The sequence below is a fragment of the Centroberyx gerrardi genome, chromosome 15 (assembly GCF_048128805.1).
Source record: "Centroberyx gerrardi isolate f3 chromosome 15, fCenGer3.hap1.cur.20231027, whole genome shotgun sequence".
Taxonomy (NCBI): Eukaryota; Metazoa; Chordata; class Actinopteri; order Beryciformes; family Berycidae; genus Centroberyx; species Centroberyx gerrardi.
The window spans coordinates 1,931,273-2,003,361 of NC_136011.1; the positions used below are offsets into that span (position 1 = coordinate 1,931,273).

General features: G+C 41.7%; 2 protein-coding genes across 3 annotated transcripts; one reads left to right on the forward strand and one right to left on the reverse strand.

The window, feature by feature from the left end:
• Positions 1-19,300: 19,300 nt before the first annotated feature.
• ctu2 (cytosolic thiouridylase subunit 2 homolog (S. pombe)) lies at positions 19,301-32,702 on the reverse strand. Of its 2 annotated transcripts, none has more exons than XM_078288807.1 (16): positions 32,401-32,702; positions 31,410-31,484; positions 31,148-31,226; positions 30,908-30,967; positions 30,300-30,360; positions 30,076-30,185; positions 28,512-28,753; positions 27,653-27,788; positions 27,038-27,169; positions 26,524-26,615; positions 26,234-26,337; positions 24,538-24,639; positions 22,857-22,959; positions 21,878-21,944; positions 21,599-21,657; positions 19,301-19,453 (listed from the first exon to the last, which is right to left on the reverse strand). In XM_078288807.1, the coding sequence occupies exons 1-16, from the start codon at positions 32,454-32,456 to the stop codon at positions 19,384-19,386; spliced, it is 1,548 nt and encodes a 515-aa protein (XP_078144933.1). In that variant the 5' UTR covers positions 32,457-32,702; the 3' UTR covers positions 19,301-19,383. The 2 variants fall into 2 exon arrangements, with proteins under 2 accessions (XP_078144933.1, XP_078144931.1); XM_078288805.1 differs by having other exon boundaries at positions 22,857-22,965.
• Positions 32,703-33,280: 578 nt separating this feature from the next.
• Positions 33,281-54,213, forward strand: rnf166 (ring finger protein 166). Its single transcript, XM_071903733.2, has 6 exons — positions 33,281-33,667; positions 45,975-46,131; positions 47,138-47,250; positions 48,160-48,274; positions 50,636-50,743; positions 51,312-54,213. The coding sequence occupies exons 1-6, from the start codon at positions 33,474-33,476 to the stop codon at positions 51,375-51,377; spliced, it is 753 nt and encodes a 250-aa protein (XP_071759834.1). The 5' UTR covers positions 33,281-33,473; the 3' UTR covers positions 51,378-54,213.
• The last annotated feature ends 17,876 nt before the right edge of the window (positions 54,214-72,089 follow it).

Consider the following 72,089-nt stretch of genomic DNA (forward strand, 5'->3'; position numbering starts at 1 on the left):
TTTCAAAGTTGTGGAGCCAACAGAATTGATCTTGGATGCTGAAGAAAGAAGGACGCTGCAGTATGTTCCACTGTTAAAGTTTTGCAGCAAACACATTCTTGACAAGGCTTTAGATACTCAGCTCATATCAGAGACGGGAGAAGAACAGCTAATATACAAATGCTTTTAGGTTGGTGTATATTTCAAGGACAACAGTTTTGTGTTGAACCCAGATTGAGAACCAAAGTCTTAGTGGAATATTTAAGTTGAACTTAAAATTTTGCAGTCAAGTTGCACATTAAGGTTTCACTTTCATTCTTGGTGAAGTGAAAAACTCTAATGGCAGTATCAGTTTGTCTGGCAGTATCTTCTAGGAGTGTAAGAAAATATTGATAAGCTTGTACTGATTCTGTTTTACAATACAACCTTTGACTTTTCATTTCTTTGAGTTCTATAGTTAAATCCATTCACTATACTGTAGAGTTTAGAGTAGCAATTAGGAGAGTAACATTGACTTGTTTCAGTCTTGTCTATCAAAACAACAATAGATGTACTGTCAAATCTTGTAATTGATAAACAGAATAAAAGTAAACTAGAAAAATGGGAAAATAATTCTGCACACAGCAAATAAAAGGCTAGGACAAAAAAATCTATTTTAGTTAAGAAAAACAAATTTATTGCTTAAGTGCCTAGCTTAAAGGTGCACGTGAAAAAAGAACTATGTACAAAAGAAAGTACGGTGGCCATTTTAGGACATCCTCAGCTGCCTTTGTCATTCGTAGATCTACTTTGTCAGATTTAGGTGGATTTGTGTTGGGTTTAGCTGTCTTTTGTCAGACTTAGATGGACTTGTATCAGGTTTAGATGTACTTTGTCAAACTTAGATGGCGCTTGTCTGCAATGGAGGGCAGTCCCGGCGTTACAATCAAGCGCTTCCAATCTGTCATCACACGGTGTGCTACAACTGGACTGAGAGGAACCAGTTTCAGGTAAATAAGGCGGCAGAGAGCTGGAATATGCATCAGATTTATCGGAATCGCTGCACAGTTGAAACTGGTTCCTTTCAGTCCGGTTGTAGCACACCGTGTGATGAAGGACTGAAGTCCATCTAAAGGCCAAAACACACCGCCGCCGTACAGCGCGCGTCAAAACAGCTGCCCCTATTATTTTCTATGTACAACCCCCACACCGGCGGCAGCTAGGCGCGCGTCGACGCGCTGCCCCGCTGCCCCGCTGCCCCGCTGCCCCGCTGCCCTGTGACACTTCACGCCACTGTCCTATTTCCAGTGTCGCCGCCGCTGAAAAAACCTGTTGTCCCATTGTCCCGCGCTGTGTGTGGTCGGTCGTCTTCCTGTTGACATGCTGCAGCGCGACACTTCCTATTGGTGCTAGGTGCTGACGCGCATCATATGACGGTGTGTTTCGCCCTTAAGTCTGACAAAACACAGCTAAACCTGATACAGCTCCATCTAATCTGACAAAACACAGCTAAACCTGACACAAGTCCACCTAAATCTGGGAAGACAGCTAAACCTGACACAAGTCCACCTAAATCTGGAAAGACAGCTAAACCTGACACAAGTCCACCTAAATCTGGAAAGACAGCTAAACCTGACACAAGTCCACCTAAATCTGAGAAAACACAGCTAAACCTGACACAAGTCCACCTAAATCTGAGAAAACTCAGCTAAACCTGACACAAGTCCACCTAAATCTGAGAAGACAGCTAAACCTGACACAAGTCCACCTAAATCTGAGAAAACACAGCTAAGCCTGACACAAGTCCACCTAAATCTGAGAAAACACAGCTAAACCTGACACAAGTCCACCTAAATCTGAGAAAACACAGCTAAACCTGACATAAGTCCATCTAAATCTGAGAAGACAGCTAAACCTGACACAAGTCCACCTAAATCTGACAAAACACAGCTAAACCTGACACAGATCCAGCTAAATCTGACAAAACACAGCTAAATCTGACACAGATCCACCTAAATCTGACAAAACACAGCTAAACCTGACACAAATCCACCTAAATGTGACAAAGTAGATCTACGAATGACAAAGGCGGCTGAGGATGTCCTAAAATGGCCACCGTACTACGGAGCAAACAGCTGGTGGTGGTGCAAACAGCTCCTGACTCCTGTTCCTGCTACAGAGGTGCAGGGTCCCCCTCACCTGCACCACTAGAGGAAAAGAGAACAAAGACGACGGGGCATTAACTCAATACTCTCTCACTTACAAGTTTGCTTGAAGGCTCAAACAGGCCAGTTCATTGATTCTTCTTGTAAGCAGTGAGGGCAAAGCCTTACCTGAGGACATAGAACAGGAGGTAAGCGGTGTCCTCTCTGTCCTTCAGGACCGCGGCCTCGCCTGTCCTCGTCACATGGGAGTCATCCAGGGTCACCCATTCCCTGCCGTGTCCCTCTGCGATGTCACTGACGTAGTGACCTGTGTGGGACACAGGAAACACAATGCAGATTAAGCTTTATTTGGTGGGTTTGTTTATGTGTGTGTGTGTCCCAGATCCATATTTCTGTCTGATGTATGTGACATTAATTACCGCAGACGATGCTCTCCCCGAGGTGAGAGATGATTGCAGAGAGGCGGTAGCTGCTCTGGACACTGTGATCCCGCTGTAAAGAAATCATGGAGTGATGAGGGGTTCATTTCCTTTTTCATAAGGCTCTTAAACTACTCTATCCATGAGTAACTTTCTTTCTCTATCTCTGCTGTCTCTCCCTATTTCTCTCTCACCACAGGAGCTCCCTGCTGGGATCTGTCTCTGTCTCCTGAGCTCTCCAGCTGATCGACTGATGCTGAGAGACACACCACAGAATCTTGTTTTACTTGGAAACTTACAAACTGAAGTTGGGTGTTTCTAGTTAGATTAGCATTGAACAGGTTTAAAACTGCACAATTTCTCTTACCTGTGCTTGGGAGGGGTTTTGCCTGGCGTGACACCTTACTGCCTCCTGGGGAGCTTTGAAGGAAAGAGCATCCATTTTGATCAATGTGATATTCAAGACAAATATATATAGGAAACTATTTTCAGACATGACATAAGTGTACAGTAATAGGCAGGTGCTCATTCATGGTAGTAAAGACTATAGTTTCTTAAATTCATAAGTCCTGTATTAGACAGTTTGACAGACAGTCATGAGCTCATTCAAAAGAACTAGAAAGAGAAAAGCTTTTCAATCAGAGAAGTGAGAATAATCAATATAACTCAATTACATTGTTTAGAGTGGTTTTGGGTGGTATAACATTAATTTATGATACATTAAATCATTTCATGGTGCTATTTCTGGTTTGTGAAATTACTCAATAAATATATATATAGTATGTTTGAGGTTATTATGCTGTTGTTCCAATATGGAGTGTAATGGTTTACCTCAGTACATCCTGCTGCTCTTCCAACAGGGAGGCCAGAGACAGAACTGGAGGGATGCAGACAGCATCATCCACTCTCCTCAGCTCTTCCCCATCGTGGCAAAAGCGCTTCATGTGAAGCACTAGCACTCTATTAAAATAGAGAGTACCGTTAACACATACTATAGAAAGACAGTGTAGTTTACAACATCATGGGCAGGTTCATGTATGGGACTTACCTGGGTAGAGTGAGGAAACCTCTGGACACTGTCGCCTGGTGGCCAAGGCACTGCCAGCAGGTACACTCCAGTTCTGATGCCTAAGGAACAAGGCACAGAGTCACTAACATAGACTTTGTTGTTTCATGTTTAATTCTGTGATTGTTCAGATAAACATCATGAATATAGTAAATGCAGTTTGCTGTTGAGTTACCTGGAGCAGGTGCAGACACTCTGCAGCTTGAACTCGAAGTTCAGAGTGGGACAAGCGTAGCCCGGTGTTGTGGACGTCCAGGGGCGGAAATCACGGGGGGGACAGGGGGGTCCGGACCCCCCTTCCTGGGACTAACAGAGAGTTGTCCCCCTCAATATATCATTGTAAACATAACTATATAATTTTAAATAATATAATAATATGCATTGAAAGCACTTGTGCTAATTATAGACGCAAAACAATGCGTTTTTAAGTTTCGAAAGATTGAGTCCCTCTCTCATATGCCTCACAGTGGTTTGGTCCACTGCCTACCTGCCTCCCCGAACCCCCCACACACACATTAGCCCTCGGTACGAGTGTGTGTGGAGGATCTCTGGAAGTGTGTCAGTGGTGGCTGACCTCCAGTAAGTAGCTGAGGTTAACTTAAAACAAAGGATGTGTCAGACATTTTTCTTTACTTCTACCACTCAATAGAATAAAACACATTCACAATTGTAACCAGACTACATTTTGTTCCGTTACCTCGCGGTTGAATCTTGTGCGTCAGCGTGTTGGTACGGAGCCGCGTCTCCTAATGCATGTGTGTGTATGGAGGCAGGAGGTCTGTCCACAATTAAAATCATCATAACTCGCTGAATTTTCGACCGATTTTCAAGTGGTTTGGTTTGTTACAAATGCCAGACATGTATTTATGATACAGGATAGTTGGTTAAATTAAAATGCGGGATTTCATACCAAAATACTTTATCTTTTGTAGATGGTAACAGTAATATTTCTATAATATAATATTTAAGATTAACTTACCCTACGTAATTAGGTTCTAAGTATATTATTTTTTTCTTACTGCATGTAAAATGGCTGCCACTATGTTATTTTGTTCATAATTTTGGAAATAAATGAAGACTTAATTAATAAAAAAGACATAATTACAACAAACATTATGTTAAATATAAGTACGTTTCTGGCAGGCTTCATAGCGTTCTGGACTTTTACACATTGACAGCAAAACATTAGAGATCTGCTTTTTCGGGAAAACAAAATCTAATTAGGCATATATTAGCTTTAGTTCAGTTAATGGGTGTTGCATCTCACCTACTACTGTAAATAACCTGCATGCTGTGTGTGTGTGTGTGTGTGTGTGTGTGTGTGTGTGTGTGTGTGTGTGTGTGTGCCTATTTGTCAGCCAGTCAGTTAAAATGGCAGAGAAAAGAAAAACAGACATCCGATCATTTTTCAGTGCACCGAAACGCCAAGTAGAAAGACCCCAGTAATATCAAAGGCAATTTGATAAAATCTTCATAAGAAAGGAATGAAGTGCTTATGGAAATGTTTCATAATGGACCTCTATATACATTTAATACAACAGTACTTTTGGCGGCACCTTTGGTGTCCCCTTCAGGAATTGCTCTTGAGAAATTTTTCTGTTTATTGTCCCCCCCAACAGTGAAATGAAATATCCGCCCTTGTGGACGTCCCCTGCTGTGTCTCGCCCTGCATTTTCATGCCCATGAGGAAGAGCATCAGGAACTCATGGGCATCCTGTAAGAGATCAGCAAGCCATTAAAATATGTTTATCACACAAATACTGCAGTAAAAAATAAATCATGAATGCTAGGCTCATTTTTGTACCTGCTGAAAGTCATCCTCGTACTCCTCGTTGTACACGGCCAAGCTGCTCTTGACCGACCTCAGCAGCCTCCTCTTGCCATGGTAGGAGCTTCGACCCTGCCTCGCCTTGTACAGCTCCCCAAAGTACCTGGAGAACAAGCATAAGTATTTATGACTTGCTTTTAATACCAAGGGAACAATCAGTAAAGCAATGAATCAAAAAGTGAAGTGAAGATCTCTTGGTCTACTGTACCTCTGCAGCTTCAGGCTGGTTTTGGTCTTGGGGCTCCACAGCGCCTCCTGCCCCATGATGTCAGCACAGAAGCTGGGGAGGCTGTACAGGGCCTGGAGAGTGGCGTTCAAGAAGCAGGTGTTCCCAATGTTTGGCAACCTGAGACGAAAAGCACATTAATAAAAATAGAATAACTTTATAATATGTTCTGTTGCCCAAGGTGCTTTTAATGAACCTAGAGCAATTCTTTGTGAAAAACTGATCTGACTGAAACTATGCACAACACCTGAAAAACACACTTATCTGACTTATCTGAACCTCAGATATCCAAATTGTCCAGTCTACCAAATGGGCATAATGAACTAAATAGGCAGTGATGAGAAAATGAACTCTGCCAAGTCTTAGAGATGACCTCAGTCTAAAACTTTTTGCTTTTCCAATATGCCAATACTGTCAAGTGCAATTAGAATAATTACAATTTTCCCGCTTGGATTTTGTTTGCCTTATACTAATTAAACAAGAATTGAATGAAGAGTCAAGGTAGATCAATTACATTTTTGTCTCATACCCCAGCTTCTTCTGGCCTCTCTGGGTCTTGCTCCTCCTGAACCAGCTGAAGAACGACAGCAGGCTCCTGAACTTGAAGGAGGATTTGCCGTCTGCCTGCACTGGCCTACAAGATGGAGAGAGAGAGAGAGAGAGAGAGAGAGAGAGAGAAGGAGAGAGGGAGGGGCTGGGTAAGAGAGAGGCAGACTAGCAGGGATGTGATCTGAGCAACACAAAAAAAGAATGGAGCCAAAGGCAGGAAAACAGGAATATTCACTGGAAATGTATCTGTAAGCAACATATCTGATCTTTAAACTGTCCTAGGTTTCCACTGCTGTATGAGAAACCTCTTTCATGGAGAAAAACAGTAATACCTCTCCAGAGATCCAGAGCAATGCAGCTCCAAGGAGACTTATGAGGAGAAAAACATGAACTAATGAGAGAGCAGTTTTGGAGTGGCATATGGACAATAAATCTGTATATATCATACAAACATACCTATCATAACATATCTGTTATTAAATATACCTGCTGTGGCAGCGATGGCAGGAGACTCAGTCGGTGCTTCCTGGCCAAGCGCCTCAGGAACTGCTGGAATCCTAAAAAACAGTGTACCTTCATTTAGGACAAAGCAGCTACACAGACACACTGACCATGATACTGAGGCATACAGGATGCTTACAGTTTCATCTCAAAATGTTAATATCACCCCACAACATTTCTCAGCATTGCAGGAACCACTTCCATTCACGTAAAACAAGCCACTTAAAGGGAAACCTTGACTTTCTGACTTAAAGTGTAATTTTTCTTCTTCAGCCAATGGACACAAAACAGGTAATCAACTAAACGCATCAGTCAACTAAACAATGGCATGCTAGTATTGGCAGCATCATTCATGGAAAGTCATGGATACTGATGTGTCGACAGCTACCTCACTGGCTACCCATGGCAACCAATTCCATAATGAATGAATGAAAGTAATGCTAACAAGCAGTATTTAGTGGGAACAAATATCAAAACATCACAGTGTCCCTTTAAGTTGGTTTGACCAGACAAATAGGAAATAATGGAAGAGAATGGAGCTCTCAGTGATGGTCGGATTCCTGCTGGAAAGCCACAGCAAAAATATATCATTAGCCTTAATTAGCCTGTATCATATTCTACCTGTCGATGGCGCTGTTCTCCACACTCGAGGAGTTCAAGGGCCGGATGGTGGAAGAGGGAGAAACAGGGGTGGAGGGGGGAGAGGAGGAGGAGGAGGGAGAAACAGTGGTGGAGGGGGAAGGGGAGGAGGAGGGAGAAACAGTGGTGGAGGTGGAGGGGGGAGAGGAGGGGGAAACAGTGGTGGGAGAGGAGGAGGAGGAGGAGGGAGAAACAGTGGTGGAGGTGGAGGGGGAGAGGAGGGGGAAACAGTGGTGGAGGGGGGAGAGGAGGAGGAGGGAGAAACAGTGTTGGAGGGGGGAGAGGAGGAGGAGGAGGGAGAAACAGTGATGAAGGGGGAAGGGGAGGAGGAGGGAGAAACAGTGGTGGAGGTGGAGGGGGAGGAGGAGGGAGAAACAGTGGTGGAGGGGGGAGAGGAGGAGGAGGGAGAAACAGTGGTGGAGGGGGAAGGGGAGGAGGAGGGAGAAACAGTGGTGGAGGGGGAAGGGGAGGAGGAGAGAGAAACAGTGGTGGAGGTGGAGGGGGGAGAGGAGGGGGAAACAGTGGTGGGAGAGGAGGAGGAGGAGGAGGGAGAAACAGTGGTGGAGGTGGAGGGGGGAGAGGAGGGGGAAACAGTGGTGGGAGAGGAGGAGGAGGAGGAGGGAGAAACAGTGGTGGAGGTGGAGGGGGGAGAGGAGGAGGAGGGAGAAACAGTGGTGGAGGTAGAGGGGGAGGAGGAGGGAGAAACAGTGGTGGAGGGGGGAGAGGAGGAGGAAGAAACAGAGGTGGAGGGGGAAGAGGGGGAGGGAGAAACAGTGGTGGAGGGGGGAGAGGAGGAGGAAGAAACAGAGGTGGAGGGGGAAGAGGGGGAGGGAGAAACAGTGGTGGAGGGGGGAGAGGAGGAGGAAGAAACAGAGGTGGAGGGGGAAGAGGGGGAGGAAGAAACAGAGGTGGAGGGGGGAGAGGAGGGGGAGAAACAGTGGTGGAGGTGGAGGGGGAGGAGGAGGGAGAAACAGTGGTGGAGGGGGGAGAGGAGGAGGAGGGAGAAACAGTGGTGGAGGTGGAGGGGGAGGAGGAGGGAGAAACAGTGGTGGAGGGGGGAGAGGAGGAGGAAGAAACAGAGGTGGAGGGGGAAGAGGGGGAGGGAGAAACAGTGGTGGAGGGGGGAGAGGAGGGGGGAGAAACAGTGGTGGAGGGGGGAGAGGAGGAGGGAGAAACAGTGGTGGAGGGGGACTGTTTTCTTTTCTCTCTCTATTGGCACCTGACCAGTAGTGTTGATCGGACATATTGACGTTTGATTACCATGAATTTCTTCATGATTGACACTTTAAAGTCAAGATGAAACGGCATTTCGAGAGTATCTAACTTCCGTATCGTGACGTATTTCCGAGTGAAACAGGAAAGACAGGCGGGACATAACGTTGGGAGGAATTTGATTTGAACGTTGAAAAGTGGGTGTATCATAACACCCGAAGACACACCGAAGTACCATGCTGTTGCTAGCTAGCTAACTAATGAATCTTAGCCTCTTAGCTCTGTGCGCTAAAAGTTGAAGATTGATTGATGGGTGGATGTCATGATATTATTGGTTGAAATTAGTTACGGGCATGCTTACGTAAGCACACGGCATATTTTGTTTTACAGGAAGAAAACATGATTGAATTTTGATATAAGAATACAATGAAATTGATTTTTGGTATTTTTTTTGGCATATATTGTTAAATAGGTGCACAGTATGACCGGGGATGTGATCTAAAAGGGTTAAAAAGGCATTTTTCATTTCATCTCGTCTTTAACGGCCCTGTGCTCCACTGACTGCTCTGCTCCATCAGATCAAGTGAAGAGGCATCACTCTGCTCACAATATAAATGTGCATCAGAATGTAAGCCATTATATTCTTTACAATCTGCCTTTGTGGGGCAAAACGTCAGTAGAATGGTTTTAATATTGCAGAACACGTAATTACAAGAGGCTATTTAATTTAGGGCCAGAGTGACACCTCTTTACTTGATCTATGCAGCTTTGTTTTCGGCTGCAGTTTGACTCACCTTGTGTGAGCGGAGTGCTGCCTTCAGTATGTAGGATGCTGTCTGCTTAAATGAAGCCCTATCAAGTCTATGGCGCACTTTTTTCATACGGAGATACTCTCTTCATTCAACTAAGGCGTACCAGGAGGTGGCGGTACGGAAAAGAAGTAAGGGTACTCATGTGGACAAAAATCAGAAGTGCCGGTACTCAGTACCGGTGAGTACCGGCCCATAGAGAGCCTAAGTCCCTCCCCTTCCGTTGGACCACCATGGGACCTTATTTCGGAAAAAATATGTACGGTAGTCAACGGCGAGAGACAAATAATTGTTTGATCCCGTTTGAATTGTGCCATGAATTACACATATGATGTTTTGTCAATTTAAAAGATAATCTTGCAAGTCAAGAAAGTCGCAGTTTGTCGTAAAACTGTTGAAGTTATAGACTGTGAAAATATGTAATTAGAAAGACTACACACCCAAAAGTCGCGTAAGTGGCGTCATAACTTTCTCTCTCCACAAGCTACCCAGAGCCGCTCTCTAAGTCCCTCTCAGATAGCAGTAGTATTATACACATCCTGGAAGGTAAGAACGGATTTAAACTGGTTTAGGATAGTTTTAGTACAGTGGGCGCTAACGTTAACGCGATGCCTGTGTGTTTCGTATGTTTCGTTCCATGTTGGTGTTGGTGACGTATATTGTGCGAGACGAGAGATGTAGTTCACTGAGCGGTTTCACACAAAACTAAACGTTACTTTACTGTTTTACGACAAACTGCGACTTTCTTGACTTGCAAAATTATCTTTTAAATTGACAAAACATCATATGTGTAATTCATGGCACAATTCAAACGGGATCAAACAATTATTTGTCTCTTGCCGTTGACTACCGTACATATTTTTTCCGAAATAAGGTCCCATGGGGGACAGCGGACGGGGAGGGACTTAGGCTCTCTATTTCAGGCACTGCTCTAAGGTCAAAAGCGTTCTAGTCAGAACAGCGGCTCGAGCTAAAGCGCGTGCTTCATTCAAACAATAACAAGTCCAGTGTCCGCGCGCTGTAGAGAAGCTTAGAGGGAAGCTCCGTGAACTAGCAACACTTTGACCCCACGGACCCATAAAAATCCACAATAATTCGTAATTAATGAAACAATTACTGTGTTCTACTCGGAACCGTCACATCTCAGTTGACACGCGACTTTTTTCTGAGCTGCATTTCACATCCTTCACAAAGTTTCTTGTAGCTCAAGTTACACCGTGAAAACACACAAGAAAGACAAATTTGTTCCACTACAAAGATGAAAATGAGCCAATCTTACCGGTTTGGAGAGGGCGCTGCCCATGGTGCCAAGGCCTAACCAGATCCGGCTTTTGCTGTGAAAATTTAACAAAAAAAAACAAAAAAGAAAAACACTCCCGACAAAAAACAAACAAAAATTCACCCAAAAACGAAAAAGTAACGAATAAACGAATGAATTAACGAAAAATGTATAAATGAAAGAATAAATGAATGAACAAAAATGAATATAGCCGAGCGATGTGAAAATGTCTCTTCAGTCGAAGCGTGCTCTCGGGTCAAGTCTGTGGGGACAAGTAATGATTCTCATTCGAAACAGCATTTAAACAGGGCATGTTGCACTGTGGCATCACATGTGACACAGCTGTTCTCTGACTCTAAGAACTAGCAGCTAGCAACATAGAACCATAAAATAACTACTGGACCTTTTTACAACAATATTTTTCTTTTTCCGACATCTTTCATCTGTGAATATATACTAATAATGTGCATTTGGCCGTCTGGACCCTATGGGAGAATAAACCACCTAAAGCCAGTTTGACCAACTTTATATTTGTGGAACAGTTTTTTTTAAGCAGACAAAAATCTTCATGATATAAATTCATAGTTGGCCTGTAAGTTGTATCAAACTTGTATGATAGGGGGAAATAATGATTTTCTATAAAGACTATAAAGATTTTTTGTTTATTATTTATTTTTATTTTTATTTATTTGTTTATTTTTGATGACCAAACCACTAGGCCTCCATCACTGCTTACCTCCATCTATATATTTTACATGCTGATGATGTGACAGCATTTTCTTGCTCACATTTTCTACACTTGGTCACAAATCATTCATTCATTGTATTTTTGAAAATGGCTCTTTGCAAAAACAAGTCATGTTTCATGCTCAAAATCATTTCTTTTCATGCTCAAATAATCATGATAGGGAAATACCTTCATCTTTGTTACTTTGTTCCTCTCTCCCTCCCTCTTCCTCTCTTACACTCAAAAAACACACACAGATCGCTGAAGTGTCGGCTTCAGCAGACAGGAAGAGAAAAGAATCAAGAAGCAGTGTGTGTTCACCCAGACCTCCCGGCTCAAATCATTTCATTCATGCAACATAGCCAGCATCTGGTTTTATTTCCAGTGAATAAGCCGTTTGACATGACATAGTGCTTCACTGAGTTTCACATGTGGCACCTTTTGTCTTATCAAAGCTGTCAGACAATTATAAAAATACACATTTCCATACAAAATGACTGTTTCAAGCAACTCTTTTGAGTTTGTTTACATGTGTTTTTTTCTTCTTTCCAGACACTGATCCATTCCTCTGTTCAGCCAAAGATTCCCCTCCTCTTTCCTGTTAAAGACACACACACACACATATACACACACACATCAGCACCTAGCACACAGCATCATCATCAGCATCCTCTCCGTCTCTCTCTCGGTCCAACTCTCTGTCTCTTTATCTGCGTCTCTTTCGTAATGTAACTAACACACACACACACACACACACACACACACAGTCCCTTACCCTCTTCAGTCACAGTATAGAGTCTCCATGCAGCATTGATGTGTTCGATGACGTGACAGTGGAGCAGCCAAGTTCCAGCGCAAGATGCGACTTCCATCAAAAAGTGTGAAGATCTCCTGAGATGATGAGGTTTTACCTGGAAGGTGGCTGGAAACAGCTCAAACACATCAGTACAATGAGGACCTCCACCCAACTAGAGACACAGAGAGGATTTTCCTGTGTGTGTGTGTGTGTGTGTGTGTGTGTGTATGAACGTTCTTTGCTCTGTGAATACATGCCATACCCAACATGCGTTTGATTCTACAGTATGTGTGTGTTACCTTCTCCTCCATGCTGTGTCCATGAAGGTGTGCTGTGTGTGTTTGTGTAGACATGTCCTGTGTGTTTGTGTGTGTGTGTGTGTGTATACCTTGTATTCCACACTGTGGCCATGCCAGTGTACAGTGTGTATATCCACTTCATTGCCCATTCCCATCGGATACCAGTAAACCTTATCACCCATCTCCATGTTCAAACCAATCAGGTTACCATACAGAAGACCATTAATACCTGCACATATAGACACAGAACACACACACACACACACACACACACACACACACACACACACACACACACAGGGTTTGAAAAGCCTCTGAAACAGCATGTAGACCATCATGGGACACTAAAACTCTCATTGAAACCCATACTAATGAACTTCTTCTAGGTGAGTTAGCAGCTCCTTAAGGCAGAGTGACACACACATTACATGAAACACACACATGCTAGGCTTGACAATAACACTACTAGACACCAGCCAAATGATTCTTCTGGACACTTTGGCAGGTATTAAACTTGTTTTCAAAAAGTCTTTTCCATTCTAAAAACTACTTTGACTGATAAATAACTAAAACTGATTCTGAAATTCTGATCCATTCGTCGTTGTGGCTGTTTGACTAAAGAGTTACTGTCATGTCCTGCAAATACACATACGCCATGTTTACATAAGCAGATGGCATGTCTGTGAAAAATAGTAGAAACCATATCTTTGGATCCTGAGTATGTCATATTAGTGTTCTTTGCAATGTATTTCATGTGACTTTCAGCTGTTTCATGACTCTGCATTATAATACTTTACTAGTGTTAAATACATTGTTGGCTCAATGATGATTGGTTAATGTCCAAGTCAAGCCAAGCAGGTGGAGAAAAATGTTTTACATGGGTTCTTTAATAGTTGGGTTTTCACTAAATGAATCTTCCTGTTGAGTTCAGTAAGAGTATTAATGTAGCAAACTAGCAATGTGCAACACAAACTTTGTTAGCAGTAGAGTGATTTTCAAAGTAAGCTGGCAATTGTGCGAAAGTCTGGCTGCGGTTGCCATGGAAATAGAGGCTGTGGATGTCCATCTCTGAACCCAGTCCTGACAGGTGCCGCGTTACTTTGTCCCCCTTTCACATGGTCAGGCCTGGAAGGTTCCTTTACACAAAGCCATTGATGGCTGAGAGAGAGAGAGAAAAACATGGGGATGATTATCTTAACATTTCACATAGAAAGCCCCGTCTTTACAGGCGGACCGGCCTGGAAGGTTTCAGAGCATGATGCAGTTCAGGGCTGAGGAGGCAGAGCATGAGGTTAAACATGGTTCTATTATGAAGAAAAGGGATGGGTGGAAACACTAGACAGACCTGAAAAGATATCATACATACATATATTCATTGCTTTGAAGAAAGAGATGGACATAGAAAAACAAAAGCAGAAAATAACCTTTTTTTTTTTTTTTTCACATTTTTGCATGAAGATATAGTATAAAGAAATAAATGCATAGAAACTGACACAGGATTTCTTTCTAAGTATTCACTGATCAGGGAGACTCTAATATAAAAAGACTGATTGGTAGAGCAGATACAGAGTTCCGTTACAGCTCCAGCAGATGAGGTCATAGCCAGTTAGAATGGTGATGCCGTGTTCTGATTGGTGGAGGAGAAACAGAGGGGCCAAGCCACAATTCTACCACTTGCCAGAGTGGTAGGCGCCCTGGGGTGGCATTGAGCTCTGCCACCATCATGACTATCACATTTTCTGTGTGAGATGTAGAAATATTTTCACTAGCCAGGTTTATACCTTGGCCTGCCACACAAAGTAGTTTGTGTGGCCCCAGGCTCTTTCAAGCATAGTTTCTGAGACCCTTTGAGACTCCAACCTGAATAAAAGTTTTTTTTTTTTTGCTTAGTTAGTGGCAAAAATCGTTCAAGGTATTGATGTTTTCCCTAATCACTGTCAGTCATATTTTTGGATTTGGGCTAGTGTAGACCTAATTTTACTTACCAAATACATTTGGATTGTTTTCATAGGAGAAATCCTATTGGATAACATTACTCCTGAATGGTCCTACATGGTCAGGATTATAGTATGTTGTAGCCTCAATACCCTTCCACAGATTAAGTTTTGTATTAATATATAATATATAACATGTGATGTGATGCCAACAAACTCACAATGTCATTATCTAGGTTTGAGGCAGAGCCCTCAGAGGAGTGGAGCCCCTTTATGCAACTTGCTTAGTTTGCTTATAGCACACATCTGATGACCTTCCTGACCCTTAAACCGCTGTTTTTTTTTTCTAATAAAATTAAGTCATTGTAATGCACCTAACCCTAACTCTCTGAATTAATTGGATCACACAAACATTCACATTTAAAACACAAAATCATAACCAAGATATTGTCAAATGCATAGACCTCTAAGATAGCTAAGGTGAACTCTACAGTTTTGTTAGGGACACATCTGACTCTGAGGAGTAGGTCTATTTATTTGGACACTTGAAGGATCACACAAGAGTAGTGTGTTCACCAGATTCACATCACAAGCTGTATTTCAAGTACAATCAGCCTACTTTACTTAACACTTAAGCTGTTATACTATAGAGACCTATGGAATACGGAAAAAACGGGAGCAAGACCTGGCAACCCTGATAACGAAACGTGGCGGGCGTGGACTCCTAACTATGCCTAGTGTTGTATAGGTAGAGATGATTGGCTGTCAGCAAAGCCAATGGATTTTGTTAATATGTCAGCAATATATTAGTGAAATGCTGACAAGGCATAACTGTAGGCTCTGCCATGCTTCAGTGCATTAAAAAAGTTCTAGGCGTCCAATACTGCCTCAAGGCGCAAAAGGCGCATGGCCTTTCTTGACTGCTGCATTCATTTTAAGTCTGTTTATTTCTAGGCTATAGCCAACTTCTCTAATCTAAACCACTGTCTGTTTTTGAATATTGAAAATCATTTTATATCAACTTGCTAAATTAATTTTAGTCAAGTAATTAAAGTCTGAAGTCTACCCCTCATATATTAGCATTATTTGATGAATTTTATCACGTGGCAGGATATAAAATCAATTGGTCAAAATCCACAATAATGCCATTTAATATAGGGGATTCCGCACCTCTTAGGGATCTTAACCTGAAGGTGGTGAGTCAGTTTAAATATTTAGGTGTTGACATATTCTCCTCTTTGCTTTCGACAGCCCATGGAAATTACAACAAGGTCTACCAAGCCATTTCGTCTGATATTGACAGATGGGTAAAACTTCCAATTTCACTTCAAGGCCGGATATCAATCATCAAGATGAATGTACTCCCTCGTTTGAATTTCATCTTTTCGATGATCCCTCTTGCTCCTCCCTCTGGATATTGGAAGAAGTTGCAGGCAAATATAAATAACTTTATTTGGCAGCAGAAGCGGCCACAAATCAAAATCTCTACCTTACAGAGGTTAAAGACATCAGGGGGCCAAGGGGTGCCAAACTTCCAACTATATTATTGGTCTTTCATGCTCCATCCATTAAGTGTTTGGTTTAACCCTGCATCGTGCCCAGCATGGCGCTCTGTTGAAGAGAGCATGGTGCATCCTCTTAGGTTGCAAGACCTTGTCCATTCCAATATTCCCTTGAAATTAGCCAAGGTTAAGTTTGGGCCCATCATCTACAACACTCTTGCGGTATGGCGCTCAGTATGCCAAGAACTTAAAATTGAAAATAAATGGCACACAGATACTCCAATATTTCATAATCATGACATCTTAGTGGGAGGTCGGCCTATTGTTTTCTATGAATGGAGTAACAGGGGAGTTTTCATCTTGCAGGACATCTTGGGACAAGATGGTCTTCTTACTTTTCAAGATCTCCAGTTAAAATTTAACCTCCCCAGTTCCTCCTTTTTTTTCTACTTGCAACTACGTACCGCACTGCGTACTTATGGAGTACTAGGGGGGAGTAGTTTGGGACTTCATCCAATCACTAAAATCCTCAAGCAAGTCGCTAAAGGAGTGGTCTCAAACCTTTATAAGTTCATCTTAAAACATAAACAATTAGCCTTTTCCTTAAATACTTTGTGGATACGAGATTTATCACCATTTATATTAGATATTAATTGGCAGTTAGTATGGTCAAATAGCATTCTTTCATCAAGGAATCTCGATCACCAATTCATTCATTATAAGTTCATACATAGATTCTATCATTCTCCTAGGAAACTCTCCCAAATGAAAATACTTCAATCTCCTAATTGTTCATTTTGCCCTTATGGTAAGCCAGGGACATATATTCACATGATATGGGAATGTCCAAAAGTAATGGATTTCTGGAAAATTGTCTGTGAAACACTTTCTACCATTGTTGGTAAATCTATTCCTCTGCTTCCACAAGTGCTGCTCCTTAATGATAGCTCTAACTTGGAACTTTCCTTGTCACAGAAGCGGCTGTGGCTAGCAGGTCTTACAGCAGCAAAGAAAATGATAGCATGTAGATGGAAACCTCCCCATACCTTGTCCAAGCGGGAATGGCTGCCATCATTCTTGGATATAGTGTCTTTTGAAGGTTCCATTGCAAGAATGAATGGTGTAAAAATTCCAAACGTAGATTTCTGGGATGCTGCGTTGACAAAGATCAAATCGTATGTTTAGTCGTTAACCTGGGCTCCTTCTGCGGTGGGGGGGTGGGGGTGGGGGGGGGGTGGGTCAGCCAGAAACACTACCTTATGTTTGACATTGGCTCTTCTCATGTGTTCTCCTTTCTCTTTAGTCTTGCCTCACTAATATTTTCTTTTATTTTTATTTAATTATTTATTTTGTTGTTGTTGCTTTGTTTAATGTATGAGAAGGCAAAGGGTTTTTTTTTGTGCTTTTTTTCCCGTTTTCCCAATTTTTTTTTTTTTGCTCCATCAATGGAGGAATGAATGGGAAATTCACTTCCTGGAACCGGAGCTGTTCAAAAGTGGGCGGTCACTGTTGAGCTCTATACCAACGTAGGTTGTTGCTAAATCAAAATTGACTGAATAGAATGACAAAGGTAGCCTGGTTCACGTCCCATCCACTCTTCAGATTTTGTTGAGCGATTCAGAGTCTAGTGTTGCTCTAGTCAATGGCGATTTCTAGCTTGGAGAAATGATCGAGCCAATCAGCGCCTTTGTGGGCGGGACAAAAGTTTGAACCGTTTGTGCAATGTTTTTTCATTGCCATTTCGGCAGAATAATATTTGTTGAAATCACCCCTTAGGGTTAGGGTTATATATTGTCTTTGCAAAGACGATATTTTTTGTCAAAAACTACCGACATTCTTGGTGACGTTAGTAAATACGCTCAGCATCAGTCTCACTGAAAATAACGTCAGAGTGTCCGGATACATCAGTCACTAGTGATTGGTTAGGGGAAAATCAAAGCCCCCCACACAGAAAACGGCTGACATGGAGGCAATGTCAGACTGAATGTGGTAGCGAAATGGCCATTCAGTCTGAAATTCAGGCTATGACAAAGGCCTAGAGGTCTGCTAAATGAAAACAATTAAGATACTTTTAAAAGGGCACCACCTAAATCAACCTACACTTACTATGAACACACACATGTAAACAGACAACACATGTACACACACAAACACACAAGCAAGAGTCAGTCTAGGGTGCTAGCCTGGCTGACACACAGACCAACATGGTTTACCAGTCAGTGCATCAACCAAGCCGTTAGGATGCCCCTATGGTAAAAAAACACACACATGGCAAAAATGAAGCATGGAAGTTTCCCATTAGAACGCCCCTTCGGATGAAAAAAGTGAGAGTCTCATGTTCTACTGGGGTGCCCCTGCAGCAGAAACAAGAGTCTAACAGCCCCGTGACATTACATTTTATGGAAGCACCGGTGCTTTAAGGTGACGACAGGGATTCAGCATGAAACATTGTTTTTAAATGAGCCAACAGCACACTTGAGCAGCCAAAGAAAAGTATACATTTCAATAACATGAATATCTCACAACTGTGACGGTTTAAAAAGCAGCTTTATTATGAGAGCAAATTAGAAAACACATACACATACACTTAGATTGTGATCTTTTATCTTGTTAAAAATAATAATATAGAAATGCCACAGCGTTTAACAGAGACCGCAGCAGCATCTTAGCAGAGACCAACATGAGCCCAAGATTTAGACCCAAATAGAGCTCAACAGTGACCGCCCACTTGTGAATTTCCCATTCATTCCTCCATTGACGTTTCAGAAAATCCTTATATAAAGAGTTTTAAGCCTGTAACCAAGCCAACCAACTACGAGATGAATCGTGACCATAAAACATTTGATTCGGAGCAAAAAAAAAATAAAATTGGAAAACAAAAAAAAAAACAAAAAAAAAAACCTTTGCCTTTTTTTCTGTTTTCCAATTTTTTTTGCTCCGAATCAAATGTTTTTCTGAAACGTCAATGGAGGAATGAATGGGAAATTCACCTCCTGGAACTGGAGCCGTTCAAAAGTGGGCAGTCACTGTTGAGCTCTATGGAACCTCATCCCCCCCCCCCCCCCCCCAACCTCTGAAATCCAAATTAACCAGATGTCTGAACAAGTGGGACAAACATTTGACTTAAGTGGTATGCAAAAATAGATATTCTTTTGTGTGATGTTGGAATTTCCTACTGGAAGCACTTTTTTACTGCAAACAAGACAACATGGGGCACCTTGGAATGTGCGTGCAGGCATGTTTGATATGTTTGAGTAAGTGTCGGGTGATTATTCAATACATTTTATCAATGTAATCTTAACATTTCACTTGCCCGAAAGACCTCCACTCCCTCCCTCCCTGCACTCCCTCCCTCCCTGCACTCCCTCCCTCCCTGCACTCCCTCCCAACTACCAGGTAGAGTAGAAAACCAGCAGGACTCTGGCTCCTGACTCCTGAGGACCAGGATTGAGAACCACTCATGTAGAGCTTTGCCTATTCCCTCTCTTCCCCTTCGCAATCTTCATCCAGCAGGAACTCGCTGATCTCCTCTCTCATCTGAGACCTACAGAACAGAATAGAACATAAGTGAAGAGGAACAGAACTTTATTAAAGTGGTAATCCGCAAGATTAAAGATCTTTTTTTTTATTATTTTGTCTCCATCTTTGGTGCTCAGTGCTCATTGCTGTGGTGTTTCTGCACTGCACTTCCCAGAGATCACCTGTCAATCAAACAGTGTGTCCAGTACTGTGACGTCTTTCTCCTTGGATTTTCTGTTGATGCAGTTTGAGTTTCTGTAGGTGGAGCTCTTTTCTTTGTTCAGGGTGGCTATCACTGCTCATGCTAACTACCCAGTTCTTCTTCTGTTTATTCCAAACAAATTGTAAACTTAAAACACATCCCTTCCTGTGCGCCAGAGGATTTTTCCCTGGAAAGAGCTACCAGACACCAGGTGTTTAGAACAGACAATGGAAAAGCTTTCATGAACTGGATATAGGTTGAATCACTGTTGTGTTAGATCAGTCGGTGATGGAGAGTGGCAAAACTGACATTTATATGAAAATGTCACATATTGCTACTTTAATATGATAGACAGAATGGGATGGGAATGAATGGGAAGATGGGACACTGTTCAGTAAGACATTACACTCATACATAAGCCACTTGCTAACAATCTATTTAATGTTAGCTGAGGATGTTTGTGTGCAGTAGTGTGTGACCAACACAAGGTGATGTTAAAGTATAAAGAATGTAATTTTAGTTTTTTCCCCATCGCCATTAATGGTCATGAAATGTCTAAACCCACCAATGCATTTGCCACAGTCAGAAGGTATTAACTTGCAAGAATTGACTTCATTTAATGCATTTTTTGAAATAAAGTAATTCTTGCAAGTTAAGGCAGTGTGCAGGACTTGTTTTCCTATACTTTAAGGCAATGAAATGATGATTTATAATAGGGTGTCGATATTTGGTTTCAAATAATGGCTGACACGTGACAAGTGAAATGATACTTACTTGAAATATTGCTGTTTAACACTAGGAAGGCCAAGCCATGAGTGACAGGTATTTTGAATTTTTTAACTGAAATGTCTCAACTTTTACAAGCTGTGCAGAAACCTCCCGACTTGACTTTTCCTAGAACCACAGTCTTGTTTTTAGATTTTTAAAATCGTACAACGAAAGTGGTGTATGATCGATGTTAGCCCCCTTTCACCAAGCAGCTGTCAAATGATGGGTCCATTCTGACAGACAGTTTCCACGGAGACAGACCGATTCTAAAGATTTTCAGCTAAGGCCGACATTACACGCTGAAACTTTTTCATGCAACTTGGTTGTATGCAACTAAGTTGTGTATCACTCCCTGCAATTAACTGAAAAGTTGCGTGCAACCTGGTTGCATCAAATTTAAACTGAACTTTTTGCAGCTAGGTTCATGCAACAGCCAATCAAAATGCTGATATCATGTCACATTACTTTCAGTTGGGCCAATTGTAGTACTACTACGGCCACTAAAAAAACACAATGGACATACAGCTTGTGACGTACATCCAAGAAAAATAAATCACTGTCATCCACTATTTTGAAGGTTTGTGGATTAACTTTACAATTAAATATTGTTGTATTCCAGGTAGTTTAAGTATTTCCTGTATTGAAAGTTAACTTGGCAGTAGACGTTAGCTGCCGTTAGCTTAAAGGCTAACTGTGGAAATAGCTTACGGTATGTTAATATTATGCCACCGCAAAGAGATTTAATATGCAAAATTACTTGTTTTTAAATTTTATGTAAACATAAAATAATGTTTGCTGTTGAAAAACATGACTTTCCCCCCCTTTCAACCGTTTAAAGCTATTGTAGACCGTGTTGATGCATGTAGTTTTGGTTGAATTTGAAATGCATTGTGTAACAAGTTGCATGAACCTCATGCAACTCACAACTGACCAACACAACCAAGTTGCATGAATAGTTTCACCATGTAACGCTGGTCTAAAGGCGTAGTTTCTGGCTTCTGAATGTGAAAATATAAAATAGCCTATAGCCTACCCAAATCAGCTGGCTCTTCCAGAGTTAAACAGCATGGCATCATTTTGAAATCAGGTAAAAACTGTGGCATAGGTTGTGTGTTATTTTTCCTAGCAAACAAAAGTTCCCCACAGATGATTTGTTGAACGCAGCTCAGACTTTTGAAACCAACCAAATCTCCGACTCACCTCCTGTTCCTCCTCTGGGCCTCTGACAAGATGTACTGAGGGAGAACCTCCACTGAGGACTGGGAAGGGAAAGGATGCATAAAGAAAAGGGATATGGCAAGAGAATAGAATAGAAGAGAATAAGAGGAGGAGAGGAGAAAACACAGCAGGACAAGAGTAGTAAAATGTCAAAATGTAGTATGTTCTCATTTCATTTGTTTCTTTGAACACCCAACATATCAGACAGGCTGTATGTGTGTGTGTGTGTGTGTGTGTGTGTGTGTGTGTGTTTTCACCCACCATGTCTTTGATGGTCAGCTGACAGCTGTAACACAACAGGCTCTTCAGCTCCTTGGTCTCTGGAGCCCTGTAATATGACAATAATACAGGTAACTCGGTGCACACCACAAAAGTAGGCTCTATGAAGATAATCACATTTTTTTTATTTTTTATTTATTGGATAAGATAAAGTAGACAAAGATCATTTCAGCATCATTAAATAGCACTCTGCTTGACTTTTACTGTCCTATAGCACAAAATGACCATCATCATCATCAGCCGTCAAAGCCACTTTTTACTCTATTTGGCGCTTGGCGGGTGTTCATTTCAGACCATGAACCTTGAACATTGATGACCCCCTCTCATCCTTATATGCTGGCACTGTCACAAATGCAAAATTTCAATATTACTTTGATACCATTGCAAGACATTAAATTCAATATTTAATTTTATCAATGTTCGATACCAAATGTCCACCACATCTTGAACTGAGAGAACTTTGAACTGAGTGCACAAAAACTGTCTGACAAACCGGTGCCAGGAGCCAAATATGGAACTATTTCAGCTATGAAGCACATAAAGATGTACACCCACCCAACCAACATCAAAACAAAAAAAAAAGTACAGTACAGTAGTAAGTGTTTTTTTCTGTGACACTGCTTGAAGGGTTTTCTTGTTTGCTATGATATAGTGTAGTACCAAATTTTTTAGATAAATTTAGTGTAGGTACTAAACTGTGTCACGTTTATGATCCAGTTATGATGGCAGATACTCACCTATTCCTTAGTACAGTGGTCCTCAACCCAGGTTCTCCACCACAGCCCTGCTAGTTTTCTATCCTACCAGGTGGTTAACTGCATTCACCTGGCATCCCAGGTGTAAATCAGTCCCTGATTAGATGGCAAGGGTGAAAACCAGCAGGGCTGTGATACCCGAGGACCAGGATTGAGAGCCACCGCCTTATTACTGTATACAACAAAATAAGTTATAGAACACTTACTTGACAGAAGAACAGCAACCTCTTCCACCTCCTGTTGTCCCACAGCCCTCACCTGCCCCAGAGGAACAGCACTGTCCAGGGGCAGCAGTCGACCCTGGGACCCCTGGAACTACCACGGACCACAAAGGGAATAACTCTTATTATGACCAGCGATTGAAATTTCACAAGCCCACTAGTGCATATTTAGCTGCTTTACAACTGGGATAGAATAAAATTCTCCTCTTTAGTTCGCATTTGTACTGGTGCTACGGAAAAAAGTTTGGAGATGGCAACCTAATCTAGGTATTATGAAAATATTCTTGACCATGTGTGTAAAAAACTAAATTAACTCAATTCAACCTTGTAAGTAAGATGTAAGCAACCGGAGCAATGGCAGATATACTGGGGCACTAATATCGTTAGCCTGTGTTTATCAAAAGTTGGTATCATCACATATTCACAGAAATTTTTCTGTTTGCAAATTGCAAAAACTACACAACTAGAAAGGAAGATTGCACCCTTGTTCTCCTGCACCCTGTCCTCTACACTTGCATAAGATACTTTATTAACAAAACAAGGTTTGTTTGTTTTTTAAACTCAATGAGCAAAGTCTCAATTGTAATGCACTTTGATAGAGGTGATAACATTTTGCAGTTGAAATGTAAAAAAAAAAATAGCAAGTGTGCTAGCACTTTATAGGTGCTTGGGTGTAGGGGTGGGGATAGGCATGATTGGAGTGAGTGAAACCATGTTGACTTTAAAAACCCCAACAAGTTACAACACTGTGCTACCAAAGCATTATGTTGTTAACAAGTGAACTAAATATTTAATTCATGTGTTAATTCATGCGTTGACTTATGCTGGCCTTACACTAGATGATATTTGAAGGGATTTTACAGTTTTAGACAAATTTTCAAAGTTGAAGTCAAATCACAGCAGTTGCTGTGCGCTCCAATCACGAAATTAACATGAGCCATGTGGTGAGCCAGTTTGCCTTTCTGTATTAGTTTAGGTTCATCCTTGAAAAGCGCATGAATATCATTGAAACCAGCGGTGGATCTGCCTGTCTCCAAATTGGTTTATTGCTATGATTGCTACTATGTGATGACACTTCAAACTTTGAACGAATGTGCGTGCACCGGTAGTTGAATGTTACATTCCCGACTGGAGAAACGTGATAAAGTAAGAATTGCAAAGCAGTCTGCCTGCAGTCGGAACAAGTTGGAACATTTTGGTCTGAGTTATGTAGCTAGTTAGAGAGAGAAAAAGCTTGTAAATACCCCGTCTCACATCTTATAATTTTCTTCTTTTGTCATAGTCAGGTTATCAATTCTTCGCCATTTGTATTTGTCAAGTCAGAATTGCCTAATTTCTCACTGGGCCAGGCCCTGACAGTACATACTGTAGTTGCCCTAAGAAGTGCACATGGCAAAAAGCAAACTTTGTCATGAAAAATTCCCTTTGAAATTGTATAATGGGAGTTAAATACAAAGCTATGTCCATTTTTTTATGTCATTACAAAAACAAATCTATATCAGCAAATTTGGCTTAATTTTGCTCTTCACATGAAATTCAAATTTCACTCATATTTCTGAACTACAGATTTCTACTCCAATGTAAGAAACTCATCATCACTGCTTGTTTCATAGAGAGGCAGTGAGTACATAGAAGGCATGACTGGAGGTGAAATCTGTGTGCATACCTGGGATCAGTGTTGGGATCCCAGTGTTGGCTGCTCCTGGAGCTCCTCTTAGCGAAAGCTGCTCTGAGATCAGTGTGGCCTGGAAAGCTGAGGCTTTCTCTACTAGAGGGAGAAAGGGAGAAAAAAAATTGGGTACGGGTATGTAAGAGACAAATGATATATAGGTCGAAAATTGCCGAACTTATCCTTTAAAAACCTGGAAAGAGGTGTTCCACTGTGCAGTATATGTTGATTGATAAAAAAGTAAGTTTAAAAAATAAATTCAATACACTCAAAACATATATGATCACATTTTTTTTTTCTCTGGAATGTATTCAAGTGTCTACTGTAGTCAATGGGCAGATAATTCAAAATGGCAATCTATGTATCAAATCGCAGTGTAGATAATCATAATGAATAGAGAATCAATTTTGAATCAAATTGTGACCCCATGAGTCAAAATCGAATTGAATCATGACATTCTTGCCCTTAGTCTTTAGCCAACTGAACCACAAGTACGTCCTCTCTGATCCTTCTTTATGGTTTCCGGGGACATTATACAAGGAAGTTAACACCTCAGTGGGCTGAATGCGTGTACCTTCGTATCAATTGTTTTAGTCATTTAAGTGCAATGAATAAAGAAGCGATTTTACTGCCTTTTGCTTTTTGCGTTTGATGCGAGACCACAGAAAAGAGAGTTTGTCAATACAGAAAAGGACTTAAAGAGTAACTACACCATCCCATCTGCTATTGGCTGGTTTTTAGTGCCAGGTGATGTCACCATCTGTTGTACTCTATAGAAGGTGACATCACATGGCACCAAAGACCAGCCAATAGCAGATGGTCAGTTCAGTACCCTACTTTTCACCATTGGATGTCAGGCTTCACCGCATATTTGGGTTTGGGGTTTAGTTGCTCTTTAAGTGTTGCGGAGATGTGGACAGGACAGGCTCTGACTTCTGGACAGGACAGACCTCATGTTTCAGAGTAAAAGCGTGTTTGCCTGTTTGCACCGAGTTGTTAGGAATTAATCTTAAATGTCTTACAAATGAAGACATCACTGATCATGGAGCTTCAATGTAATCTATTCAGTGTTGGTTAAAAATGATGTGAATCAAAGACATCGTTGTCTTCGTCCTAACCTATTCCAGTTTGTTGTGTTTGACTAGCTAGCTTGTTACTTTTCTAGGCTAACGTTAGCTACTTCATGTTAGAAAGCAAGCTGTGAAGACAGCTTACGTAGCTTATTCAAAGTTAAGACCGGCAGAAAGTAACACTTTTACTCTGAAATGGAGGTTCGTCTTGTCCGGAAGTCAGAGTCTGTCCTGCCTCCGCAATACTTACTTCTTTTCTGGATTGACAAACTCAAAGCAAAAAGGAAAAATGCACCTCACTCTTTCCTTTTCTGTGGTGTCAACTCAAAGCAAAACGACAGCAAAATCGCTATTTTATTTATTGCATTTAAATGAGTAAAACGATTGATACGAAGGTACATGCATTGGGCTGACATGGGAACAACAGTGTTAGTCCAATTCACATGCATCATGCTTTCTTTCTGTTCTATAGCTTTGATTTCTGAATCAACCTAGTTGGCTTGGTCCCAGCAAAAGAATTCTGGTCCCAGGGATATTCCTACTTGAGCTATACTCCACCATATGGTCAAATTGTCTTGATCTTAATCGATGTGTAAACCTTGGCTCTACCATACAATACTCACCAACATTAGTATCCAAGGCACACAAACAGAGCAGGCACTTATCACAGCGGTCAGCAGCAGAGGAGCTCTGAGGGGGACATGCTGTCTGGAGCTTCTCACTGGTCCTAGAGGACACACATTGAGTTTTTTAGTGTTTGAAATCACCTTAGGGTGTGCTGACACTACTCTGCTTTTCGTTTTGTAGAAAATCGTGGCCTCAAACACATTTTGTACTGATAATTTGAAAAATCAAGTGTGCATCAAGTGTGCACGCATGTGAACATGTTTTTTTTTGCATTTCCCATACTAACCTGTAGATGGTGCTGACAGTCGAGGGAAAGTCAGCCTGGAGTTTAGTGACAAAGCTCTCTGTAAGACGCTGGATACTGGCCTTGTCTGTTGTCTGTGGGATAGACAGAGAGATATGTGAACTCTCTCAGTATGTGTGTGTGTTGATGGTGATCCTAGTTTATTCAAGAGTTCAACAAGTCATATGATGCCAGGTTGAGACTGATTTTCAATTCAGCTCTCGCAGAAGAAAATGATCTTATGATGATATTATTGGTTGGATATTATTGGTTTTTATATACGCCTACTAGTACATGATGAAGTAACCACTAAAGATATGCCTTTTCCGGGCAGTACAAGTAATGGGATTTGAACAATATAAAAATATAAAAATTTTGTGGAATTTATTGTTGTTGATATTGTCGATATTGTTATGATATGAAGAAAAAGTAATTTTTCATTTCATTTTGAATTGAATGTCAATATTTCTAGGTAATTGCTTGGCCTATTATTAGTGCCAATTGGCTGACATCTTACCTTAGTATCCAAGCTGGGTATGAAGACAGACGGCACTTTGTACATGTGGTTGTAGAAAGAGATTTCTTTAGCAGAGTAGTCCCTCATCGGCCTCACTGTTATTATGTCGCCATACCTGGGGTCTGAGAAACCCTGTAGACAACCATGCATACACACACCCACACATACACACCCACACTATTAACACAGTTTGTTTAAAGCAGAAATGCTCCGTATAGAGACATGCTGTCAACATCGTGGAGGTCCATTGGAGAATTGGGTGTGCTCAAATAATATAACAACAACAACCAGGCTAGAGAGAAAGAGCGAGATATCTGAATAAGATATGATGGTGTAGATCCATGCAGTAATGTTATAAGTAAATGAATGAGTGAATAGTAACTATGTCTGTTCAATACCGTTGAGATGGCAAAGGCGTAAGTTTAGAAATACAATCAGCTACTCTCAGCTGCTGTCGCCCAAAAATTGTGGACCTCCAATATGGCCACCATAGGCTGTGTTAAGTCCACGTGAAAGCCCTCTATGAATTAATGTCTCATTCTTCTCTCCCCATACACATGCACACACACACACACACACACACACACACACACACACACACACAGAGTCACTTACCGTGTCTACAGCCAGCTGTGCTCCTCTGCCCAGTGATATACTAGCAAGTAGTTTGACAGCAAGTCTGGTACAGTTGTCTCCTAGCATCAGTTTACTGTAGCCTCCAGTACGAGCTGTATGGACCAGCAGATGCTGTCTACGAGGAAAACACACAGAGAGGAGAAGGTATTGTGTGTGTATGTATGTATATTGTGCTAAATACCTCAGGGTGAATTCTATGTGAAAAATGCTGTCATACTGGTAAATCTTAGAAAGTCCAATACTGACAAATGATAGATTAATTGCATCAATTCATCAAAACTACTGAAAATATATCAAACTAAAAATATCAGCAGTCATAAAGGACCTTATATGACAAAATATGTGCCTATATGAATAAATACAGAAAAATATATAAATAAATGAAATTGTTAAATAATTAAATAATACTCAAGTCATTAGTATGAAATATTTTTGATTTTTCATCTTCATAATAACATTATTACATTTAATTTCAATATAATTTCTTAATAACAGCCTTGTTTCCAAATGGCTTTAAAAAAAATAAAAATAATAATTTCATTTCATAATAGTTCTTTTCCTAAGGATGTATTTCCAAATATCATTATGAAAAGTGTTATGAAATGAAATAGGGAAAAGGGGAAAAGATGAGCCACTTGCAAAGGTGCCCTTTGGAAAAGAGCATTATGAAATGAAAACAGATTTATTTACTAATTTAAATATATATTTCTGTATTTATTCATATAATTATTTCATAAAGGCATATTTGTTTATTTTATTAATTTTGTTTATTTTATTTTGGCACATTAGGTACTCCAAAAGCCATGAGACTATGAGTGTGTGTGTACGTGTGTCACACCTTAATGTGTGCAGTAGGTCCTCTTTGGCCGTCAGTGTCTTCACAGAGCCAAACAGTTGCTGCAGTGATTGTGTGTGGGACTCCTGGATGCTGAGCCCTGATAGGTCGGGCTGCTCCTCTGGGCTGACACAGTGGCTATGGCTGGTCTGAATGAAGTGATCGACAGCGGCTTTGTAGGTGTCGGCTGGTCGCTCCGGGGATGAGGAGGCCGCTTCCAGGACTGAACTAGGAAGGTGAAGGACCTGACGGGGAGATTGGAGGACATGTTCAGACTGCATTACATTTGATTTCAAGAAAAAATCCCTCGAAATCTATTTGGAAGCACTATATTTTAAATTTTAAAAATCACACCAGGAGTAATCAGGACCAGTACTCCCTCTAAGCCGTTAGCTTAGTAGCATATGTCTAATCATTTATCATATTAACCAAACAATAATATTTTGCCAGTCATCAGTCATTGCTCCACTCAAATCTCACTCAATTTAAAAACTCAAAACTCACTAAAATCAATGGATATAAGTTACTACAAACAGGAACTATCTCTCCTAAATGGTATCCCGCCGCTATGTTCTCTTCTGTCAATAAAAATGGTAGTTTATGTTCTAAAACGTTGGACCCACAGTCAGTTGAAAATCACAGTAGCAGGATCTGTTGTTGAATATGATCATCAACGTATTAAATGTCAGTTTTCGTGGCCTCATTTAAATGAATGGGAAGTAAAAATCTGAACGCTACAAACTCGTCCAGCTGCATCTGATCTTAGTGATTAGTTTATATTCTGGTTTTCATGGTGGTCAAGTGTCAAATAACCCCCATGTTAAAACTAAGTCGAATATTGCTTTAAGGTACATCTTAACTACTAGAGTGTAAAGGGACCACTAATCACAAAATTGTTACAGACAGTGACCTTCTATTTCCAATAACATGCGAGGCAAAATCAATTTCTCCTGCCCCAATTAACAGTAGTTAACTTTAGCCAACTTATGATAGCAAAAGAAAAACTGGATACATTTAGCTGATTTAATATCACCCAATGTCAACATATAGGACCATTATCTAGTACAAAGTTTTAATTTGTAGTTTGACTCCCATATCCACAACAACCAGACATAAATCTATGTACACAACTAGATGCAACTAGATACAACAGTCACTTCAAGTGCTGTAACTGTTAATTTCAACAGGGTAAAAGCTATGTAGTTAGGCTTAAAGCAACTCCCCCTATCACTAATAGGGTGAGAAAACATTCTTCATTTTATTGATGGCAAGCAAAAATCATAGTTGGTTCTTCATCAGTTCAGTGATCCAATTTCAATTTTTACCCATCTATCAAATCGATGTGCCGTGCCACGAGCTATTTTACAAAGACTTTCCACATAGATAGGGGTCGGTGTAAGTTTTAAGCTGCGACTCATTTCTACATTGGAACCATTTCAGTTAATACAACCGTTAAAATTGTAATGACGTGTAAAAGAATTTACGTTCAAATTAGCCTATGAATTTAATTTGAATGGGTGCAACAGGCTGCTGGAGTTGTGCACATCCCTGCTACGTCCAAACAAACCTGTTCCAGAGATGTGATGTGGTAGGGGTAGCCAGTGGCTTTAAACACAGACTGCAGTTCAGCCACTGTCCTTTGTCTCTCCTCCATAGACTGACCTACAGCGCCACCCTCTGGGAAGACACACACACACCCACACACACAAAGTTGTTATGGGCATTTGCAAAATAACAAAAGGGAAAATTTAGTCAAAGATTGATATTCTTTTATGCATAATGTCAAATTACCATCAACGTAGACAATCCCAGGTATGAATCTCAACTTCTTGTGAGCACTTTGACTCAAACCCTGGGACACAGAAAAGGTTTTCATTTGCACTAATAGGAATAAAAGACAGAAAAGAAAAAAAAGAATACTGTACAAGGTCATACAGTATGTGTTCGGTCATATGCTCATTTTGGAAAAGCGAGGACTTCCATCTGCCATTCATTTCAGCGGATGTTGGGGAAGTTTCGTTCTTCTTCCCACTTTCCCTCAACCTGCCTCGTCTATTTCTCAGTTTCCCAGAATGCCTTTCGACAACCCCCAGAGAAGGGGTGTCTCCCACACATCGGGTTGGACTTTCTGCCCCAACAGAAAGTGAAGAAGTGCTACTTTGCGGAAGTAAACAAAACGGGAAAATTGAAGATGGACGGGAACGGCAATTTCAAGCAGGATCTACAGTTCATACTCACAAAATACTACCCTGGATTGATATTAGAAGATTTTCAAACGGAGGTACCAAAAACCTGGTGTATTCCTTTAATGCTAACACTTCTACCCTGTGCTGAGAGAAGATATTATGATGAATACATAATTTGAAAGACAGATGGACAGATAGATAAGACAGGTAAACCTCTTGGACTTGATTGAGCATGGAGCAGGAGGAAGGACCTCCGGATACAGCCAGCAGCACCTACAACACAGAAGAACCAATCACAGTTCTGGAGAATGAGGTAGATGCTGTACACACACACACACACACACACACACACACACTTCAACTCAACCCAGTCAATAGCTATTTAGCCTACCTACTGTTCATACACAAACACAGATACACAACAACTATACACACACAAAACACACGCCTTACCTTCTCACCAGGAAAAATGATCCTATTTTTGCCCAGCATGGCCCTGAACTTGTGAATAAAGTATTCTTTGAAGCAGCCACTTATAGCAGAGACACAGACAAAAAGCTCAGTCAGTAAAATACAGTTAAAACAAAAACAAATTCTGAGAAAAGGTTGCATGAAATTCACTTTTAACTTGCTAGAGGCCAGGTCCTGAGTCTAGAAGGGTCCATATAGTGACCCTATAGGCATACAGTAGATACCAACATGCTCCATGTCTTACCTGCAGAATGCATCTCCTGCCCTGATGACCAGAGCTGCTGTGGCCTCTTTACATTTGACACATTTATTGGAAACACTGAGAAAGGGAAGAATGACAGCCATCATGAAAACCCGCTTCATATGGTACGACACAGTGTGATGTGGTTTGTGATGAAAAAACAAACACCAAAACAACAAGATGTGTTCCTTATTCTTAATTGAGTGAAATGAATAATGAATAAACTGGGTTTATTTGACAATGTCATGTAAATTAGGTTTAAGGCTACTCCAGTGGCTTAATAGTGGAAACGAGACTAACAATCACGCCCTGGTCTGGTAATGTCGGTTTTGTCCTGTGATGGAAAGCAGGTGTGACCAAGTCAACTTGCTCGAGTCTCAAGTCAAGTCCCAAGTCTAAATGTAGATTACCAAGTCAAGTCCATGTCATTAATGTCAAGTCTCAAGTCTAAATGTAGAACAGCAAGTCAAGTCCATGTCATTAATGTAAAGTCTCAAGTCTAAATGTAGAACAGCAAGTCAAGTCAGAACAAATCAAGAGTCCAGTATCAATTTAATATCTGAAAGAAAACTAAATATCTAGGACTTTTCAATGCAATATGGTTTTAATAGGATAAAAACTTGGTAAGAGCACCATGAGTTTGATTTCTATAATCAGTTTCAACTTCAATAAATTCAGTCATTCCATACAAATTCAGAAAACAGAATTTAAATTCAGTCATCTGCTGGAACAAATCTCATCACTTTCAATCTAAGTCATTTACACAAACACAAGATCTCAAGTCAAGACTTTAGAAACCTTTTCAAGTCATCAAAGTACAAGTCAAAGTCAAGTCCCAAGTCACTAGAACCCAAGTCAAGTCAAGTCTCAAGTCTTCTCTTCATGCGTTAAGTCAAATCTCAAGCTATTAAAATTGTGACTCGAGTCTGACTCGAGTCCAAAACTCTGGAAAGGTTGAAGAGTTCCCCCTGGCATGCCATGTAGTGTACGCTACCTGGGCACCTCTGGGCGGTCCAGCTGACCATGGTAGTCTTCATCCACCTGGCACATTGTAAAGCTGGCAAGCTAGCAAGGTAAGGCAGCTAATGGTCAACTAAGCAGTTTTGCTAGTTAGATAGTTCTGAAAAATACAGCAGTCAGGTCAGAGAAACACCTGACAGAATCCTGAAATTGCAATCTACTGTCTTGACATGACAGTAAAATATTGAATCTTGAGGTTCTAGTAACTGGTAGCAGCAAGCCCCTCGTCTGTCCGTTCAAGTAAAATCCACGTAATTAGCTTTATTCCAGGAACAAAACATGTATAACTCCAAAACAGTCTCGTGCAAGTAGGGTTTCTCGTGTGGGACTTCTGGGCTTCAAGTTTTACAACACGGCCCTTTTTGATGACGTATATTAAGCGTCGCCAATTTGTGTCTTGAGAGGGGGGAAAAAATAAATACATACGTATACGATTTTTGTTGTGTCGTGTGTACTTTTCCACCTTGTCGTTTCGCGTTTTAGATGTTACATTTTTCGTGTGAAACACACCTGATAGAAAATAAAGAAAATCTGATGGCTCGGTAGCGCTTGCGTTATTGTCCCCTGGGATTGCAGTTCTAAATAGCCTTAGAATAGTTTAATTATATGGCCAGAAGGACTTCATCATCCATAAAGCAAAGCGTGTTGAGGGCTTTTGTTGTAACTCTCGTGTTTGTTCGCGAGCGTCCAGTACGTCTGCGGAAAATCGCTAATCTGACAACTGCAGGGACGTGCTATTACATGGGAGCAATGGAGCTGTAGAATTTTCAAATCAGGTAATTTCCGCATCACCTTGCTGACACTCTCGCCAACGAGCACTGTTTCCAATGTTTACTTCTCCGGCGTGTCCTCTCGAGCCGTCAAACAGTAATGCTGTCTGGTATTGCAGCTAATTTTATTTTAAGCAGATACAACAGCCATCATGTTTGTACGACATATATTCAAATTGCTGTACGGATAATGCACTAGGTAGCAGTAGTTTAAATAGACAGCTTCCTCTCTCGGGCAGCGAGCTGTTGTCGACAATAGCAGATCCTCTTCGGCTCCATGATGGCGATGTTTCGGAGCTTTGTTTCGGCGAGCGCCCAGCTCCGACAGCAGCAGCAGCAGCAGCAGCAGCAGCCGAACAGCGGGGCCGGCTCGTTGGCAGCCCCGGCTGAAAGCGTCGAGAGCCAGTTCTCCTGTCCCATCTGCCTGGAGGTCTACCACAAACCCGTCAGCATCGCCAGCTGTGCTCACACGTAAAGTAGTTCTTTATTTGAATGTGTGGCAATTGTTTGTGTGCAGACATACGTTGTCATCGCTTGTAAGACGTGGAACTGTTATGTTTGACATCAGGAAACACAGGCATGTTAATTTTGTACACAATGCCCTGTTATGTTATCTGATTGTTTTTGGTAGCCGACATGGACGTTTAAGTTTAGTCCACTTAGCTTAGCTAGTCGTTATAGGATGTAGCCTACTCAATGTTTTGCTTATCTGGCAACAGCTCCGCCAAGCAATACTGCTGCCATACAGCCAGTAACATCAAAGTCCTCTTGGGTTGATGCACCATCCATCACTACAGTAATGCCACCCAATTTATAAGAATAGTTTAAAGTAAATAAAGCAGAGAAAATGCCAACAGGCTCCAAACTTATATAGTCCTGTATGTGCCCTCACAATGGATTCAAAGTGTCTTGAGTTGGGGTTAATGTGCCAGGTATTTAGAAGAGGAGAGAGACAAAGGGAAGTCTGCTGATTTGACAAGAGATGTGGAAAACAATATGTACACGTGCCTATTGAAGGCACACAAGTTAAAAGTATAAACAAGGCAACAGTAAACATGTTATCCCCCACCAATGATGCAGCCACCCATCTGGGCCAATTAGTAACAAATGTCACCTTGTTTTTACCTGCAATGACTGACTGTATGACCTTAGCGCTCCGACTATGGGGATCTATAACAATATTTGATTATTGTATAGGCTACATAATGCTCATTTTTACAAACCTGCCCTTCAAGTAGTAGACTAAAGATATAACTGCACTGTGCACAACATAAAAATGCCCACATAGGCTACTATGAGACATCCTAATCATACATAAAGGAAACTGCAATGGCTTCAACCATTTACCAGAGAAATTCTGGTTCGAGTAGTTACGCATCAATATTCAATACAAATACTTTCATAGGATATCGATTTTGAATGTAGGAAACAATGTCAGCGAATAATGCAATAAAACGTGTCGTGGTGCAGCTAGAAGTCGGCCTAAATGCGTCACTCAGCTGGACCGCGCTGGTTTTGAAATGCCCACAGTGATGTGGCTTACAGCCCTTCACGTCAACCAATTCTCATGTTATTACCAATTATTTCTGGACACTCAACATAACATGCGCAATTGCCCGCACATTTAACTGTGGGACTTACAGGTCCACACTCCAAAAAAAATTTTTGTTTCGCAGTCATCTATGCAAATATGAATTTTGATTGTCCCAGCAGAGACCTAATAGATTACAGAATATGCTAACACGTTTACAAACAAAAAAAAATCATGCTTACCTTGTCTAATTTTCCAAAATAGTCCACACAGCGGACATATGGACAGCAAGTTCAACTTTTAGCCATGACGCTGTCTGAAGTTTACCATAACACACTCTGCAGAGCAGCTCACTCATGTGTGAAGTGATTACTATGCGCTTGTTGCTACTTTCTAATAGGGTAATCACCTGTCTTCATATGGAAATGAGACAGTTAGGTTTTTGGAAGGGAGTGGAAAGGAAAGAAGAGTCAACTATTGGGAGTATTACATGGCAGACAAAAAAAACAAAAACGTTTCATGCCACCAGGTGCCGGGTCCACGCGAATAGGTACCGGAATGCAGGTAGTCCAAAACCGCGAGGTGCCGGATCCTGTTCCGCCAGGATCCGGCACAAATTAAGCACTGGCTAGCTAGCAGTGCTAATTAGGTAGCATTAAGCCAAAATAAACAGAGAAAAATGACTTAAGAGCTTACCATCGAACCCAACAATAGACGCAAATGTTCTCCAAGCATCGTTTTCAAGACATTTATTCCTGTAGTCTTTCAAATAAAAGTTGTAGAGGACAGGGAAGCTTTGAACGGCTGGAATCAACTTCTCATCCATTTTTCATTTGCAACAAAATCACATCAGTAGAAGCATGGAAATCAGATTGGCTGTTGACAGCAGATGAGCGCGAAAAGTTCAGCCGTAGCCAACTTTTCTCGGCCGACAAGCTTATTGACCGTCCATACATTGGCCATGTTTCCCTGGCCGCTCAGCTGTATGAAATGAATGGACTTCAAGTGACTTGTTGATTGTGTTGCTCGCAGTGTGAATGCGGGGTGAGATATCGGTGTGACAGATGGACGGAGAAACGATCAAATGATAGTCCTCCACCATGATGACAACAACATGCAACAAGAACTGTCACAGAAAAAGAAGAAACTAGGTAGTCTAAAAGAGCTTGAATTGAGAGGAGGTACACAAGATAGAATTTCAAGACTTCATAGGGTAAGAATAGGATGGTGGTACAACAGTAGTTGGATTAAAATGCTTCTTACAATACACTGCAAGTATTTCATAATCTATAAATGCTTTGGCCTATATTCTCTAAATGAATGGTTATTAATCTTTTTTTTCAACCCTGGACCAAAATTCAGTGTCTTGTGACTTGTCATGGTGGGGGGATCCACCAGAAACAGGCTTGCGACCCATTTTTTAGGTAATGCCGCCATAAACCATTAGACTGTTTCGGCTATGAATCTGATTTTAATTAGCTTCTACATTATGGTTTAAGTTCAGCGGGTGCATTAACATAGTGTGATTGGATATGTGATGTTCCCTCATAGTTGAGTCCAGAGAAGCAGAGCAGAAATTATTAATGGTGTTTACTCCCATCTCTAAGATCCAGTACACAGCTGATACATGAACACAGACACAATTGACTGCAGTAAGCCTTTTAACACAGGAATACTTGGCATTTGTGTAATAATAATAATAATAATAATAATAATAATATAGCCGCAAGAAGTGATTGTAGGGGTCCAAGTACAAAATCCCAATACGACTGAAGATGACTTTTAGGAGAAGAAGAAAAGAAACACTTATCTTATACTTAGCATAAACTTGAATGAAGATTCAATGCCTTTTAATGCCTAAGTATATCAGTCCCACCAGGATTTCGCTGAGTTTTTTTGTGATTATTGCGGCCAAAAATGCTTGATTTTGCTGCGGCTTTTCTCAAAAATTGCGATACAATTTGCGAGGTTTTATGTGCTCTTTTTGTGGTAAAATTGCAGGAATTGGGAAAAATTGCAAGCAAAGGGAAAAATTTTTTTTCTCTCTCTCTCTCTCACTCACACACACACACACACACACACACACACACAGCCTCCCCCTATTCTCTCCCACTCTCCGTTTAAGCTATTAACTCTTCCAAGAGCTTGAATCTTGCACTCACCTCGATTCTTGCTGCTTTTGTTTTGTTTTGCACGGTCTATGGCAGTAATTTTTGTTGGCAGGTGAGCTTTGTTCATCTTCCACCTGAATGCGCGCTGCGATGACGTAAGTTACCATGACACCGAATGCGACAATTGGTCCAAATCACAAGCGGTCTGTTGATTTGGCTATTTCATGCGGAAAAGTTGCGGCAATTTTGCAAAACTGCAAGCTCTCGCAAATATTGCGGAGATTTCATGAATTTGCGTTAATTATTGCGATTGCAAAATCGCAAGTTCCTGGAGGGACTGGTATATAATGGAAGTCCATATGGCTCATTGACATACATGTATTTTATAACTTATAAAGTGTAAATGCTATCATTATGAGTGTGAACACAGTTGATAAACATGCCACATGTATTTTAAAAGTGCAATGGAGATTATAAACAATGCTTGGGTTATAAATACAATGGAAGTGAATGAGGCTCATAGCTCATTCGCATACCTGTCCACTCAGTATATGTATCAAATTTTATGAGATTTGGTACATCCGGTTGTGAGCAATAAAGTTTGGTAAAGATTGAACACACAGTCAGTTGCCATGTCTTTAAACCAATTAGGGAAAAAAATTGAATTGTGCTGTGTGCTTACGGTTTCTGAGCTCCAGATACTTTTAGCAGAGAAAAAGAAGAAGAAGAATCCTAACAATTATAATAGGGTTCCCAGCACTACCCCTAGTTAGTAATACTAGTGCAGTGCTGCACAGAGCGCTGTTCGCTTGTTTGTTCAAAGTTTATTAATATTGAACGTGTCGCGTGTCCAAATTGCACCAAATCCGACACTGTACGTCCTTGGGTCCCCAGCAATACACCCGAAGTAGATCGGACGAACGGTTCTCAAGATATGCGAAGGACACACACACATACACACTCACAGACGTATATGGTTTAAATCCAGACAGAAACGTCACCAGTGAGACTAAACTGCGCTTGAACTGTAGAAGCAGTTTACGGCCTTCCATTGGTTGATTCTGCTGCCAATCAAACGTGTCTGCGCTCCTATTGGCTAGTTTTACTGCCTCGGCCTCTGTTTTTTTTCCTCTGTGTGTGCTCGTTCTTCTCTCTCGGGCAGTTTAACTGAGCGGTGCACGTGCCTTTGTCCCGCTCAGCCAGTCAGAGCCCTGAAGCCCCGCCCCGCTGTACTCAGACACAGAGCTGAGCGGCTCGCTGTTCGCTTGTTTAGTCAAAGTTTATTAATATTGAACGTGTCGCGTGTCCAAATTGCACCAAATCCGACACTGCACGTCCTTGGGTCCCCAGCAATACACCCGCCAAGTGTGAAGTAGATCAGACGAACGGTTCTCGAGATATGCGAAGGACACACACACACACTCACACACAGACAGAGATTCCACGCTTTATAGTAGTATGATTAATTCAGTCAAGACTACCTAAAACCTAGGTCATACTAGGTGATTTTAATGCCGATTCTAAGCCATCTGGGCTGGTTCTGGGCTTGGAGGGGGACTCGACCAACAGCTGTCGCAGATTATCCTGTAGTGTAAACGGGCTCAAGACTGTCAACTTTGGCCACTTGGACGGCCGCAATTTGAAAAAACGTGTTTTTGTCAAGCTGAGTCTGGTCAGGCTTGTGTAGTGTGAGGCGGTCCAAGACTCACCAAGGTTGATGTCTGAGAGTGACCCTGGCAACAGCCAATGGGAGTTTATCTGAAGGGAGAAGAAAAGGAACCGGAAGAGAAGTCTCTTTTAACAAGAACAACGCCCACTCACATAGACTGTTTACATTACATTTAGCTTTTTAAATCCAGTCTTATTCATATTTCCATGGCCAAATTTGCAGTGAACACATTTCAGGTAAGTTGACATGTTTCTATCTGACAGTAAATTCAAGTTAATGTAACCTAAATGCATGCATGTAAATACACGTCTGTAGTGTATTTTAAAGGCTAACACTGTGTGTTTATTGAAAAGTTCTGATACATTCTTTTACTCTTAAGCGCAGTAAAGCAAATGTAAACAATACAGCAGCGCTTCCATTTATGTTTTTATACCTCTGGTGTTGATGTGCGGGTAGCATGTTGTTGAAATCCCATACACAGGGTGGCAGTGTTTTAAAAAAAATCATATTGCACCAAAACAAAACATAGAAGAGAGGAACAGGAAGCAGACATGACGACAATCACCGGTAAAAACATACATACAATGGAGCTGAAGGAGTAGCTGTTGGAGCAGTTCCATATGATTGCCCCTGTGATCAACCAATCAGAGTGCTCAACTCCGTGTAGACTCGACGCAAAGTTGAGATTCTTGGACAGGTACACATACCTGCAACACCTACGCAGAGACCCCTTTCAACCCCAAATACATGTCAAATAGCGTCAGTTTACGTGCAGATACGCTATTTTCATAGCAAGTATAAAGTGTGCTTTAGCTGAAAAAGATCCACATGACATTACAGGAGAAAAGACTAATGAAGAACCTTCAATGACAGTAGATGACCGCCTCAGCGAAGACACCAGTCCAAAATCAACACAATCCATGTAGTTTCACATCTGTAATTAGTAAGTAATTAGAATTGCACTAAAATCTACCAAAAAAAACCCAACTACAATATTAATATGTAAGACAAGCAGCTGGTTGCAGTCCGATAAGTAACAGTTGTTAAAATAATACTATTGCACAATTATTTTTGTAGTTACGTACAATTAAAAGATGTAAATATTGCTTTGCCTTTATTAAAAAGTTGCACTGCATGCTGTTCATTAAAGCTGTTGAAATACCAAATATAAAAGTCATTTTCTCCCAAAGTCATTGCATATGAAACTGCAGTAACTTGGCCTTGATGTGTTTCATGAAAAGTCACTAAAGCACCAAACAGCACAAATGCATAGAATGCTTAGAAATGCTATAATGTACATGTAGGCCACTTCTTGAAATTATGTAGGATACACGATTATGTCAATTCAAGCATAGTTTCATTAATACACATTGTCCAACTTCACGCAAACCCTGTACCAGGAACACAACGAAATAGTATATCATAACCACTCCAACATATATTTACTTCCCCTCCTCAACTTGGCACTTTGTATTTGCACATTTAGGCTTTGTTTTGCGCTCCAAATGCCTTTTTTCAAATAAATTTAATATTTTCCTCATGTTTTTAGGAGAAGAATAATAGTAATGGAAAAGTAATGGCTGAAGGAAACTAAAACAAATTTATTAACAGAATTTTTGTTTTATTCTGCAAAATGTCTTTTGCTCCAGTGTACCATCTACATTACTGACTGTATTATGTTTTCATAATGGAAATAGCTTTTGAAAAACTATTCACCTAATTAAACCCAGGCACAAAGCCAGGGTTTAATTAAATTAAGATTTTACGTACCGAAATAAGAGTGGTCCTGGGCACTCTTAGATTTTGTTCTTACCTACAAGCAAATGGAAACAAGAATACTGATGTATGCCAAAAATTGCTTAACTTAAGAAGAACATAAGAACGTAAGAACATTTTAAGGTCAAATCTGCGTACGTACCGTTCTTGCACCAGGCCCATTGACTAGTTCCTCAGTGGGAGGTACAAGTAGCTCATCAGGACTACTGCTGGTAGCAGCCAAGAAAGCTTCACAGAATTTAGTAGCAGAGGTTGAATCAAGGATCTGGGATCGGACATCTGTGGAAGGCTTGGAAATAGGGGAGGGAAATAAAACCTTAAAAACAATAGCTTATGATCAGATACACATTCTAAAACCAACTCATGAGGAGTAAAACAGGCAGAAAGAACCAAATCACTTTTCATGTGAGTGGGGCTTGTCACAGATTGCACCAGATTAGAGGATTCAATAAAATGAATAAAAATCATGGCTAAGATTAAGGGACGGATAGCATGCATGGATATCAAAGTCACCTAAAATGAGAATTCTGTCATAAATGGGCATGATAATAGATAGGAGTTCAGCGAATTCATCAGTAAAAGCCTTATTAGGTTTTGGGGGTCTGTAGACTAAAGACTAAACAAGTGGTACAGTGTCATCTTCACCCAGCATGATTCACTAATTAAAAATAAATCATTTGTAATAATGCTTTTCTAACAGATAAAAGGGTTGTTTGCAAGAGACCTGACATTTAACAGAGAAATCTTGAATTTATCAGCAGTAGCTGAGGTGGTAGGAGATGCAACAGTCTGTAAGAACAGGGGAGGCACTAGTAATAGTGGAAGCACAGGGCACAGTTTGAGCCAGGGTTGGAGTCCACACCATTAACTGGTTATAATGGTTACTGTTAAATTTGTAAGCCTATTACTGACTATTGCAGGAATTATAAAAGTGAATGAATTTAATTTTAGAGTCTAGATCTAGATAGCTAGCTACTGTCAGCCCAATTTGTAATAATTGTGGATATTGTTGGTGATTTTAATCCCGTGGGAATCATACATGTATTTAGGGCAAGTAACATAACTAGTTAGTTTCAAATGTAGCTTTCCTCAACAGTGATGACTGGTTAATTCATCACTAACCCTAACCCTGGACAGGTCTCCAGTCCATCACAGGACCAACACAGATAGACAGACACTCACATTCATACCTATGGACAATTTAGAGTCTCCCATCCACCTGACTGGGAGGAAACCCAGGAGAACACAGGGAGAACATGTCAACTCCACACAAAGGACTGGGAATCAAACCTGCGACCTTCTTGCTTTGAGGATACAGTCCTTAACAGCTGGGAAGAGTTAATGGTTTTTGGATAACTCAACTTCAACCTGATATTTACAGGGGGTGATAACAAAAGTAATGCATATTTGTTCATAAGTAGAAACTAATATTAATGAAATTGAAATAGTAATTTGTCACACTAGTGGAAAAAGTAATAACATTACTGAAAGGTGAGTTGCTGAGTAACATGTCACTACCCAACCCAGCAATTTCAGAAAAGACAAAACATTGCCTCAGTGTGTTTATTTTTTTCTTTTGGAGACTTATGAATCAAAATTTCAGAGACTTGGCTGTGGCACTACTGGAAAAAACAGTCCTAAAATGCAACCAAATTGTGAACCCTACAATTGTTGGCTGATGCCAGTAGCAGGCTCATTAGTTGGCATGCCTAATTTAGAGCCAGGAGAAAAGTATTTATCATCTTTTGTGAGTCTGGAATGAAGAGAAACAACAAAGAGCAGACCTCAGCTAACCTTAGTTCTATTTCTAGTTAAAGGAACAATGCAGCTATTTTTACTTTCCTGCTGCTGACACTGCCTGGGGACAGATGAGATGTTTGGACACACTGACGCTAAAGCTTGCTTCTCAATGGCTCCTACACACACACACACACACACACACACACACACATGCAGGGAAAACAGCTGGGCATCAACTGACTTGCGTGCCTACTGTGTGTGTGTGTGGGTACCCTTTCCTTGTCTGATCTGTAGCCAGTTAACAGATTACAGTGTTTTGATGGATGGAGGGCAGTTCTTCAGTCATATTGCTGAGTCTACACTCTCACTCTATTACCTTGGCTAAATCAAACCAAATCAATCACACACCAGCATCTAAATGTTATTGTCTTAAAAAGTTAGCGGCCAGTGTGACAGTGACCCTTACTGATTTAGCCACCAAAGACAAATTGTATTGGCATTTGGCACTTGGCAGGTGGGCATTTCAGACCCTGCTGGCTCCATATTACACACATTTACAGACTAATTTTTGATCCATGGTGTTTTTCAAATTTCAAAGCAGTTTAAGTTTGTTGGTGATGTTGAGGTCCCCTCCAGATCTTGGCACTGTCCTATTGAAGAACTGCTTCAGTTTGGCAGAGGCTTGCTGGTTGGTGTTCCTAATTTCCTTTCCACTTTGTTTTTGGTCAAAGTTATCACTCTTGAATGCCTCCTCTTTGGAAGATGGGATACTTCTAATAACAGGGGAGAGAAATGATAAGGTCCCAATTGTAATGGTAATAGTTAGTACTAGTAATTGACATCGTAATGTACCCATAATGCTCTGCGAGTCTGAGTTGTCTGAGTCTGACAGATGGCAGAAACCAAAAGAGAAAGCAGTAAGACGTTTCCATGCCACAGTAACCAATTTACTATGGGAGTAGGCCAGTCATCTTAACCAGGTTTCTCATAATCAGTAGGAGCTTAACCAGGTTATTCTAATCCAGTTATGATGTTTAAATGTTTCGACCCAAAACCAGGTTAGCCAAGTAACCAGGTGAAGAATTCCCTTCTTCACCTGGGGCCTCGTGTATAAAAGACTGCGCAGCTTTCATACTGAAAGATGGCGTACTCACAAAATTTGAAAAGTACGTACGCACAGAAATCTCCACATGTATAAAACCGTGCGCACGCCAGGTCCTGCGCACCTTTCCTTTATACATCCCAATCAACATGAAATTGAGCGCACATGCACAAGCCTCTCACCCCGCCTTGTCTCCTCCCAGAATTAACTATGCAAATGACTATAATTAAGCCCCTCTTGTCACCTTCTTGTCAAAAACGATGGTGAATGTGCCTGTGTTCAGTGCCCCCCTGTCCAAATATTTCCAATGTGCTTTTACGCATGCAGTGTTATTGTAAATAAAGGTAAAATTGCACAATTGAACTGATTCAAAGATTAAAAACAAAACCATATAATTTGACATCAATGTGACGTGTTCGCAGCGCTGCTGCTGCAAATATGGCAGTGTGCTTTTCCATTTGTGGCATTTTTTGTTTTGTTTGTTTGTTTTACGCACGGGTGGCCTTTCCTTTCTTACCGTTCAGTCCCGCAGTCACCGCACAGCTTCGGTGGTTTGTGTGAGCAGGTACTACACACAAATCGTTTGGATATCACACAGTTGTTCCAGGACTTATTCCAAGTGCATCTGCCCACCCGACTGCGTTTTCTTCCCAGGAGAGATGGATCTGTGCGCCTTGCCTCCTGTGCGCCATGGATCTCTGTGTGCCTCGGCAACTGTACAGTCCCCGACGTGCGTTAACATCTCCATGCCACATAAACAAAGAAAACTGTCGAGTTTACTGGCGATCTTGGTTTTGGCACAGTGAGTAAGGCATGTCATCTGTGGGAAATTAGTTTCACTAGGTTTTCATTGCGCTCAATAAGCCAGACCTACTTGAAGGGCGCACAAACGAACGCGGCGATATAGAGGATTTAGAGAGGAGTGCCTGTATCTATTTCCTAAGTGGCTTTTTTCATTCATTTGACACCCTCATATTTAGGACAAGTTATGGAGGGTGGGAAAAATAGCATTTTCCTCCAGTGTTGGGGGAACTATAAATTGGAAATGACAATGCCAGTTGGGTTTTGGCCTTTCTGATGTTAAACATTATCCACATAAATTATCAAACTATTATGGTGTATCAGCGGACATAATTATGGTTTTTCATAGACTACTTCATAGACATAGCACAGTAACTGGAGTGGAAACGTTATTTTGAAATATTTGGCGAGTTTCAGTACTTTGTAGTTTGGCGTCGCCAACTGACAGAGCCAGACAAGAGTTTGCGGGACGGCCCGCACATTCTTACGGCTGGTCTAGAGTTTGCGGCATGGCCCGCACAGTCTCACGTCATGTTAATTTTTATACATCCCGCGTGTGTGTGAAAACCAGCGTACGCAACCTTTTTGTACGTGCGCACCGTTTATACATGAGGCCCCTGGTTACTTGGCTAACCTGCATGGAGACGTAGCCAGTGTTTTTCCTAGTGATCCAGACGCAGTCACATTTTTTGGGTACCAATGTCATTGTATAACGCTAATGGGGGTTAAACAGTCAGTTAAAAGATCAAATATTCAGGAAAAGTGGGAGATATTCAGGATGGTTTGGAAGATGGGGTCATTATTGTAGACTATTACAAGCTGTCAATTACAAGAGAGTGCTCTGAATCCTACCATGGCTGCAATAAAAAAAAAAAAAAAAAAAGTAAAAAAACAAATACATTTGGACATGCTTAATGGATGTCTGAAGTTTTAATGATCTATTTAATAATTGATTCAGTATCACGCATCCCACTAAAGAAATGTGGATGAATTAATGAAATACACGATGTTACAACTTGGCACACCATGGCTTTTGCTCCTTGCTAAGACAAATTAATTTTTTCATGTCTCTTAGATTCTTTAAAGCTGCACTAGGCAATTTGCATGTGGGTGGCTCCAAATGGCAGCAAAAGGTAATTGATTAACATTTAAGGACTTATACCCCAATACCCAGAAATCCTGTAGCGTGATCAATCTTTCCACAAATTTTTGTGCAAATCCATTGATATATTTTTGATATATCCTGCTAACAGACAAACAGATGGAATGGGGTGAAGACATAACCCCCACTAAACCAAAAAATCAATATTCCAGCGCACACCAGGATATTAGGATTGACACTATTTTATTAACAAATTACATTAAAAACAAAAAGGAGCGAACTACGCGTTTCGCGTGTTGCTTCATCAGATTCGCTCTGTGCTTGATTGCCATCAGGTGTGTCTTTAAATAATCAGGTGCTGATTAGCGGAGCAGTTCAAAAAGTTAACAATAATAGGCAATAGCAAATATAATTCTACCTTACAAAACTAGTCCAACTCTGTTGGTGGAGGTAAAAAACTGGTAAAAGGGGTATAAAATGTGACTTGCATTGAATGCCTTGTTACTACACAGGCACACACGCAGACACACCCTTGTCTACTGTGTAAATGTTTTCTCTCACCTTGATCCTAACTCTCCAGCAGCTATTTTTGGGATACTGCAGTCAGAAATGGGTCTTCTCAGCTGTCAGCTAAATGCGGTCGCGTTTGCCTCTCTTTTAACTCGTCGCCTCATTCTTTTTTAGGTGGAATGCATCCAAATCCAAATGTTAGATTGTTGTACCTGCATTTGAATTTGAATTTGAATTCTTGACTGCCATACCTTTGTACATAGTCGAATGATGCTGTTGTTCTTTCCTCATGACCTTGGATGGGATGGTTTAGGAAGGGTGGGTGGAAGATGGAGGGGTTCATATGGGTTTGTGTTCCAATATAATGGAAAACCATAAATATAGTTCTTAAAAAACTGTTCTCTCACTCTTTCTTTCTTTCTGTCCTCTTCCTCAGGTTCTGTGGGGAGTGTCTGCAGCCATGTCTTCAGGTCACCTCTCCGCTCTGCCCTCTCTGTCGTGTGCCCTTTGACCCCAAGAAGGTAGACCGGTCCTCCAGTGTGGAGAAGCAGCTGGCCTCATATAAAGCGCCCTGCCGGGGCTGTAGCAAGAAGGTAGACAACACACAACAAACTGCTATTAGGGATGCGACGATCTGCTTATCTCACGTTATGATTCGATACGCGATATGGGGTTCATGATTCGATACAACCACAGTACGATGAAATAAATAAAAGTTCAGTAGTTCAGAGTTGGACGGGGGTTATGTCTTCGCCCCATTCCATCGGTTTGAATTTCAATATATCGTCCCATCCCTACCTGTTATCATGGTCAGTCCTGATTGCTGAGAATGTCCATTAGTCTTCAATTGTATCTGGTCAATCAGTTAGTTTGATCAATGGTTACATGTAAACTAGAGAGGCCTGGGGGCGGGGGGATTGCTCTTGGCCAAACATCTGCCCTCTGTTGAAATTCAAGCCAATCATATGCCATCATTTGAATCACAGTGACCGTCTTTGTTTGTGCACCTTTGCCTGATTGATAGGAAGTACAGTCAATGACAGCAGCGTCAGTGTGAAAGACAGCTTCTAATTGGCTTGGATTTCAACAGCAAGTGTGGCCTGGCAGATGGCCAGGCCACACTTGTACCTACCAGATATCCAGTACAAGCCGACCAAACCTGAAGACACAAACTGAACACCCGAGACAACACTGACAGAAATCCCAGGATCCTGAGCTGCAACCAGCTGTAACCTGTAACCATTAATCCGAGTAATACAAACATTAAGTTATAAGCATTCAAAATGTTTCACAAGTATTCAAAGTGCAAATTAGTTCCCGCAAAGATTCAAAACTGAGCTTCAAGCTTTCAGATTGTATCAGTAACTGTAAATTCGCTACAGCGGAAAAATAGCTTGGGGACACAACAAAGGACGAAAGAAACATCATGAAATATGATGCATACTGAACCAACTTAACTCTGTTTCTCTCTCTCTCTCTCTCTCTCTCTCTCTCTCTCTCTCTCTCTCTCTCTCTCTCTCTCTCTCTCTCTCTCTCTCTCTCTCTCTCTCTCTCTCTCTCTCTCTCTCTCTCTCTCTCTCTCTCTCTCTCTCACACTAGGTGGCTCTGGTAAAGATGAGGTCTCATATTGCTTCCTGTTCTAAGGTTCAGGAGCAAATGGCCAACTGTCCCAAGTTTGTCCCCGTGGTACCCACCTCACAACCTATACCAAGGTACACACACACACACACACACACACACACACACACGTCTCCACCTTACAACCCCATCCCCAGGTACACCCAGAAAAAGGAGGGTTCTTCAAGGGTTCTTTGGTTAGGGTAGTGGTTTTATATAGAACCATAATGACTTTGATGCATGAGTTTGATCTCTAGAGGTCTGATGAATGATGATGATGATTGTATTTCACCATGCACTAGTAGGTAGTATATATAAGATAATATTGAATATTGCGATATTTCATGAATATTGTGACATTTTCAGCAATATCGTATTATTATTATTATTATTTTTATTTTTAATATTACTAATAGCCTAGAAATTTGATGTCATTTAGAATAAATAAAATAAAATACCAAAAAAAAACAAAAATACCTGACTCCCCTCACCCCAAACCGGGACAGCATCGCAATATAAAATTTTGGATATTGCCCAAGCCTACTATATAGTGGGTGTCACGGTGGCAGGAAAGATGAACAAAATACAGAGAGAGGTAGAGAGGTAGGCTAGTTTAAGGTCACAATGAAATAAAATATAACATTTTCACCTTGTTAGCTAATTCTCCATATCATAATGTACACCTATTTAACAATAAATGCCCAAAAAAATGTACAAAATGTTTATTTTCTGGTATTTTTATATCGCTATCCCGTTACTTTTACTTCCCGGAAAACGGCGTATTTTTAGTGGTTACTTCATGGCATACCATTAGACATACACACACACACACACACACACACAAACACTGTGTATAGTATGAGTCACGATAACACTGTTCCTTTTGTTCCTTTGATAAAGCGCCAAGAGAGATTAGGACTGAATTAGTTATTTAAAGCGTATGTTGATTCATGCCCTCTGTTGTGTGTGTTTGTGTGTGTGTTTGCTTGACCTTGCATGTATAGCAATATTCCAAACCGGTCGACATTTGTGTGTCCGTTCTGTGGAGCCAGAAACCTGGACCAGCAGGAGTTGGTGAAGCACTGTATGGACAACCACCGTAATGACCCTAATAAAGTGGTAAGGGAATATTCTGTTGTACACTAATTACATGACACAGATGCACACAGGCCATCCGGGACCTTGCAGGGGAGGGCTAAATCGCTAGAAATTCTACCAGTTTGTCTTAATGCATGTTAGCATTAGAAAGTTATTAATTCATACCATTTTTCAGTGTGTTGACACACTTTTGCCTTCTCATTTTGACAATCATTAAGTGCAATTCCTGAAGAGTATCAAAGTCAAAGTGTTTTATTTATCAAATGCACAGTATCACACAAGGTCATTCTGAACAATGAAATTCTTAGGACAAGGCAAGCAACAACTACGTAGTAGGCATAAGAAGAAAAATATCAAATATTAAATGTTAAAAAGAGTCACAAATAAGGGCAAAAATAGCAAAAGTACAGCAGTTCCAGAGCCAGTAAAGATGGGCAATATGGACAGTAAGAATAAGAGTATTAAATATTATAAAGGAGTATTAAATATTATAAATATAAAGTGTAGGAGTGCTATTCTGTGGGTGAGTATGGGGGAGGAGGAGTAGGAGGAAATCCCTGGCCTGGGCCTTTCACACCTGCTTTTTCCTACCCATTGAGGTGATCATGTGATCAATGTGATCACTGCTGGTTGAGAAGCCTGATGGCCTGGGGGTAAAAACTGTTTGTGAGTCTGGTAGTCCGTGCCTGGATGCTTCGGTAACGTCTACCAGACGGTAGATGGTAGACGGTATCCCTCTGGTGGCCACTATAAATGTTTCCAGAGTTTATTTTTCGAAATGATACGTGCCCTCTCGCTGTTCATGTACAGTATACTTATGGTTAGGGTTAGACCAATATATGGGGTTGCCCATATATCGGGCTAATACAGGCCTTTTATTCAGATAGCAGCGAGTCAGTGTTTTCCACCTCTAATTTGATGGAGGTTCATCCCTGACCGTAGCTAGATAAAAACAGTCTGGAATACCTGTAGTGGATTTTTGTTTTCTTTTAAGAGGCTATTACACCCAGAAACAGTAAATACTTGTTATTAATACTTGATGCAATACACATGCCATTGCACCAAAGACTACCCAAAATATAAAATGTCCCACCAGAATTTAGCCAGTGTGCCCTGTTGGCGCTCTAGAAAATCGCTGGCAAGAAAAACCTACAGTATATAGTTTGCACTGAGTATAGTCAGAGCCAGTGTGGTAACTTCCCTCCAGTCCAAAGGCAGTGTACTAGCTAAAATACACATCGTTTCTCCTTTAGGCAAATCCATTTTTCAGTGGCCTCTTGCCTGTCCTTCACTCTTGACATCCTAGCCAAAAACCACTAGACTCTTGGTGGGTAATCAAGTTATTCATAAACTGAATGATCATTGCAATTCAGATAGATAATGTATACTTATTCAAATTCGTTTCACTTTTAGCAATAAGGACAATATCAGAATCAAGCTGAAGCCATTACTTCTGTATTTAATTAGACAAAGAAAACTAATGATGTTTGATCATGTTTTTAGATCCATCTGGCCTACTCACACATATGCTACTTAGCATAAAGCCTTAGTAACATGACAAATCAATGTCCGTTTAGCTTGCATGGCATTTAGTCAACAAAAAGAATCTTTTTTGGTTAGGTTTATGTTGTACCGTATAGTCAACACATTGGTATATCTGCCTCTTCTACGATGGATTTCTCCCTGTATGATTGTTGAATGTCTCCCTCAAAATGGCTCTAAAAAGAAGCCCTCGCTCTTTGATTCTGAGGGACTGACACCAAAACCTGATGTTAACTGTTGATGGTTTAATTTGATGAAACATTTTCTAGACCATGTGTTTACAAGTCACATGTCGCCTGCATCACAGGCCTAAATACGACTCATCAGTGGCTGCATCGTATTTCTCATAGGGCTGTAGACTGTTCTCTGCTTTATTTCCTCCTCCAGACACCTGAAGCCTTTTCTCCAACACAAGTCAATGGCCTTTGTACTGTACGGCTGTTAGAAAGTGTGTTGGAGGGAAAGAGATAGCTATGTCCAGTATGTGTTCTGTGTTTTAATGAGAACACACACTGTGTACATGTTCTGAGTCTGCAACGGGGCCGACCAGAAGGAATTGAAAACCAAGATTTGTATGGGTCTGGGGGGTTAGGAACCAACACTGGCCCGCAGTGTCTGACACTTCTGCCACAGGCTGTCAACATGACTGGATGGTCTCGAATGAGTGTTGTTTGGAAGAATCTGTCAAATCTTTACGAGTCAAAACTCAGCTGTTATTTTAAATTCATTGTTGTGTCTGAAATCAAATACAGCCTTGAGCTATGACAGTGACTTGGCCATTTAGACACTTGTAGACACAAACCCTAATTTGTGTGTGTGTGTTTGTGTGTGTGTTGCCAGGTGTGTCCAGTGTGTTCAGCCATGCCGTGGGGAGACCCCAGCTATAAGAGCTCCAACTTCCTCCAGCATCTCCTCCACAGACACAAGTTCTCCTATGACACCTTTGTGGTGAGTGGGGTGGTGTGTGATTTTATTTTATTATTTTTAACCACATCAGACAAATTAACAGCATGTTTTTACTAAATAATAATTCTAACAGATGACTAATGTCTACATGCAGGACATTAAAGGAATAGTTCACCCAAAAATGAAACATTTGGTCATTATCTACTCACCCTCATGTTAGTTGAAACACTGGTGAAGTTTGTATGTCTAAAAACTACAACTTGCATCATTTATATAATGATTTAGTGGATGGATGATATTTTTCACTTTAAAAATTGTTGTGTAAGCTCTAATACAAAGTTTGACTGTGACAGCCAACGTTGAGTTTTATGTTGAGTAAAATAGCTCTGTATTGTTGTTATGATGGGTTAAGAAATTTCTGAAAACCTTCTTCTACGAGTCAGAGTCTTCAAGAACATATGAGTGTATAGCCAAAATTTAGAGTGGTCAGATAATATCTGTATTGTGTCCTACATAATGGATAGCCTATTCAAGAGATTTGGTTAGATTGGCCGTTATCTATGGTTTGGATTTACTGACACCTGGGTTTTGTGTCTTGTGTGTTTTTCAGGACTACAGCATTGATGAAGAGGCAGCACTGCAGGCAGCCCTGGCACTGTCCCTAGCTGAAAACTGACAACATAGCCACACCGCCACAATCCTATCACCCTTTTAGCACCCACCCTGCCAAATCCCTGCTGTCACCCTACCGTCCCTCTACCCTGCTACTGTTCCTTGATGGCCCGAAAACGCATCATCCAAGCAACAAACACAACCTGACCCAGAGTGTTGCAGACTTTCTCGACATAGGAACCCAGATTACGAAAACAGTCCAGCTGATGATAACCTCACTTCCTTCCTCACCATGCAGAAGGGAAGAGGCTTCTACGAAATGTCAAGGATTTGTTTCTGGCATAGCAGTACAGCCCGTCAGCATGGCATTTGTTAAATTTACAAAACGGGAGCAGGTTTGATTCAGCTTTTCGCTGCCCCATCCGGGTTTGATGACACGACGCTCTGCCATCATCAACGCAAACGACACCCATCACAAATGTCCCAACTCATGGCTCGGAAACGGTCCCATCTAGTTGGAGTTTGATGCATCTCGATTGACCACTACAACACACTGTATGGACTACCACAGCATGAAGGGCTAACTCCATGGAAACAAACGTCTGTCTGGGAGTTTGAAACATCCTGAAAACTTGCTGATAGACAAATTCCATAATTTCCATTAACGGCACAGGCATTCAGTTGGCTCACACTCCAAACATGCTTTTATTTGGAGACAGGTTGCTAGGAAGTCTGACTGCTTGTACACACTGCGAGCAACTCTGTTGAGGTATTACTCTATTCTGACCACAAAATCATGTATTCTTTGCTGCTTTGGTATTTGCTTTCATTACATTACATCGTTTTGATGAGTTAGCATTGCTAGTTGCCAAGTGGTAATTAGGTAGCATCAATCAAATATAAACAGAGAAAAATCAATAAAATGACTTAAGAGATTACCATCAACCCCAACAATGGATGCAGCTGTTCTCCAAGCATCGTTTTTGAGACGTTTATTCTTGTAGTCTTTCAAGTAAAAGTTGTGGAGAGCTGGGAAGCTTTGAATGGCTGGAATCAACTGATGGCTGTGAAAAGTTAAACTGTGGTCAACTTCTCTCAGCTTGTGGATCGTCCACACATTGACCAAGTTTCCCCGGTCACTCAGCTCTGTTGGAAATGAATGGACTTCTGGTGACTTGTTGATCGTGATGCTCACAGCGTGAATGCATGGTAACAACACCAGTGAGGAAATGGTCCTGGTCGATGGTAAGGTTCTTGAGTTGGACATTACGACAGTTTTGATGTTGAATGCTCTTGGGAGGCTGTCATTGGCAGTGTTCAGTTACTTCCAAAGCAAGTAGACACAATAATCAGAATTTCAATACTACTTCAGTACTGTTGCAAAAGATTGAATTCAATGTTGAATTTTGTAAACATTCAATACCTTCACCAAATGTGTTCTGGAAGCTGAAATTCCATTTCAGCATCACGTCCAGAGGGTGGAACAGTTAAAAGAAGGAGGAGGATTGGAATATTTTAAATAAGAAGAAGAAGAATTGGAGTAGTTAAAAGAAAAACAAGAAGGAGGATTGGAAAAGGAAGAGCTCCAGTCTGGCTCTTGACCAGGGACTGTCAAACAGTCCACCACGTCTTGAACTAAACTGGTTGACAGACTGGTACCAGGAGTCAAATATGGAACTATTTCACTTTCACAGAGCCGACAAAGACGGACACCCAACCGACATCAAAACCCCTGTGGAAAAGTTGCTACCTTGCCTGATGGTTTTTCTTGTTTGCCGTGGTATCGTAGTAGTATGGAATTTTTAGATATTAAACTTGGTATTGAGGTCAAAATTCTGGTATCATGACAACATAAAGAAGTGTTCACTAGTTTGCTGGTGCCCGATGGAAACTCTGGAAGCTCAGCAGCAGCAGGGTAGCTTGTCCATTACATCCCTATTCCAATGAAGATGAGAGGAGAAGGAAAAAGAGACTGGGATGTAAAAAGAGACTCCACAGCTTCAGATGGAGTTTGAATGGATGAATCTGCATCAGCTGCATCCCACTCGAGACAGGAGGATGGACCATCTATGTCATGTCCATAATATCCCTACCAGTAACAGTTCAGAATGCCAGTAATACCAATACAAACTCTACTGTATCTTAACGTTTACAATAACAGACATTACCAACCCATTCACAGTCACCCCCACAAGCAAAGCAAATTCCTCTTTTTTTATTCTTGTGAATACTTGCACTCGTCACAATGTTTTTTCTACAGGACCGATCTATAGATATTAGTAGGAAGAAACAAAAAAAAAACAAAGGATGGAACTGCTGGACTGAGTTTTAACTTCCACTCTACTGTTATCTGCTTATTCAACTCTTGCTACAAGGAATATTTTTATGATGCATCTGTCAAGATAAAAAATTAAAAAAAAGATATATATATTTTTGGAAAATGTTTCAGTTTCAAACCAGTGCACTAATAACAGGAATGGGTCAGATGTGTGTCCACAACTTTTGGGGGACATTAAAGTTGATTTGCAAACTTGGGGCTGCTGTTAACACACACCAACACACACACAGGGACTGGTTTAATACAGTTGTTTCATATAGTTTGACCACTAGAGGGCAGCCCTTTCCCAGAAATGCAGAGCATTCAGAGCCTATGCCATAATGAAAGCAACAGTGAACACACACACGCACAGAAATAGTACCAGTAGGACCATGGATGCAGTTTTGTTTGAAGAGTTGTCCAGAGAGGAGAGAAGACAAAATTCTGTGCTATGGATGAGATAGTTTCTTTTTTTTAATAACTTTTCCACAGAAGAATGCATTCATCATGTTGCACTTTAATTCTTTCAAATAGTCTTTTGAAGAATGGTTGGAATTCCGTTCAACCCTTTTTTGTATAATCTTAATTCTTGTCCAATGATTTGTCCAAATACATTTCATGGTAGATGAAAGAAAGAATGTTTAAAAAAAAAAAAAAAAGTTGACAAAGCTCTTGTTGTAAAGTGTTGGGGGTTAGAAGTCATTTGGTATAAAATGGACCATCCATTTTAAGTTGTGACAAAGGTATTTTGTAGATTCAGTTTAGTCTCATGTTTTTAGTTGTTCCAGTATATGCCAGGTTTTTGTTTGTGTGTTTATTTGTTTGTTTATGTGTTTGTAGTCTACATCTGGCCAAAGTCATTAGATTAAGTCGACTGGGAATGCAGTTTATACAACCTGAGCTGAGGTCCGCTCACAAAAAAGCAGTTCAAAGTCTAAAGGAGTTGTGTATCTCACTCAAAGTATAAAGATAGAAATCTTGAATATAAATTAAAACTATTTTTACACTTTGAGTAAGGCCCTGACACACCAAACCGACTTCAAAGAACCAGCGGCGACGAAGGCCGACTGTTGCGTCGCCTCACGTCGCCTGCGTCTGGTCCAAAAAGTTGCACTTGAACACACCGCAAAGACTACACCCGACGGCCAACTAGCACGTACGTTCTGCGCCTGCGTGAGGGGAAATAACTCTCCATACCTTATGTCTGATAAGAAGTTGCAAATGGCACTGGCGTTGTCAGCCCTTGGTCTTTTGGTTGTGGAAGAAGAAAGGAAGAGGCGGAGGCGAAAAATAAGGAGAAACCGCACTAAATGGGTGAAATCATGAATAACGTTACTCCAGCGACAGGCTCAAGGGGCTTTCCCCAACCTGTGTCGAGAGCTGGAGATAAATGAAACCTCCGATTTTAAAAATTTCGCTCGGCTCTTTCCTGTTCAGTTCCACATGTTGAAGGAATTTATCAGTCCAATCATCAAGAGGCAAAACACGAACTACCAATCAGAGTGATCTCTCTTACCGACGGGCTCCGACGCCGATTCAACATGCTCAATCGGCCGAAAAGACGCCGACAGGGTCCGACTATTGCCGACGGTGCGGGACACACCGCAAAAACTAGGGACACCGACGCTTACCGACGGCCCGACATTGCCCGACGGCCGACCGTCGGCCTGGTGTGTCAGGGCCTTTAGATGTCACAACTCTTGCAACAAGGAGTATTTTTACGTCTGGTGAAGTTTAGTTTCTTCTGTTTGTTTATTATGATCCTTTTTTATACTCATGCTATAATACTAAGGTTCTTTTATAGATGTTTGTAAGCTACCGTTTGTTTAGAACAGCACTCTTGTAACCTCTGTAGCAGAATTCATAGATTCATAATGTTCTGATGTTGTACTCCATATTTATTTGCTGCTCTCTAAACTCGTGAATAGGAGGCATTTCCCCAAGAAATGTATATGATATGTTTTTAATCTTTGTGTTTGCACTGCTACACTTGTGAAAATGTCACTGCTCATCACACAGATTTTTCCAAAGGCAGCCATACAGCGGTGTGAGGATAGGTCAACACACACAGTGAAAAAATGGAGGGAGAAAAAGCAGCTCAAGTTAGTGTACACAGACACACACACACACACACAAATCAAGTAGACTATAGAGGCTAAATAAGCAGGCTAGAAAAAGAGGGATAGGCCTGCCTGAAAATGACTGTGGCTATACATCCAGTCAGTAACGTTCTAAGTAAAAGTGAATAGTCTGATAAGGTGGATTTGTTTCCAAATTGATCTCACTGTGACACAGTAAACTGTCCTGTCTTTAGCCCTAGTCTCTACTCCAAAATACTCTGAGTTGTAGCTTGAGAAGAGTTAGCTCAGTTAACCTGAACAAACTGTTGTGTTGGCTTTGTTAGCTAACTAACTGGCCAGCGGGCTAATTCAGCAAAGCAACTAATGTTAACATGCAACTACTAGCCACTGCCCACGCAACATTAGCTACTAGACAAATCAGATGTGTTAACAAGACTTTGATAGCTAGCTGACCAGAAACTATGGTTAGCTAGACTGATATCCAGAGGTGTGACCAAGTCAACGAGTCAGTCCCAAGTCTTGAGGCACAAGTCTCAAGTCAAGTCTAACTCAATCTCGGAACCCATCGTCTATCGGTCTGACAACGATTAGACTCTGGGGCCGACGGCCAATATTTTGGGGTTTCAGGTGTAGCCAGCGGACATCCGGGCCAAGACTTCCTGCGACACTTCCTCTTCCGTGCGCCGGTCATTGTTTACAGTCTGATTAGCTCCAACTCCAACTCCATTCTCGCGTCTCAAGTTGCTAATTGGACTGTAAATGATGACTGGCGCACGGAAGAGGAAGTCTTGGCCCGGTTGTCCGCTGGCTACACCGGAAACCCTGAAATATTGGCCGTCGCCCCCAGAGTCTAATCGCTGTCAGACCGATAGACAATGGGTTCCGAGATTGAGTCTAACTAGATTACCAAGTCATGTCCATGTCATCAATGTAAAGTCTCAAGTCTAAATGTAGAACACCAAGTCAAGTCAAAGCAAATCAAGAGTGCAGTATCAATTTAATATCTGGAAGAACAAAATATCTAGGACTTTTCAATGCAATATGGTTTTAATAGGATAAAAACTTGATAAGAGCATCATGAGTTTGATTTCTATAATCAGTTTCAACTTCAATAAATTCAATCATTCCATACAAATTCAGAAAACAGAATTTAAATTCAGTCGTCTGCTGGAACAAATCTCATCACTTTCAATCTAAGTCATTTACACAAACACAAGATCTCAAGTCAAGACTTTAGAAACCTTTTCAAGTCGTCAAAGTACAAGTCAAAGTCAAGTCCCAAGTCACCAGAACCCAAGTCAAGTCAAGTCTCAAGTCTTCTCTTCATGCATCAAGTCAAGTCTCAAGTAATTAAAATTGTGACTTGAGTCTGACTTGAGTCCAATTAATGTGACTCGAGTCCCCACCTCTGCTGATATCTAAACACAAAATGGATCAGATGTAGCCTATCGGTGATGAAATGATCAATTCTAAGCACAGAAATTCACCATCTCTATTTAGTTATGTTGAGACAGCAATTCAGAAGGCAATTCAATTTCAATTCAAAGCCAAATATAGTGGTACCAAGCAGCCTATTGTTGAAGAAAAAGCACTTGAACACTGGTGGATCTGTGAGACAACAGGACCTGAACTTGGGTCTTTCACACTGAGACATTCAGAAGGCTAAGTACACACCATGTTGGATTTCTGCTGCCCCAAAGCAAAAGGTGAAGTCAGGTTTCCAACACTCTAGCAACCACCCTGTGAAAAATGCTTAAAGCAGGAATGTGGACTTGATTTGATTTTCTTTTTCTCTCAGGATTTCAGAATCTATGGACAGTCTCAGTCTCTGTTCTGCTTTTCACTGTTCCGCTGTTCACATTCCTGCAAAGGTGCAATATTTCTTGACTCTTGTTAAGAGCATAGAACGGTCTTCTGTAGAAAGAGTCTTTTACCTCTTGGTATTCTCAGAGAGTTGTCGCTAGAGAGGCTAAGCTCTGCTTGTCACTGAAGACTAACGGCTTCAGTTTCCCTCATATAGACATTGATCTGTGGTCAGTTTTGTAATTCCTCCACTGATGGGTGAAGAGAACCTGATCCTTAGTCAATGCTCAAAGGCAATTTCACCTTGTAACTTTGTACAGCGGTAGCCATGATAGAAGGTCTCCAATATAAACAATTCGTCCTAGGAATCTCATATACAGGGTTCCCACTGGTCATGGAATTCCTTGAATATCATGGAATTTTGAGAGGTGTATTCCAGAGAGGGAAAGTCAGGGAATTTTACAAATGGGTCACATTACAGGAATATAGCAGAATGTATTTTCCAACGTGTTTCACACATTCATTGCATTAGATGGTTTTCATTCCAAATGGAGTGGAAACTAGATTGAAAAACAACGTTAGCAAACCAGGAAGGAAGACAATTTTAGCTCACAGAGGTGCTCCAAGTAGAATTTGACATCAGGGAACCCTGTATATAAAACTTCAATCTGTCCAGCAATGGCTAAAAAGAGGAACAGCATCCTGATTTTCTAAACGATTCCCTCGAGGGGTTGAAGTCGCATGTCGGCAGCAGCGCAGCAAGCTTACAGTAAAAAAGTGGGATTCTGCGATGGCTACATATGACAACAATTTGAAGAAGAGATGTTCGGATGCCATGTTGGATTCCTGTTTTGACTAGTGATGTTGTCTGGATGCGTTTTGGGAATTGATTGAATTGAATTGATCAGGTGAAGGTTTTTATTAGCCTGGATGCTTGGATGAGACAAAATTAATTTGAGATCCCCAAAAGTAGTGGATTTGACATAAGAGACTTAAGTTTGAGGACACAGAGCTCAGTGTGGGACAGTTTATACAGGAACAGAAATCAGACTTTTTAACCCGCTGTGACCCAAAGCAGTGATGAAAAAACGTGGGGTTAACATTGGGGTTCACATGGCATTAACAAATTATATTTCTCTGCTCATGTGTACGTCCAATGTCTGTGTTCAATGTAATTTAAAAAAAAAAGATGCATTCTTTCAAAACATAGTAATAATACCAATAAGAAGTGCTTGCAGTGACACTGCTGCTGGAGATGGTGATGATGATGTGTGGGTTTTCCAGTTGTTACACTGTTTGGGGTTTTAACAAAACAGTATTCTAATGTATTTGTAGCAGTTTTTTTTCCTTTTCTTCCCCCTTAAATAAAAAGAAAAACACTGAACTTAGTTGAGTTTTTATTGTGTAGTCTCAACATTCTGCAGCCGTGTGCTTTAAGGTGATTAAACACCAACTGAAAATCTGGTATTTCTGCAGTACTTGACAGGTTATTACATAGGGGAGAACAGGGTAAGTTGAGCCACCCCTTTTTTCTAGGCAACCATACACAAAATGAGTCATGTGATCACAGATTTAGGAAGAATAATTAAATTCCCTGAATCAGATGGAGTTATTCTTGTATCTAAGTGGAAGTAGATATGTTTCAGGGTTTATTATATATTAGTTTAAGGCTGTATATGGTATAATATAAGGACATAAATGTGGGCCTGAGCTGCTGTGTGAAGCCGTTTTGTGGTTGTAGGGTAAAGTGTGCCATTAACCCTGGGGCAAGTTGAGATTTACCAAGAGCAGGTGATGACAGACACACACGGACACTGCACAAACATTGTGTTGACAGTTGTATTGAGCCAAGTTGTGCATTATTATCCTTTTGAAAATAAGAGAAGTTATCAGCATGTCATGTTGTTAGATGAAAAGAACCCCCTGGTGACTAGAAAGGCCCGAGTGAAAGGACTGAAAAGGACGAAAGTTTGAATTTCTGTCACTTTTTACGCCCTTAGAACTCAACTTACCCCGTCCTTATGCTCAACTTATCTACCCTGGGCTAAGATGTGCAAAAAGACCAACTTTTTTAATGGCTCATACTTGTAAAACTGTGTCTTACTTTCCATGGATGTTTTAAGTAGAAGGAAATTATTGTTGTTATTGTAATTACTTTTGTTTGTTGTATTGTACTGAAATAAATACACATTTAATTTGCTGTAGTAGCACAAAATGCAAAGAGTGGCCCGTTTCACCCCGCTCTCCCCTACAAACAGAGAGGCAGGGTTAGAGGGGAAACCCTCCCATCTAAAACAAGTGTTTTTAGATTATTTGTGAACTAAATTGTGACATTTATGTTTTTTTATGTTAGTTATGTAAACTTTTACATATTTTGAAATCTTTGCTGTAACGGTAAGAAAAAAACTCACTCTTATATTTGTAGAAAAGTTCATAAATGCTCTTACAATCTAAGGTGTGGCCCATAAGGGGTTTCAACAGACTATATTATAGAGCAAAACACTGAAGCATAGTAGTACCCCCCCCCCCCCCCCCCCCGCCACTGTGTCAGTGGCAGAACCAAAGAGTATTATATGTGTTTGTGCTAGGACAGTAAAAGGGCAGCAGAGGGCGCTCTGAGTTTAGCAGTCAGCACGCATCGCTTTCGCGGCATACAGGGAAGTTCAGAGGTCAGACATAGAGCTAGTGCCACGAAGAGATGATGAGCATTGCTGACCACTGTGTTACATGTTTTGCACAGGTAAGAACTGCTATGGTGACAAAAGTAAACTCTTAATTGTTATGGACATTGGTTTGGGGTCGGATACAAAGGGAATTTGAATGTGTGGGGCCGGGATGTGAGTATGTGCTGAAAGTATAAGTGAATTGTGCTAGCAATTAACGTTAGCAACTCGCGCTAGCGGTTAGCATTAGCGATGCACGGGCTAATATTAGCATTGGCAATTAGCAGGGGTTAGCGTTAGCGGCCATGTTGACTCGGTAAAGTCCGTGAAATGTTCATGTGTTTTGTTAATAGCGTTTTTACTGTCTTGTAGATGATGTTATTTGTGTTCAGAGTGTTTAAAAGTAAGAATATTACTAGCCAACGTATGCTAGGTTTAGTTAGCCAGCCAAGTCAGACCTGTAATGTTAAAGTCGAGATGAAACGGCATTTCGAGAGTATCTAACTTCCGTATCGTGACGTATTTCCGAGTGAAACAGGAAAGACAGGCGGGACATAACGTTGGGAGGAATTTGATTTGAACGTTGAAAAGTGGGTGTGTCATAACACCCGAAGACACACCGAAGTACCATGCTGTTGCTAGCTAGCTAACTAATGAATCTTAGCCTCTTAGCTCTGTGCGCTAAAAGTTGAAGATTGATTGATGGGTGGATGTCATGATATTATTGGTTGAAATTAGTTACGGGCATGCTTACGTAAGCACACGGCATATTTTGTTTTACAGGAAGAAAACATGATTGAATTTTGATATAAGAATACAATGAAATTGATTTTTGGTATTTTTTTTGGCATATATTGTTAAATAGGTGCACAGTATGACCGGGGATGTGATCGAAAAGGGTTAAAAAGGCATTTTTCATTTCATCTCGTCTTTAAGCCTGTAGTAACATAGGTTTGAAAGCTAGGTTTATTGTATTTCCCTGCCAGCAGATATAATGGGTAGCAGGGCTAGTTAGACTGGCTAGGTCATCCTGTAAATAGAGGTTAATGTGTAATGTGATGTTTTGAATTAGTTAACTGAGCAAGAAACATTTATGGAACCTAAAATATATTTATTGATATTCAGTGTTGTTTCTGTGTTGTGTGGAAGATGTCATGGTGCAGTCTAAATATGTAAATGTGGGTAGCATGGTATACTAGATGGCTAAAATAAGTGAAGTCCATTGAGTGTAGGTGTAAAGCAGGACTCTAAGCTCAAGTAATACAGGGAAGTTCCGAGGTCAGAGATAGAGCTAGTGCCACGAAGAGATGATGAGCATTGCTGACCACTGTGTTACATGTTTTGCACAGGTAACCCCCCTATAAATAAATGTGTTGCACCAGTTTGGGCCCAGCGCTTCATTCAGGACCTGTAACATATTTTGGCGAGCCAGCCAGGAGGAGGCAAAAGAGGTATCATCACCCCAAACCCCCTCCTTCATAAAGAGCCGAACCTTCATCAACCTTCAGTGAGATGGATAACAGTCAGCTCCTGCGCGATAGAGTGAGTGCAGCCCTATGGCAGCTGGGGGAGGAGTCTCTCATGGATGTCTGCAGGTACCTGAAATGTGATGGCCTGGACAGTGGAGAGCCCCGCAGTAAGGCACGAAGGGCGCTCATCAGGATGGCAGAGAGCGTGCTGGATGAGATTGAGGAAAATCAAGAGGACGATGAGGTTAGTCAGTTTATCACTGACCTACTAACATTCATTGATAGACAAAACAAAGGATGCCTTCAGCTAGATGAGGAGCAATCCTCAGAGGAGCCTGTTCCAAAGAAAGGACTTGAGAAGAAATACTTCTTGCTGCGCAACCCTCTCCAAAGGACCACAGACTCTCCGCTCAAGAGCCGACCAGAGCCAACTCACACCCTGCCCAAGGTAACATTGAGAAGGGAGTTTAAAATTTGTGGGCAAATTGGAGAAAGTGGGCAGAAGGATAAATTATCCTATCTCAGCTTAGTCCGCCAGATTGAAGTGGGGATAGAAAAAGGACACACAGAGACTGAGATTGTGGAAGCTGTAATCAGGGCTGTCAGTCCAGGGCTTCCCTTGAGAGACATGTTGGAGATCAAGCGTGGGCTGACCCTCACAGCACTTCACCATCCTGAAGGGTCACTACAAGGTAGACAGCTCCACTGACCTCTACCACCATCTTATAAACATCTCCCAAGAGCCTAAAGAGACCGCCCTGAACTTTGTATTCTGTGCAATTGAGCTTAAGGAGAAACTCTTATGGAAGACAGCAACTGAGGAAACTGATGACCAGTACAGCAGAGCCACCATTCAGCGCAAGTTCCTCCGCTCAATTGAAACTGGACTATTAAGTGATTCTGTGAAATTCCATATCCTGCCCTATCTCAGTGATGTGAGCATAACAGATGAAGAACTAATAGAGAGGGTAAATGAGGCTGCAAAGGTTGAAAGTGAGAGGCAGGAGAAGCGGAAAAGGTACACTGCTGTTAAAAATCCCAAAGTGCAGGAGCTCCAATCCGAAATTCAGACAGACTCCACACCTGCTCAAAGCCTCTTTAAACCAAAGGAGTCCAACTCAGCAGTGGCAGTCAAAACAGTGAAAGGGAAAGAGACTAGATCTGACGGCATGAATGCACAGCAGATCATGGAAGAGCTTCGCACAGAAATGAAGCAGATGTTCCTTGCAGTAATGGAGACAAGTCCCCGCCCTCCTGGACCGAGGCAGCGTGAGAAAGGCTGCCAAAAATGCAGAGAAGAGAAGGTGGGCGAAAATTGTTCACACTGTTTCAAATGTGGGCAAGAGGGCCACTTCTCTCGTGGATGCAGAGTGCAGAGAACCTTGTCGGGAAACGGGCGAGGACTACTGAGGCGGGACCACCAGTAGTCCAGGATGGAGCGTCCCAAAATAAGCAGTGTCCAACCGGCCCAACAACTCTGCCCATGACAGCACCCAGAGAAAAGGCAGCAGACGCCTCATTAGCTGTGAATGTGGTTCACTATCTACCCCCCAGCACCAGTCACGATTAGTGGGCCTTGTAGGAAACAGATGTATGGTAAACTTCTTCATGGACAATCATCCAGTTACAGTATTGTGGGACACAGGGGCACAGTCTAGCATAGTAAATGATTCCTGGAGACAGAAACACCTGCCCCACACAGTTATCCGGCCCATCTCAGAGCTTTTGGAGGAGGAGACACTGACAGTTCTTGCTGCCAATGACACACCCATCCCTTATATTGGCTGGATTGAGGTCAGCTTTTGGCTGGACAGCGACCCTCACATGACGAGTGACCTACAAGTACCAATGCTTGTGTCTAGTGACCCAGCAGTCGCCAGTGACCCCATCATAGGTTACAACGTCATAGAGACCATCATCAACAGAAATGAGGGAAAGACTAAAGGTGGAAGAAAGCAGCTAGCACACAAAGTGAGTAAAGCATTTGCCATAACCGTGAAAACGGCTCAGAGTGTGGTGAAGTTGATGCAGAACAGTGTTCCAGACCCAGAGACTGGTGTGGTCCGCACAGGTGGGAAAAGGGTGCTCTTGCCAGCCAATCAAGCCGCCACCGTCTATGTCCGAGCACATGTGGGTTCACAAGTTAGGGGCTAAGACATGTTTTTTTCACCTGACATGCTTAACCCTCCACCAGAGGGCGTGGTTTTCAATGAAGTGCTGGTGTGGATCCCAGAAAGGAAAGTACCGTACGTACCAATACCAATGACAAACACTGCTGACCACACTATCTACCTGGACCGTCATAAAGTTGTTGGACACCTAGAATCAGTCAAGACAGTGTACTTGGCAGCCATTCAGACCAAAGAGAACAAGCCAACACCTGACATGACAGACAGCATGGAGTTCAAGTCCAACGAGGCAACCGGCACATCACAACCGGCGTCACAATCTAGTAGCAAGCAAGAGGAAAGACCAATGACATGGGACCCCCCTGTGGATCTCAAACACCTTCCAGAGGGTCAACAGGAAGCGGCAAAGAGAGTGTTGAGGGAGGAGTGTCAGGCCTTTGCATTTGATGGCGACGATGTAGGCTACATCCCTTCTCTCAAGATGCATATCACCCTCCACGACACCAGTCCAGTGCAAAAGACCTACATGTCCGTTCCAAAGCCTCTTCACACTGAAGTAAAAGAATACCTGCAGGATTTGTTGAACAAGGGGTGGATCACCCCATCACGGTCGCCATATTCATCGCCTGTGGTATGTGTCCGTAAGAGAGACGGCAGCATGCGCCTCTGTTGCGACTACAGAGAACTCAACCGTAAGTCAGTGCCTGACCGTCATCCCATACCAAGGATTCAGGACATGTTGGATGCACTGGGTGGAAGCTCATGGTTTTCGGTGTTAGACCAAGGTAAAGCGTACCACCAGGGCTTCCTTGATGAAGAGAGCCGCCCATTGACAGCCTTCATCACGCCCTGGGGGCTCTATGAATGGGTCCGCATACCCTTTGGTCTGAGCTCCGCACCCGCAGAATTTCAGAGGAGCATGGAACACTACTTGGCTGGCCTGAGAGACACGGTTTGCCTCCCGTACCTGGATGACAACCTAGTGCACAGCAGCAGTTTCGAAGAACACTTGGAGCATGTCCGTTTAGTCCTCCAGCGCTACAAGGAGCATGGTGTTAAATTGACTCCGAAGAAGTGTGAACTGTTTAAGCCCAGTGTGAGGTTTCTTGGCAAGTGGGTGACAGGGGAAGGTTACACCATGGACCCCGCGGAGATGGCACCTGTGAGGGCTCTAAAGGAGAGAACACCTGCCACCATTGGTGATCTACGCCAGATGCTTGGGTTCCTCTCCTATTACCGACCCTTTATCCCCAACTTCTCCCGCGTGGCCCACCCACTGTACAACCTACTAACTGTCCCAAACCCTGAAGAACACACCCCAGACCCGCCAACTGAAAGACACAAGAAAACAGTAAAGAAGAAGACAGGTCACCTACCATCGCGCACGCCCATACAGTGGACCAGCTCCCACCAGGAAGTGTTGAACCAGCTGATTGATGCACTCACAAAACCTCCTGTCCTTGGATATCCTGACTTTACCCAGCCATTCGTGGTACATTGTGATGCATCCCAGGTTGGTTTGGGTGCTGTGTTGTATCAGCATCAGCAAGGGAAGATGAGAGTGATAGCGTATGGCTCACACACCCTGAGTCCGTCAGAGAAGAGGTACCATCTTCACTCCGGGAAGCTGGAGTTTTTAGCATTAAAGTGGGCCATCTGTGAACGTTTCCGTGATTACTTGTACCATGCTTCATTGTTTGTTGTGTACACGGACAACAACCCGTTGACATATGTGCTCACTACTGCAAAACTCAACGCCACGGGGCACAGATGGGTGGCGGAGTTGGCCGACTATAACTTCACCATACGCTATCGTCCTGGGAAAAACAACTCAGATGCTGATGGGCTGTCTCGGATGCCTTTGGGCATTGAGGACTACATGAGCAGCTGTACGGCTGAGGCCGGTCAAGAGGCAATCAGTGCATCCATGGAGAGCGTGACGGTGGAAAGGAGAGACCCTTGTCAGGGCGTTGGAGTGGTCCACATCAGCGCCTTGAGCCTTGTGAAAGACTGTGGGACTGGCCAACCTCTCACCTCAGCGCAAATCTGCAAGACTCAGGAGGATGATGAAATCCTATCCAGAGTTCTCTGGTGTAAGTCACAGAACAGGAGGCCAAGTAGAACTGAGATGAAAGCAGAGCACCCTGCTGTAGCCACACTACTGAGACAATGGCTAAAGATCCAGGTAGATGAAGATGGTGTCCTACGCTGCAGAACATCCCACCGAGAACAGCTGGTGATTCCCAAAGCCTACCATCCGCTGATTTTCAGAGAACTGCACCAGGACATGGGCCACATGGGGGTGGAGAGAACGCTTGACCTCATTCAGGAAAGGTTCTACTGGCCACAAATGCACAAAGATGTAGAACATTTCGTTACCAAAGTGTGTGAATGTCTCAAGAAGAAGAAGCCGAGTAAGCAGACCCGTGCACCCTTGACACCGATCCAGACCACCTATCCATTCCAGCTAGTCTCAATAGACTTTCTTCATTTGGACAAATGCAAGCATGGCTATGAGTACATCTTGGTGGTCATGGATCATTTCACAAGGTTCGCACAAGCCTACGCTACAAGGAACAAAGCTGCGAAAACTGTGGCTGACAAGATCTTCAACGACTTCGCACTCAAGTTCGGCTTCCCAAGCAAGTTGCATCATGATATGGGCAAAGAGTTTGAGAACAAACTGATGGCTAGGCTGAAGGATCTCTCGGGCATCCAGGGCTCACACACAACACCCTACCACCCACAGGGAAATGGGCAGGTAGAGAGATTCAACCGGACCCTGTTGTCAATGTTGCGCACCCTGGAAGACAAAGAGAAAGAAGACTGGAAAGAGTCTTTGGCTAAAGTCGTCCATGCATACAACTGCACCAAGAGTGAGGCAACAGGCTATGCACCGTACTACCTCATCTTTGGGCGATCTCCTCGCCTGCCGATTGATCTGTTGTTCAATCTCAAAAGAGATGAGGCCCATGAAACCTATGAGGACTATGTGAGTCACTGGAAAAAGAGAATGCAAGACGCATACCAGATTGCTGCCAGGACAGTGGACAAGGGGGCAGCTCGTGGAAAAGCCCACTACGACAAAAAGGTGCAGGGGAGAGACCTTCAGCCAGGTGACCGAGTCCTCATCCGAAACCTTACCCCAAGGGGTGGGCCTGGAAAGATCCAGTCTTATTGGGAAAGCCAGGTCTACAGAGTGAAAGAAAGGAAAGGTGACAACAGCCCGGTCTACCAGGTCAGCCCAGAAAATGGCAAAGGGAGGGACAGAGTGGTTCATAGGAACCTCCTGCTGCCGTGCGACCACCTACCCCTCGAGCATCCGCCAGTCAAGACTTCTCAGCCACAGAAAGGCTCTCAGGGCCTCACAAAGAGGAAGGTAAGACCACAATGCAAAGAGCTGCAGCAACCAGAGCCCGACAGTGGCTCAGAGGACGATTACGGCGGTACCTACCAGTGGCGTCTCAGATCCAGCGGTAGGAAGCAGCAGAGGCAAAGGATGCTGAATCCTCTGGCAAAGTCTTTCCAGCCTCACCAGAGCCCCCGGCACCAACACCCAGAAGAGGATGTGCCACTACAGAGTGAAGAGGATGTGCCACTACAGTCTCAGAGACCTGAACTAGGCCTAGACAGACCTGAGGGTGGTGAGTTAGAGGCAGACCAGTCACAACCGGTAAGACAGTACCCACACAGACAGAGACAGTGCCCAGTGGTACTTAGTTATGAGACATTAGGTCAGCCTTCCTTAATCACCAGACACTGTAACATTAGGGAGACTCAGAGTAGTGAGCGGAAACCCTTATGGCGGCCTTGGACTGTTGGGGGAGTGTGTTGAATTGAACACTCTAGAAAATGTCAGGAGACATGTAATTTTGTGGGGGAGAGTGTGGCCCATAAGGGGTTTCAACAGACTATATTATAGAGCAAAACACTGAAGCATAGTAGTACCCCCCCCCATTTCAAAACGTTTAGCCTAGACATTGTGAGGATGTATTGTTATTTGTGTCAGTGGCAGAACCAAAGAGTATTATATGTGTTTGTGCTAGGACAGTAAAAGGGCAGCAGAGGGCGCTCTGAGTTTAGCAGTCAGCACGCATCGCTTTCGGGGCATACAGGGAAGTTCAGAGGTCAGAGATAGAGCTAGTGCCACAAAGAGATGATGAGCATTGCTGACCACTGTGTTACATGTTTTGCACAGGTAAGAACTGCTATGGTGACAAAAGTAAACTCTTAATTGTTATGGACATTGGTTTGGGGTCGGATACAAAGGGAATTTGAATGTGTGGGGCCGGGATGTGAGTATGTGCTGAAAGTATAAGTGAATTGTGCTAGCAATTAACATTAGCAACTCGCGCTAGCGGTTAGCATTAGCGATGCACGGGCTAATATTAGCATTGGCAATTAGCAGGGGTTAGCGTTAGCGGCCATGTTGACTCGGTAAAGTCCGTGAAATGTTCATGTGTTTTGTTAATAGCGTTTTTATTGTCTTGTAGATGATGTTATTTGTGTTCAGAGTGTTTAAAAGTAAGAATATTACTAGCCAACGTATGCTAGGTTTAGTTAGCCAGCCAAGTCAGACCTGTAATGTTAAGCCTGTAGTAACATAGGTTTGAAAGCTAGGTTTATTGTATTTCCCTGCCAGCAGATATAATGGGTAGCAGGGCTAGTTAGACTGGCTAGGTCATCCTGTAAATAGAGGTTAATGTGTAATGTGATGTTTTGAATTAGTTAACTGAGCAAGAAACATTTATGGAACCTAAAATATGTTTATTGATATTCAGTGTTGTTTCTGTGTTGTGTGGAAGATGTCATGGTGCAGTCTAAATATGTAAATGTGGTAGCATGGTATACTAGATGGCTAAAATAAGTGAAGTCCATTGAGTGTAGGTGTAAAGCAGGACTCTAAGCTCAAGTAATACAGGGAAGTTCAGAGGTCAGAGATAGAGCTAGTGCCACGAAGAGATGATGAGCATTGCTGACCACTGTGTTACATGTTTTGCACAGGTAACCCCCCTATAAATAAATGTGTTGCACCAGTTTGGGCCCAGCGCTTCATTCAGGACCTGTAACAAAGGCATAAACTAGCTCTATTTAAGATGGTACATAGGGTTTATTATACTCCAGAGAAACTAAATAAAATGAACAGTGAGATGTCATTTCTTTGTTGGCGTTGTAAGAAACAAAAAGGCCCGTTCTTTCATATGTTTTGGTCATGTAATTTACTTTCCTTTTTTTGGAACTCCGTTACCAAGATAATATCACAATGTTTACATGTATCTATGCCCTTTTCACCTCGTTTATGTCTTTTGGGAACTAGTATGTCTGACAAGTGGAATAAATATGAAAGCAGGTACATAGATCTTGCCTTGTTGGCAGCTAGGAAGTGCATAGCTTTAAATTGGAAAGTATCCAAACCCCCAGTAATAGTCCACTGGTGGAATGAACTCTCAAGCTACCTTACGTTGGATAACATTTATTACAAGAGTAAAGGCAGATCTTCAGACTTTTTAAAAATATGGCAATCTCATACAGAATTTGACTTTAAGAACTTCTTACACCAATGTCAGTGACTATGACAACGGCAGGATCTGAGTGCAATAGTTTGTGTTGTTTTGTTTGTCTATTTATCTTGTTTGTTTTTTGTTTTGTCTTTTAAATCTTGAGGATATGATATGTTTGGATAACAATCAGGATCCCTGATTGTTTGGAGTAGGCTCGACCCTCATTACTCCACTGACTAACCTTTTATTTTTCCCTCCACGTTGTCAGGATTGTTATATCTCATCATGTTGTGCTTCCCTTGCCTTGTTTTGCCTGTTCTGTTTTTGTGGGGGATTTGAGATATGGGGAATGAGATTTATGTACGTATACTCCTCGTGTTGTTCTCAAAAAGATAATAATAAAAAAATTAAAAAAAGAATAAAACTCATATACTCAGCCTAGCAGACATATATGAAATTATGTCAAATCACATTACTTGATAGCTGTTTCATTCATTTTAATCAAAGAAATTTATCATTTTTAAATACAAATTTCAAGATATAATGAAGGCATTGTAAAACAACTCTTTTGGTCTTTCTTTTCCTTTCCTTTCCTTTCCTTTCCTTTCCTTTTCTTACTTGAAGGATAACAAAGTGCTTAAAATGTTAATGGTTTCAGTTAGGGTCATTGGTCCCGACCTGTGACCAGGAGCTAAACAGTAGGATGTTTTTGGTCAATAACACTGAACTCTGGTTCACATCAGTAACAATAAATACAGCTCAACTCCACTGGCCTTATTGAGAGTTGGAACTCACACACACACACACACACCTCATTACAACCTACTCTTTGTGAATTTTCTTCGTTTGCGGTTCTTTAATGATGAATAATGTTAGGGAGGTGAAAACCCACTTTGCTCTCTCTCACACACACAACACAATGGGCCTCCTTCTACAAACACTTAGGTGGTTTAGTCTGTTCACTGTTGCTTTTTATCCCAGTGAGGTGAATGAAGGCTGTAGGCTAGTTGTGATAATGAATGAGTAGAGCTAAATCAATTACTAACCTGATAAATAAATATAGCATCACACCTGGAGCAGCCCTTTTTAGACGTATATTGTTATCATTATCATTATTATTATTATTATTATCAGTAGTAGTAGCAGTAGAAGTAGTAGTAGCAGTAGTAGCAGTAATAGTAGCAGTAGCATTAGCAGAAGGCCTAGTAGCAGTGGAAGCCCTGACTACTGGAAACTAGAGGAAAGTATACATTTGGTCTTATTTCCAATCCAATGCGAGTGATAAAACACTCTGTTCAAGTGAATTTAACTTGTAGACAGACAGACTTGTCACTGTCATTTTCCTTCACGATTTTTTGTACGGGATAACAAACACATTATCTTTGTAACTGAAGTGACAAACATTAGTCTGAAGTTGCCAGTTTGCTAGCTAGCATGGAAAGGAGATTGAGGGAATATGTAGCTATCGTTTAATTGTAATGTTAGTTAAATATGTTGCAGTGGTGTATATTATCTTTGAATGAATGTGAATATAGTCATTTAAAAAGTCTCCAATAGACAGCCATCAGTAACTTCTGAATACGTGCACTGCTCTATTTAACAGAGTCAGAGGATCAGCCTCAGATGATGGGGAGACAGGTCAGCAGAGTTCAGTTGACTAGATCAGTGGTTCTCAACGTGGGGTCTGGGGACCACCAGGGGTCCTTGAGGGTGTTCCAGGGGGTCCCCAGCAAATTGATGAATTGTTAAACTTCACCATTATTTCATTTACAAGAAGTTAACACAATTAGAGAATGTAGAAGAATGACTGTTTTGATCATAGTTTCTCTGTTATCTCTCTACCTACAATACAGATAGTCATGGAATTCTGGACAAAATCATATCTTACAATAAAAATATTCTCAGATTTGGGTCCAAGAGACACAATCTCATCAAATGGGGGTCTGTGGCCCTAATGTGGACTAGATTGGGGTCCTTGATATGAAAAAGGTTGAGAACCACTGGACTAGATGATATCGAAAGTTAATAAAGCTAAAATAAGTGTATTCCTGCTTTTGCTAAATGTATAACAAATGTTAATGTAGATGCTATCTTGAGAGTTGTTTTTTGACATGTCATATTTCCTCTAGCAGGAGGAAGTTGAGTCAGTTTTGTGGGAAGTGGCAGAAAATATTAGTGGTACCCAGGTACGATCAGTGAATTGTATTTTGTTTTTTAAAGGTAATGTTGTCCATTCTATCAATATCAGCAAGAGATTGAGGGAGTCAGGGTCAGGGACAGCAGAGAGCAGCCATACCAACCAAACCCCAAATCCAGAGCAGAACACTGCACTACCCATGGCTTCAATATAGCCTTTTTCTGTGTTTATTTTATGTGTGCAACGGCTTTGGCTTTTTGTTCTTTCCCTGTCCAAGTGATCCCACACAGCTTCAATTATGTTGAGGTCTGGGCTCTGAGGTGGCCAATCTAATACTGTGAGTGTTCCATCAGCACACTTCCGCTCTAAGTAGCTCTTAATCGTGTTTGCAGAGTGTTTGGGGTCGTTATGGTGCTGAAAGATAAAGTTTTAGCCAATCAGTTGTTTTCCCGAAGGTACAGCGTGATGAATCAAGATCTGTTTCCATTTCTCAGCATTCACAATTTCATCGATTTTGACCAGATCCCCTGCACCGTTAGCTGAAGCCATGACCATGACAAAGCTGCCATGGTACTTTACAGAAGGGTGTAGACAGGCATCAATGTACTTCTCACCAACTCTTCTTCTGACATACTGGTGTCTTTGTGACACATCGCACCATAAGACTTTATGCCAC

What these genes read in the sequence shown, in the direction of transcription:
- ctu2 (XM_078288805.1), bottom strand. Translation starts at nt 32,456, where the DNA reads ATGTGCCAGGTGGATGAAGACTACCATGGTCAGCTGGACCGCCCAGAG. An exon ending in TGGGATTGTCTACGTTGATG is followed by an intron (nt 30,186 to 30,299) that starts GTAATTTGACAT and finishes GTGTCTTCCCAG; the next exon opens with AGGGTGGCGCTGTAGGTCAG. An exon ending in TGCCTTGGATACTAATGTTG is followed by an intron (nt 24,640 to 26,233) that starts GTGAGTATTGTA and finishes TTCTCCCTCTAG; the next exon opens with TAGAGAAAGCCTCAGCTTTC.
- rnf166 (XM_071903733.2), top strand. Translation starts at nt 33,474, where the DNA reads ATGATGGCGATGTTTCGGAGCTTTGTTTCGGCGAGCGCCCAGCTCCGA. An exon ending in ATCGCCAGCTGTGCTCACAC is followed by an intron (nt 33,668 to 45,974) that starts GTAAAGTAGTTC and finishes CCTCTTCCTCAG; the next exon opens with GTTCTGTGGGGAGTGTCTGC. An exon ending in GTAATGACCCTAATAAAGTG is followed by an intron (nt 48,275 to 50,635) that starts GTAAGGGAATAT and finishes GTGTGTTGCCAG; the next exon opens with GTGTGTCCAGTGTGTTCAGC.